Here is a 60948-nt window from a genome sequence, read left to right as displayed (position 1 = left end):
GTTTGTAAACCCTCCTTGTGGAGCCTAATGAAGCATTAAAATGCTGGAGTTTTAACTTCTATTTTTTAACTTCAAAACACAGAACACAATTTGGGCAAACACAGCAAAGTAGAAGCTGTCTGTGGATGTGAAACAGGAAGCAGTAGTAGATAGACATGTGTAATAGGGTTGTGTTTGCTCTTGCTCAACTAGATATACATCAATTTTAATTAACACGTTTTTTGCTTCAGCTGCTAACGTCCCTTCAGCAGTGAGTGGGTTATGTGTTTCCATCCTGCATATACCGCCAGCATCACCACCACGTCCTTCTCTAGCTTCCCCCTCCCCTTTCTACACAAATGTTGCAACACAATCTGAAATTTCCTCTTTTCTTTCCTTCCTGCATTTCTTACAGGTTCCTTTGCGTCAGAAGGCAAAAAAGAAAAGCCAAGGTAATGAGAGATTGTTTTTTCTTTTCTCTCCTGCATTCCTCTTTTGTTATTTTCTTAGTATGTCTTATTCTTGGGGGGGTGAGGATTTTGTACTGCTACTCATCTGGTGAAAAGCTGCTTTTTAACTCCATTGATTCTTACACCGATTCTGAGAAAAATGACAACGGGCTGTTCCTTTGGACTAAATCCTTGTGGTATGTTAATTGAATCAAAGCTGGAAATCAGTGAGGTAGAATCAGCTGCCTGCACAGACATACACACTAGTGGTTTTCATGTACTTGGCATAATAGTTTTCTCTATCTGACTTAGATGTATCCTTTTCAGTGCAGCTGTGTGAGGGAAAATGTGTGCATGCTTCTCTTAAAAGGATCAAAAGCTGTATTTTTAATTTACAAAAACTCGTGTATGGTTATCTTAGCATTAATTAGTATCTGCATTATCTATAGCTTACTGTTTAATTTCTGAACATCAGCAAGCCTTTCAAATGAATGTGTGTTACTGTCACAGCCATTATAAAACTGAATTACTTCTAAGTATATTTTAAGATATGCTTGGATGACTTGCTGAGGTTCCTAAGTAAGGATGATATCCTTAATTGGCAGCAACATCTTTCCTGGTAATGCAGTTTTAAGCAAGCACAACACTGTATTTTTAATGGCACAGGGTTCTTTATAATGAGCCGACGGAGGATATCATGCAAAGAGCTGGGGCAAGCCGATTGCCAAGGATGGCTCTACAAAAAGAAGGAAAAAGGAGCGTTCATTGGCAACAAATGGAAAAAGTTCTGGTGTGTGCTAAAGGAGTCATCGCTGTATTGGTACAGCAGTCAGCTGGTGAGTACAGCGTACAGGCAGCTCCGGGTGCCAGCATCTGCTGGGACTGAGAGAAGGGAACCTGGGGTCACAATTTAGGGGCACCCTGGACGAGTACAAGTAACTGGGTTTATTTCTCAGCCCTGACACTTCTTGTGAGCTGGGAAGTGTCTATATGAATTTGAAATATGCAGAAAACTGTATTTTCTAGTTCAGCAGGTACTTGTGAAATGTTAACCTGCTGTCTGTTTCATCCTGTAAAGAGCTGTTCTTTAAAGCCTCTGGTGGCATTTGAATTTGGGAAATGTTTTCCTGGGTATAGACAGTTTGCAAACACTTATTGTCAAAACTCAAAACAGGAATGTTTCTTCACTTATTATTAATTTAATTTAATTTAATTTTCAGTAGTGTCTCTCCTATTTCTCTTTCCTTCCCTTTCCACACTGGGATTATTCTGTTTGTCTGCTTTCTTTTTCTTTTTTATTCTATTTTTTTTTTTTTCCTTTCCTCCAAATAGTAGAAGTCAGCTGGCTTTACTCTGGGCTTGTTTGATTGGGCAGAGAGGGTATCTTGCCCATCCTAGGAAGATTCAGATATAGTTATATAGTTATTTCTTTCACTTTGCTGTCTGGCACTGCTACCTCTAAAAAGCTCTTATCACATTCAAATGATGGAGTGACAGATCTAAGAATTAGAGTGTGAAGAGAATTAGGGTATGCCAGCAAAAACATAGTTTGAAACTTAGCAACTTCAGTGTTGAATGGTGGATGGGCATGAGGTTCCTTAAATGCAAAGCAGCTGCTCTGGAAATCAGCATGTCACAGGCACAGCAAAGGATGAAAGATTAAAGGAACCCTTATTAATTCTTAGAGCATTTAAAAATATCAAGGGCAATCTGGATGATTTCCACTTGTTTATTTCCACTGCAGTAATCCCCATCAAAATTTTTGCTAACTTTTTTTAAGCCATTAAAAAATCGTTGTACCCTAAACAAAGCTTTACTCCTGTAGACTACTTCACATTCTTTCTTCAGTTGTGAGTGTTAGTGTTAGTGGTTTTTTGTGAGATGTTTATTTGCTTGTGTGTGTGAGAGAGATTTTTTTTGTTTGCTTTTTAAAAATCCAAATAAAAACTTTGACTGGTACTTCAAGATGATATTAACTATTTCTTCTTGGGGTAAAGGAAAGCAACTTTGCTAGTCTTGGGCTGTTGTTCTTTATGATGTTGTGTAGTCTGATATAGATTCCTTTCAAGACTGTCAAATACATGCATACTAGAAAGAAAATAAATAAAAATACTGGGGAAAAAAGTTTTGAAAAGGCACTTTTTTCCTTATACTTACAATATCTCTGCTTGAAAGACATGGTGAGGCAGTAATACAAATAAGCAGCATTAATACCTTGCAAAACCTTACTGGCTTTTTAAAATCTGTGTTTGCAGTGTGCTTCTGGCCAAGCAGTTTTAAGAAAGGTGAGCTGGCTGGCTGACATGAATTTTTAGACACAGAAAATATCAGAAAGGAATAATCCCAAGGAGTAATCAAGATGAGAGGAAATAAAAAAGGCAAGACTAGGAAAAGTTTGCCCCTGGGAAGAGAAGAGTGGTGGGGGAGAGGTGCAAATTCCTCCACTTCCTTCAGTTGTTCTGGCCAGGTTAAATTCCACTCCTGAGATCCAGAGAAACCATGATCATGCTGGTTCCAGTGCTTCTAGACAGCACTCACCCTTTTAGTCCATGCCTGCTTCCTGACTGTCACTGACTGCCCCCAAAAGAACAAGGCTGAAAAATAAGTGTCAGCCTCATTCCAGTTTATTTTATGTCCTCTGAAGAGCCAATGTGACTTCAAAATATTGTTGTCTTGTGTTAGCCCTGAGTTCTCACCTATCCCAGCTGTGCTTTAAGCATGCTAGCCAGTAGCACCCCTTTGCTTTCAACTTCTGTCAACTCTCACACATATTTTATGTTAAAAACTCATGGTTTCTTTGGGCAGCTTAAAGTGCAGCCTATTTATTTAATCTATTTAATGATAATGTAATAATATATAATATATAATATATAATATAATCTATTTAATTATAGATTCAATCAGTGTTTGCAGAATGTAAGTAACTGTGGGGTTTGGAAAGGAGGAGAGGCGTTCTTTGCTAAGGCCTGCTCTCTTAAATTCTTGAGACCAGAGGCATGCTCAGAGTTGTATGTGGGATCAATTAGACCCAGATATTTTCACTTCAATATTGATGAAGGAGAAATAGCAGTGACACATTGGCTTGCTTGCTTGACAAGTCTCTGGCCTGGCATTAGGACTGCCTGCACTTCCACTGTCTTCAGTAAAGTTAATCCTTGGTCCCAAGGGGGTGTACAAGATGACAGTCTCAAGTTCTGTTGAAACAGGAATCCTGCTTCTCAAGTGCCTGGGGCTTCCTGTGACCAGCCCTTTTACAGGGGCTGATGCCAAAGGTGCTGATGGAAGAGTGGGGCTGACATCAAAGGACCTGGGGCACGCTGAATACCTGTAGCTCTGCTTGACCAGTTTGGCTCTGGTGAGAAATGAGCTTGGTTTGTTTGTGGCTGTGTGAAAACCAGACACTGGCAACTGTAGCATAGCAACAGGGTGCTGGACCTTTTTTCTAATGGAGATGGAGAAAATAGAGAGTGGGTGGAATTTGTAGGGAACATGCATTATCCTGGATTTGGGTAGATAACCTCATCTGCATGTCATCTTCTTGGTCAAGTTGTCTTCATCTGCCTGTGGAGCTCTGGATGTTTCTGTCACTCAGGCTTAATTTTTCAAGCCACTCTGGTTCTGGGTCTCTCATGAGAGGCAGATTTGGATACATGATACAGGACATTTGTTGTGACATTTGCAGCTGATATTTCCTTCAATTTAACAAAAAATATTTTGTGAATGCCACAGCGCAAATGAGTAAAAAAAATAAATGGGTCAGCAGTAGCAGATCAGACACCCTAAGAGTTAAACTTCTCCTTCTGAAAGAAAGCCAGAGAACACAAGCAAATGTGAATAAATTTTTGATGAGTGATTTCAGCAGGCTTGTAGGCTGCCCTGGAACCTCTATCCACACAACCTTCTTCTTTCTATAAAATGTGAGGCAAGTAAACTTCTCTTTGCAGCACGGAAGCACTCCCAGTCTGGGGAGGGGAAGCTGTTTGGACTAGGAGGAAGCACGGAAGGGCTGGTTTTGCAATGAAAACACAGGACATGTCAGAAAATATATCTGGGTAGTCAAAATTTCTGGGTGCATTCAAGAACACCAGACTCCTTGGACAACTGCTTTTCATTAGTATTTGGGGTTTTTTTTGGTTTTTTTTTAATTTTTTTTTCTTTTTTTAGTACTGCTCGCTGTAGGCAGCTGCCTTGAAGACAAGTGTCAGTTTGTGATCCTGCCTGACCCTTTAGCTGTTTCAATTCTCATACTGAAACCCCAGAGGGAATTAGTACTCCTGCATAGGAAGAGGGGTGGTGGGGGAGGATTGTCACGTGTAATCCCAGGCTCCTGGCTCTTTGTGCTTGTTTCGACTGTGTTGGATAGTGTTGGCTGGAATGGGACAAAAGACTAAATGCCTCTGTCTGGTGGGTCTTTAGGGTAGCTTGACTGGTTTTCCACATAGAGTTGAAATAGATTTTTGTAGACTGTCTTAACGATGGTTGTCATGGGGATTCAGGCTGAAAAGAAATATAAATATAAAATTAAAGAGATGCAGTCTATGATCTACTGTCACTATTTATCTTTGTACTCTTTTTTTCCTCATTCACTGCATTTGCATTGGTCCTCACTCCAACAGCTTTGCTGGAAGCTGTGTAATTATGGTCTTTTAAAAGAAAAATCTTTTACCTTTGAGTTGTAATAGCTGCTTATGTGGATGAGAAAAAGCCATTGATGTCAGCTGATTGAGCTGAGAGGCTTAGGGACCTATGGCCCAATATCTTACACAATTTATTCACAGTTCTATAGGATGCCTCATTGGTGTACTTGCAAAAAAATAATAAAAAAAGACTAAAATGCTGAACTGCTCCTCCAACATCCATAGCGTCTTCTGGGGGCAGTGCTGAAACACTGATGAAGCCTTGAGGACTACCCTGATTTGCAGATTGGAGCTCTTCCACAATAACAAGATATTTCATTTTTTCTAGCACTGTTTTTTAAAATCTTGCTGCAACATTACACTCACTTTAAATGACTTACTAAATCTCCTAAAGCCACAACATTTAGATAACATATTGAGGCAAGCTCAAAAGGACATTAGCCTCTTTCATTGGATTCATGCATTGTGTTTCATAAACTATTCTTTTTTTTTGAGTGCAAAGCTTTTCCTGTGAAAAATGACTACTTTCTTTTTTTTCCACAAGAATTTGCAGAGACTGTTGTTATTAATGAAATTATTTTTCTACAACTTGGAATAGCAAAAGCACAGATTTATGTTAGGCTAACCTCCATAAAACCCACAAGAGATAACAGCTTATTCTTTTAAACATCCTGATTAAGTAGAAAACAGGTCAAGGTTCTTTGTATCTGAGTTTTTTAGGGCTATTTTACGGCTTCACATCAAAATCTGAAGGAATCTTGAATGAAACGTGTGAGTTAAATAATAGCATGCTAAAGCCATGTTAGAGATAACATTTTGGAAGAAAGAAAGCACTTAGGATTTCTATAAGCTTTAAATGTTTTAAGATGTCATTTTTATCCCAAGAATGACTGAAAAGATGACTTCCACATGTTCTGTTCCTAGGATTTATTTGGAATTCTATTTGCTGACTGAAATAACACCCTTAAGATTTTTTAGTGACTTCTTTTTTTTTTTCCCTTTCTTTTTTTCCTGATAATTATGAAGTTACATACCCCATCAAACTCCTCTTTTCTGTTACATAGATGGCACATTTTAGATGTGAACAAATAGTGTATTTCACTCATACATAAAATGAAACATAATTTTTTCTTTAAATGAACAAGTATGAAATCACAGACAGAATTAGTTTAAATTCTGAATGCATTGAGAGCGAATGTGTATGTGAGAACACAATCATTTACCAACTGGAACAGGCCAAATACTGCATAAGAAATAGGGGGGTTTTCTGTTGTACAATTGTTAGAATTAAAGTACTGAAATCAAGGCCTACAGACTTATAGCCATTTGTAATTTAGAGGGTGCTCTCCTAGTTTAGATAGAGGAATCTATTTTAATCTAATCTAAATTACTGATGGATTATGACAATGGTTCAAGTCCAAGTTCCATTTCTGGGTGGGAGTGTTCCAGGTGAGTGCCTCCCCACTGGCTTATGGGTGCTGGTAATTCACTAGGCCAATACAAAATCCAAACACTCAAATACTTTTGTACATTGACAGTAGAGACAGTGACTTATCTAATGGCATTTCATGCACTTAATCCCCTCAGGAGTGCTTTTGCAGCACTCTAGACTGCTTATAGGGTGCAGTCTAGACCAATGGCCACTGCACTGATAGACAGAATTGGCTGAGCTGTAACTGCAGTCAAAACATGGAAGAAAGGCCAAACCTGTCCCAGACCCAAGTCACCCACTCACCCACCTGATGGCTTACCCAGCTCAGGCCACAGATTTATTGCTGCGTGGGTACCTGGGTATATTCCTTCACCCAGGGTCTCATGGATAACTTTTTCTTAAACTGGTAGTATGGATTTTTACTACAGAGAAGCAACTGGCATTGTATGCATTTCTCATCCAGCAGTGTGTGCAAAAGTGATTGCTGTACCTCATGGACAGCTTTTTTGAGTTTGGTTCATGGTATTCTCAAATTTGTCTTGGGAACTAAACAGGAATTTTGATGTTCCAGATTCAGTAAGTGATCATCTTTTTGGAACAGAAATGCTGGATAATACAGTCTCTAGCTTTAGTACAGTGCAGCCCAAAAATAGTGCTCCTTCATTACTCACCAGTATTTATTTGCTCATCCCTATATATTTAACATACTGTGCATCTGGGATGCTAATACTAGTTAGTTGTCATTTTGTCACAATGACTTTAAGCTTATGAAATTTCAACCCGTGGAATGGAAACAAAAGCTCTCCAAGCTAGTCACTAAACAAGTTTTACAGATACAAATGCAATCAGAGAGTGTTAAAAGCCCACAGCAGCAAATAAACACTTTTTCATACAAATATTACAAAATGAAACTTCTTCAGCTCCCATGTAAAAAATCTTTTTTTTTCCTCCTGTACTGAAGTAAGGAAAACCCCTTCCACTGATGCTGTGTCTGTGTCTTGGAGCAGCAAAACTGTTTATTGGTGATGATGTGAAATATAAACTCCTCACATGAATGTTTAATACATGTAAATGATAGGAATGATGATTAGGTCATGATTTATTGTATGCCAAGATATACAGATATGAGGGGAAGCCACCCAGTGAAGTAAGCATTCTGTATCAATATTTCAGTTCTTGGAGATTCATACTTCCAAGCATTAAAACTCAAAGACTTGTCTTGATGAACATCTTTTTACAGTCTGATAATATTCATGCATAATGAGACTTGAGATACTGTCAGTCATCTTCATCTGTCCTCTGCCTTTGTAATTGCTGTGTGTATTTTATCTGCTTTTAACTCAGTGTACACTTTCAGAATTTTAATGTGTCTACTAGCAATGGCTGGGAGCAGCAAAAATGTAATTCAGGAATGAGAACTCTGTGTTTTGGAAAGTGCCTTTTTTTTCCCTGATATTATGTCCTACAGACTTGTCTACATTACATATTCATCTCATCTTAGGAGCATCTAATCTTATTGCAGATGGCCAGGTGTATGGAATAGATGTAGTAAGGAAGATCCTTCTGCCTCAGATGTTTCAGGCAGCACAAACAGGGATTTGAGGCTTGTCACTTCAGTTTTTCAGCTCTGACTCAGAGTCCTGCTGACTGAGAGCAGAGACGTCAATGCTCAGTGAAGCTCCTTGCATGCAGAAAGGGCTGACTGTATATAAACAGGGTACTGTGAATCTCAATGTCTGCCTGGATATTGCTACCTCTTGTACCATGCCTGCAACTTTCTGGGGGTAGTGATAGCTGGGTGACCAAAGCCCTCCGAGGCAGGTCTGCAGTGTTTAATCACAGAACTCAGCTGCGTGGGACAATCCCCTTGCACCTTGTGGCATGGGAGCAGCCGGCACTGCCTCTGCCTCGCTTGCCCTGCAAAATGGTCCATGCTGCAATTACACAGGGGACACCCTCCTCCATTTCTACTTGGAATCATCTTGGGGCACTTCTGAATTGTATTTTTCAGCTACACATAATTCATTTTATATGTTGCTGTTACATGTCTGTGTAAGATACTCACATGCTGTATCATGGCACAAACACACCTTTGAGGTTGGTGCCATCCAGACCTGAACAGATTATATAACACTTTTTCATCCTTACTAGTCAACAAAATCTATGCTTACACTCTGCCACTTGCACCAAGACGAGTGGTGGCTTTCTAGCATCCTGGATTTGCACAAATATAGCTGGTATAGAAATATTTCATCAGGCGTTAATCTGTCCCCATGGTGATGAGCATATATTTTCACAGTATAAAAAGCTGCCAAAAACAAGCACTTGCATGTTGAATGTTATTCAGCATTGGAATCTACTAGTTTACTGGTTGGTTGATGTGGTGATATTTAATTTTTTTTCTTATATGGAAGGCTGAAAAAGCAGAAGGATTCATAAGACTTCCAGACTTCAGTGTGGATCGAGCAATTGAATGCAAAAAAAAGCAGTAAGTTTATCTCTTGTTCCCAGTTTTGCATGATTTTTACAACATTGCAAGGAATGAGTCTCAGTAGTCTTTGACAGTGAAGCTGTGGGGAGTTCTTTTGTGTTGTATAAATAATGAGATATTAATTGAGCTACTGAAAGAAAACCATATTGCAAAAATATTTTTGAAAAATCTGTACCAGATGTGCTTTGCTAAAACCACAAACAAAAAAAACCCAAACAGATGAGTGTTCCAAATGCTTTCTTTTTCTTCTTTTTTTTTTTTTTTCATTTGCTGGTTATGAGTAGACTGTCGTTCTCAGATGCTCCCTCTTAGTGAGGAGGTCAGCAGTGGTACAAGTAATGCCACATCCCTCCAAGCCTGGACTATTTTTTAGGCTGCTGTGATGCAACTGAGCTTGGGCTGTGCTTGGGGCCTTTGGTTGTGCAGGAATAAATACTTTCTTTAGCAGGGTGCACATTTAAAAATACTCTCTCCAAACTCCATATACAGAACTGACTTCCATCTCCTTCTGAGTACACTTCAAAGGTTTGGAGGGGTGTTGCTGTTGCTCAAAGTTATAAAGTGCAGCATGGTTTTAATTGTGTCCCTCAAGAGAAAACCTTCATTCTTCTCATGGAGAAGTCAGAAGAGCCAGTCACTGTTCACCCACTGTGTGCTGCTTGTGATGTTACTGTGTCACATGTCCCTTCCCTCAGCCATCAGTTTTCCATGCTTTGGGGTCTTAGCCTGATTGACCACAGCACACAGAAGCTGTTTCATGTCTTGTGTCACTACTGGTGCTTTCTTCCAGCATTTTTCAAGTTTGCTTTACATCTTAGAGTCGGAGGAAGCAAAACTACACATAGTATTTGGGGTATGAGAAGGCAACAGAATTATGTAATGAAATAATGGAAGACTTTGTTTTATTCTTTATTCCTTCCCTTTTAGTTCCTGTAGTTTATACTCTCTGAATAGTGTGTGGCCTAGGAAATGAGATAAAAATAGACTAGAGTTTTAAAGAAAGAGCTGTATTGATGGACAAGCTAATCTGGATTAATACAGTGGAGTGAATAAATATTTTAAATAATTCATTCAGCTATTATTTTTTCTTTCTTATGGAAATTATTTTTCTTCACATCTCTTTTTTTTTTTTTTTCTTTTCCTAAAGTGCTATTAAGATCAGCCACCCACAGATCAAGACATTTTATTTTGCGGCAGAAAATGTTCTGGAAATGAACACGTAAGTAGGAGCGACTGGTCATGTTTCATCCTGTCTCATGCCTGAGAACACCCTTTGAAAGTTCATTTTTTCACTGTCAAGCAGTCGTTGACAAAGTTATTTGGGGAATTACGGAGTCTAATTTTTCTGGTCGCTAAATGGAAGAAAACTATTGCTCTTTTTTCACTAATTATGATTGAAATCAGAATTGCATAGTTAGGCAAATTTTGGTGCTAATCTTCCCAGCATTTGCTGGTATAACTCCCTTTCTGTTAGAGTGGTGCTAAGATTTGATAGCAAGTACAGCGCCTGGGAAGAAATGAGGGGAGAAAGGACAGAGAGGGAAAAGCTCCAGAAGTGATCTAGGACTAGAATATAACAGTTTCTGATTTCAGAGTATCATATCAGCTAACAAGGAGGGTTAGAGGGATAGAAAGGTCTGTTTCCTTTGTGTAAATTAGCACTAACTTCAGCATCAAGCTGTGCTGTAGTTGAATGATCCTCATGGCAGTTCAGACATTTTCATTCCACAAATATCCAGAAGATTAACAAATAGTTCTCGATGGAAGAAGTAAAAATGGATATCAATGCTGCCATTTTCGAAACCACTGAGCTATCAGAAAGATATTATTTTCTACTAATCCAAATTTGGCTGATTTAGATATATCTCATGTCTTTGCCCTTTTTATGTCAGATCACAGTCTGTTCTCTGTGCTATTGCATTAAATGGCCAAATACTGGATATAAAGCAGTACAATTTAAATGGGAATAGAGCTCCCATTTATACAATAGTCAGGTCAGGATTTTAATCATGGCTCTACTGGTGATCTTTGTGTGATTTTTCACAGGGCAATGACTACTCATTGCCTCTATAAATGAGAGACCTCATACCTATTTACCACAATAGGAAAAGAGAGAGGTTGAGAGAATGTGTGTGACCTTCTGAAAGATGTATAGATACAGAAATGTACAATATTACAGTAGTGTATGTACATAGGTATGTATTAATAAATCTGTACTGTACAGATGCCTACAAGTAAATATAGATGAAAAAAATCTGTTGCCATTTGCAAGCTGGAGCAGCATGGAGCATTCTGGTGGGGAGATAACCATCCATTTCAGTGTTCCTGCATTTCCCACCAGAGCTCCTGAATGGAGTGACAAGATCCTGAGGCAGATTGGATGAGGATGACTGAGAATGAGGGACAGCTGGACAGGAATATTTCAGTAGAGAGGGTAACCCTGGTAAAGAGAGAAGAGATGGAAGGACGTATGGAGAAGGAAATTAGAGCTAATGGAGGATATTAGTAAGTGCTAACAGCCAGTTTGGAGCCCAGCTGGAAATTCTCATGTGAAAAATGCTTGGTCTCCTGTGAGTCAGTGATTGAAATCTAAGCAGGTGTCTCAGCTCTTATGCCCCTGGAATGATTTTGTTCAAACTCCACTTCTTGATTAAATTTCATTTTGGCTTAAAGCTAGGTAGCCTAATGTTAGAGCAGCCTGCACTATGCTGTACTAGCCCCCCACTGTTGTAACTGATGATGTTTTCCTTGGCAAAGACCAAAATACATGCATTTAATACATAAAGTACACGCATACTCACGCATATGTTGAAACAGACTAAAAGACATCTGTTCTCTTGGCTCCAGTCCTGCAAATGCACGTGTGAATGGTTCCACTGAACTCACTGGAGCATTTGTGTGTGTCAAGTTACTAGTGTGCATAAATGCTTGATGGATCATGACCTTTTGTTACTCTTCATGCGTACATCGACATATGCATATACCTGCACATATATCTCTATTAAATCAACAGTAGATTTATTAACAAAGTCATTTATTTCACTAATTTATCATGTATTTGCTATTGTCATGCACACATGAAAAGTAAAGCCATGCATTTAGCTGGCCAGTTGTACATAGTTATTAGAGACTTGTCTGCCCTTGTCATTAATGAAGACATAGAAATTTTTTAGCAAATCTTTTCCTTGTTAAAGTGGATTTTCATTTAAAAAAATCATTCTGTTAGGATTAGCTGTCAGAAAATAGTCAATGGACCACTCTTAAAGAAATGAAACTTTGTTTTTCTGATGTCTTTGTAACTCTATTGCTCAGACTGCAGTCTAAAAGTGCAGTTACTTTGATGCTGATCTTAATATCAAATTCCCTGTTGCTTTAGTAGAACCAAAATCAAACAAAATGGTTTTTTTTCCTGGTAATTAATTCCTGCCCTTCATACTTTCTCTAGATACGCCTTGAGTTTTAATCTTAAAAGCTTGAGCCTTTTCAGTTGTTATTTACTTAAAATGTGGATACATCTGACTGAACTACAGGCAAACATAATATACAAAATTATGACTAGGGAATGTTTCTAGCACCATAAAGAGTGCAGCTACCTAGGAAGATAAGTGAAAAACACCCCAGTTATAGCATAAACCAACACAGGAAGTGAGACTTACTAAAACCAAAAGTACATAGCGAGTTGAAAAATGTGATATGTTATGATCAAAAACTTTGGTTTCAAGTGGTGCAGACTGTGCTGCAATAGTTTTGGCCAGGGCAGCTGATATCGTCTTCTGAAGCTCCCATGCCTGTTTCTTCCTCTCAGGTGAAAGATGACACCTCAACAGCTGGACGAATTCACTGACACGGTGTTACAGCACAAAAACTTGTTCTTTAGCTTACACAAATGTAACTACTGGGTCATCAGTAGTACATTTCTTTCAGTATCAAGGAAAAATGTCCCAGGCAACTAATCCTCTTCACTACAGGGAATATTAAAACAGAGTTCACTGGTGCCTTTCTAGAAGATGATTGAAGAAATAGAAACTTTGTCATTTAGTTGTCAGGCTGATGAAAACAGATGTGGTGATGCAGAAAACAGCTGAAAGGAGCAAAACTCAGTCTGAAGAGCATGTGAGTGTCCCTGACTCTGTGTTCCCTCTGCTTCAAACACAGGTGGCTAAGTAAGCTGGGAATGGCTGTAGACCCTCAGGCACCAAACAGGAAGAACGAAGAAGGTATGTTCCTAACTGGTTTCAGTGTATAACTACATTGTGTTCGCTATAGTTTTTGCTTGGCCAAATTTTTGTCATGTATTTTGTTTCTTTTGAACTGTCATCTTGGGTCTGCCTGCTGCCTGAGCTCAGAGAAACCACATTGTCACGGTACAGAGTAACCACAGGAAAAGAAAAAAATGGTGAGAAACAGTGTCAGTGAGAGACACTCACAGGTGATCTTGTGAGAGGTGTGTAACTACTTTCTGGCAGTTTGCTGGCTTGCTGAGCCTACCTAGTGTGAAGAGGAAAGCTGTGCTGCTCTGGGTTTTGAGCTGGTGATTGTGCTGCAGCATGGCAGCTTGCAGGCCCAGGAGCACCTTGTGCTCCGCGGACCCATCCGTACTGTATCCTCCAGTCCTGGGGGTTCCAACAACTGCAGTGCTGGGGGATGAGGGGGTGGTACTGCTCTTCTAGAGCCTACAATTTGTTTCAGAGCCAAGCCCTAGTTCATTATGGGATGAAAAACTTTAAAATTCCTAAACAATTTATTTCTTTATCTTAATTTGCACACTGACCTAATATAACTCTTTGGTGGGAGTATACCAGTACTCAAATCACAAATCTGGGCAGAGGGGCTGGTTTAGAGTGAGAAATGTTCTGAGTAACATTATGTTACCGAACCAGGAACAGACTCTAACCTGAGGAATCTGTGTCATCATCTGAGCATTTAAGTCTCCATTTTTAGAGTATTGGTACCCAGTGCCCTTTCTGGAATTGCTGAGCTTGTGAAGGAGCTGTCATTATGAAGAAGAAACTGGTATTTGCAGTTGTATGAACACTTAGGTGATGCAGCCTGTTTTGTCTAAACAATGAAGTGTTCCTCTCTGCAGCCCTCCTGCTTTATCACAAAATTCAAGATTGTGGTTTATGTCCAGGCTTGAGACATGTAATTACATATTGATTAATTTGATCTGGCTCCATTTATGCTCTACCATAAAAAGCAGCTTTGGTTTTGGTAAACACAGATGCTACTGATTCCTGGAGAATTCAGCAAGTCTCATTAGTTTCTTTGTTTACAGTTCACATTTGTTTCTTGTCAGGAAACTTGTTAACTTGCACACCATCTAATTCTTCCTGCCTGTATCCTGTCTGAAGCCAACTTTATCAAAATACTTTAGGATAAAGGGCTATACTGAATATTAGGTTGTGTAGAAGAACTGCAAGATACTTGTACTCAGGAAGGAAGTGTGCAAATATATTGTCCATCTTTTAATGAAAAGAAGAGTTTAATGGAAAATGGGAATGGCCAAATTTTTTTACATTAAACCAATTTTTTTAAACCTCAATAAAACATGATACTGGTTGTATTGGTTGAATCAATAATTATGAAGCAATGAAAAATGAGTTATTCCACCAATCTTAATCTAAAAACCAGAAGTCCATAAGATATAAAATAATACACTCAATAACCTCTGCAACAGGTTGTCTAATAACTTTGCAATAACGTAACATAGCCAATATCTTCAGCTTTTAAGGGCAGTCACCTGTTTCCCCCTCAGAAAAAGGACTTCTGATTTCGGTATCAAACACCTTCTTGTCTTTTCAAGCATTTTGTCGCAGGTGATCCAGCAGCTGCCTTCGGTGTGGGTGCAGCACCCACTGGTGCCTGGGTGAACACGTCCTTACAGAAGCAATGCTATGTTTCATAAAAACACTGTCACTACCCACAGTCACTTCTGTTCCTGCTGACCAGTTCCTGCTCTCTGTATCGCACACCATAATTCTTCAGAAGTATTGCCTCTTTTTATGGCATTTCTTGTGTATTCAGATACTTTCTGTGCATTTTAATGCACCCCCCCATCGCCATTTGCCTGTTTAGAGTATCAGAAACAGCTGTTGAATCTTTTTCAGTTCTTCTGTGTGCCTAAAAGGGGAGCTGTAGAAAGCAAAAGCTTTTTACTGAGTTACTCAAAAAGGCATGAACAGAGTCTTAGAAATTTATATAGGTCTTGTTGCAGCCAGTTTCAGTTCTTTATGCTTAGATGTGCCAGCAGATGTTTCCAGTAAACAGAACAGCATCTACACTACTCAAAATCCTATGGTTCTGCAAAGAGTACAGAGAGAAACAATAATGAGCCTCTTCAAGTTTCTCTTTGCTAACATGTTAGAAAATTCTCTCTCATGCACAAAATTCTTCTCTTACAATGTTATTCCCCTCACTCTGTGCTTATTAACACCCACCCTCCCCCAAAAATGACATGCAGAAAAATAAAGTGTGTGGGTATTAAACGAGCTAATTTTAAATGAAATAATCTCAGGTGACTGTCCAGAGACCATGCTAACCAACTGCTTTCTAGCGATGTGAGCCCCTGAAGTCCAGCTGTGATGAGGAATCAGAACTGGACTTGAGTAGCCCCTGCTCTCTGGGTCAGAGCTGGACAGAGGCTCTTCGACAGCACAGGCTGCTGAGTGCTTGTGGCCAGCAAAGGGCAGCGCTGGATCCCATGGACACCACAGGGGCAGCCTCTGTTCTGTGACCCTTGGCACTCAAGTTGTCCTCATCAGGCTCTGACTTTGTCTTTGTCATTGCAAACTCCCATGTCCCCAGTTCAGTGGGGTGGGGATGAGTGCTGTCACCCTGCACAGGTGGTGCAGGGCAGGATGCAAGCACTTGCTCCTGTAAAGGTTGCATTTGTGTTGGGAGATTTAGAAAAACTGATCTTTGTGGCCTTTAAGTGCACAAAGAGGATGCGTAAGAAAGATGGGGGCAAACATTTTAGCAGGGTATACTGAACAAGGGGTAATGGTTTTACACTGAGGTCTAGTTTAGACTAGATACAAAGATGTGATTTTTTTACCATGAGGTTGGCAAAACACTGAAACTGGTGGCACAGAGATGGGGCAGAAGTTCCATCCCTGGAAACATTCAGGGTCAGGCTGGACAAGGCTCCAAGCAGTTTGTCTAGCTGACAGTGTCCTTGCTCATTACAGAGATGTTGGACTATGTGACCTTTTAATGTCCCTCCCAAACCAAACTATTCTATGATCTTGTCCAGTGTTTACTATTGCCAGGTCCTGGGCATAAGAACCAGCAACATTCTGCCTCCCTGTTTCTGCGTCTAATTTTATCAATGATTATCAATTATTTAATCTACCTTTAAACAAATTTGTGGGAAATGTTTTCACCTGCTGCACAGATAGTTGAAATAACAGGATGACTGCCTCTGCCACATGTCAGTGAGTTCGAACTCCTATGAGTTTGTTTAAAAAAAAAAAAAAAAAAAAGAGACAAGTAGGGTATTCCTAGGGTATTCCTAGAGTACTGTGTTTACTTTTGGTATTACTTCTTCATATGTACTGCCATGCTGTATGGTGTGTCTATATGCGTTACCATGTGTGACAAAAGACTCTCACAAGGCTGCTCTATAGTTTTCAAAGCATTATGTGAACAAGCTTTTTATTCCAAAATTGCAGCCAAAGCCCCAGTGCCTGTTGCTAGCTCCAGGAAAACTTATTGGTTACAGAATTAAGGGATTGTCTGTGCTTCTTGCAACAGCTCTCCAGCATTATCACAAGTGGATTAGGAGACACCAACTTGTTAAAGTGTAGTCCTAAATCCAGACCACCCTCCTTGGTGATCTTTGGTTGCCACAGTGCTGCAAAGAATAATATGTTGGTCTAACTCTTTATTTTTGCTCATTTTCCATGTCTGCCTCAGAATGCTACAGTGAAAGTGAACATGATGATCCAGACATCACAGACACGCCACCTCCTCCCTACACAGTCCAGACCCCACCACCTCCTTCGGTAAGTGCTCAGTTATTACCTTGTTTCTTGTTGCAAGCAGGTTGAAACAAAACCCTCCTGAGGTGGTGGACCACTAGGAATAACCTAAAACATTGTGTGGAAGTGTCCACGCGGTGTTCCTGTGAAACAGGGAGACAGACTGCCCTCCCCGTGGCAGAGCACACAGCTGGCACATCCTGCACCGCAGGGAGATTTGCACTGTAAAAGATCAGCTCCTTCCTATTTATCTTGCTGGATAAAAGAAGGTGTCGTTCTACCTCATAGAAAAACTCTTTCTTTACAAGATTTTTAACACACTGCTAACAGCTGTTTTTTCGTACTCTTTTTTCTCTTTTTTTTCAAAATCCATCCTGAAACCTCTCTCTTTTTGTGACCTTGGTAGCATATTTAACAGCTTCGTATTTATTTATTTGAGTGGGCTGTTTTTGAGACTGCTGAATTAGAAGCTGCTTTTGTGGCAGTGAAGTGAAGGGAAAGAGGCCTCTTCACACAGAAATAAAAATCTGTTTTTTTCCTTCTACCTCTGAAAAATAGACTATGAAAAAAGATAATAGGCATGCTTCCAAAATCTATGTAGCATATCATCCCAGAATATTCCTTCCTGTCTCACTTCATTTCATAAATTAAAATAAGCACTCTGAACCCTCATGAGTCTAATCAAATTGGCTTGCCTAATTATTATCTACTTCTTGCCCTATTAATCCTGTTTCTATATAATTGTTTTTCCCAGTGATCTCATTGCCCTTATATGTGATTTAAATGGATATTTAAAAAAATCTTCTAATTTAAAAAAATTTTTTCCACTTTTAATTTTTTTTTTAAATAAAGAAAGAAAAGTTGTTAATTTGCTATGACAGGTAGCTTCACTAGTAGTTTTAGGGTGGTTTTTTTCCCTCTCTTTGCGGCCTTTAAAAGAAAAGTTTATTTTGTAGTAGAAGTCAAGAAGAGCTGCTGCAAGTAGCACAGGCAATCTCTTGATGTTTGTAACCAGTAAGTTTTCCTGGAGCTAGCAACAGGCATTGGGGCTTTGGCTGCAATTTTGGAGTAAACAGATTGCTCATATGATGCTTTGGAAACTATAGAGCAGCCTTGTGAGAGTCTTTTGTCACTGCATTTTTAATTTTTTTAATTTTTCCCCTTAAAATAGAAAGTCAAATTTACTTAATTCTGTTTTTAGAAATGAGTGATCTGGTTTGGGTTGGTAATAAGGAATCCTGATTCAAGCCTTTCCCTTCACTACATGAAAGTTAACACTGAGAGGTGTGCAGTAATGTACTTAGTACTAAATATTCTTGTGGCATCTCATGGAAGGGAAGTGTGTGCTCTCTTACTGTTGTGGTACAAGTTCCTCTGTGGCACACTGAAATGACACTCAGTAGCTGGGGTGGGCACAGAAGCAGCGAAGCAGGAGCAAATCTGAAATATACAGATGAGCTAGAGAAGCTTGTGCAATCACAGGCATTAATAAAAGGAGATGTTATGGACAGAGTTGCCTGTCTGGCCCTCTCTAAGTAGCTCACATATAGATGGGAGCACATGTCACACAGTCAACCACTCGCCTCCCTCATTTTCAGTCAGATAAGTCAGTCTTCACTTCCTCTCCTGAAACGTGTGACGTTTATCACCACATCAATCCGCCTGGCACGCGGGGGTGTGAGGCGCTCACTGCTGTAGAATGTGGCTCTTTATTGCCTGTATTAACTGGAAATGAAATGTGGCTGAGTGGCTATAAATATCAGAGGAGAGAAGAACTTTGGCAATATGTCTCCTGCAGCTATTCAGGGCCATGGGTCAGTTAATGAAGCGTCTTTAATTTTATACCTCAGTGGCTTGCCTTTAGGATATGTAGATGTGTTTTCCGTCTGCTCACCTCTGAGTGAATGCCTGCATTTTTCCAGATGATGAGTTTTAAACAGGTGCTGGTTTTAGTTTTCTGTTTTTTCTGGTTTCCTGCTGCCTGTTGGTCTGTTGCTGCAAAGGTCATCTCCGGCTGTCTCCTTCCCATATGCTCCTCTGGAGTGCTGGCCTCCGCGTTTTGGCAGGGAACACATGGGAGGCAGGCAGTGGTGCAGATGCTGAGGGATCCTGGTTTCTCAAGCTTTCTCTTAAAGGGAATCTTCCCTTCAGCCTTTACCTTTGTCAGCTGATTTCCCAATTCTTCCTATCCTTTAAAATCCCTTCACTTGTGGACAAAGGTTAGTGTCTCCTGAACAAAGGTGTCATCTTTTCACCCCAGAACTGGCCACTGGAGCTGGCCACTCCATTTGCTGTGGGTCTGCCCCATGCTCAGCTTGCTTATATAGTGAGTAGGAACAGCTCTGTTTGACTACAAGTCAGAGTCTTCTTTTAAATACCGTATTTAATACCTCTTTCACTTCTGGACAAGTGCTGAAACAAGAAAAACATTGGAAGGATTGGGAAAGTGCAGCTTCTACTAAAAATTCTAGATTTGCAGCCTGTGGTTTTCTCAGGGAAGGCTGGTTAAACACAGCTCTCTGCCTGTTTATTTGTTGCAGAGTTCTTGAACCAAGCTGTGAAGTCTCAAAAATGTGGTGGATTTGGGTTCATATTCTGTGGGTGCAGCACTTGGCCTATTTCAGTTTTCTCAGATTGCTGCTGGAAGTGACACTTATCCTGTAAACTCAGCTCAGTGTCAAGGATGCCACAGGCATTGACTGGAGTTAATTTCTTGTGGGGGTTCCAGTTGTTGGTTTCTCTAGGTCTGGATTGAAGGCACTTGAGACAGTAGTTCATGCTCGGGCTCAAGTGTTTATTATTTCTTATCTGAAAAACAGTCTCACTACTGTGAGTTTGGCAGCTTTTCATTAGAAGGCACAACATGGCTAACAGTCTCTTGTTACAAGGTCTTTTAAGACTAAACTATCCAATTAAGAACTGACACCTAGATTATTTTCCCTTTTAACCCAATAATTGATCCCAAGGAGCCTGCAATGCGGACTTTTCTGCCCAATTACAAAATGCCACTCAAACCCAGGAAGAAGGACGAAGAAGAAGCATGAAGAAGAAACTCAGGACAACACCCTGTGCCCTCCATCTTGCTTCCATCTACAACATACTAAAAATCCCAAAACCCAAATTTCTCACCAAGTGATACACCTACACTACTCTCTATAATCTATTTCACACTTTTGTGGATTCTAATTTATCTTGAAGTCTAGGAAACTTTCTCCATGAATGAGGGTCAAAGTCAGTGCTCCCCTGGGGGTCAGGGCACCCCAGAGCAAACAGAGAAACGTTCTCAGTGCCCTGGGTTTCCACAATTTATTTTTATTATTTTAAGCAGAAAGGCCTCCAAACTTCTTGACATCAACTCCAAAAAAAAAAACCCCTATTATTCTGGATACTAATAGAAACCCAGGTGTAGGCTTTGTTACATTTTAGAGCAGCAAACACTTTGCTGTACTTCTAGCACCAAGTTTGTACTTGCTGTTCTATTCTCTGCTGGCTCAAACCATTTTGAAATTTGCAGAAGAAAAAAGTAGTGATCATGAGGTTCCATGTGTATGTGTGAGTTTGTGTACTGTGGAGGAAAAAAGTAAGTGAGGAACAAGTAAATTATAACATCTGTAGGACAAAAGTTAAACTGACCACCTGCATTAATTTGTCCACGTGTGAATGGATACGTTAAAAAATCAGCAGATGTGTTAAGACAATAGATTGCAGCAGCAGCCAAAAAAGGAGTTGAAGAGTTTCATGGTCATAATTTGTCTCTAAAAAATATCTAGAGACTCATTAATCTCCAGTAAAATTCTTACTATCTGCTTTTTAAAACATGGAAATTTATTATATGGATGATTGCAAAACTTCCAGAGGAGCCACTAAAATAAGTTAGGTAAACAATTTTTATGCCAAAGAAAAAACAAAACACAACACATATGCAGAGAAAAAGAAACATCTTCTGGCAGTCATATTTATTCTCACTCATATTTTTTAATTAACACACAATGCAAATGAAAATAAAAACATATTCCCCTCAGTGAGGCACATCCTTCATTTCAATAACACTTTTTTTTTTTTTTTTTGTATAGACAAATGCCAGAAAAATAGAGGTGAGATCTAATATCTTCCTGTTCCAGCTTTGAACAGCTGAAATTAGACCATCTACAACATTTGGGCAAGAGCTCTTACTGTTTGGTTGCTGTGCTTGACTTTATAAACGCTTCAACAACTTGTCTTTGTGGTAGGAGCTCTTAGATGAAATGCTTCATATCACCTCTGTTCCCAAGGGCATTTTTGGCACTCCTAGTTTACTACATCATCTCTTTTGCTTGAAGATGCATATGTGAAGGTTTCTATTTTAGAAATAAAAACACACCTGAAGCACAGTGCTGTAGTTTTCATAGGGGAATATAAATGTCTGGGTCCTGCAATCTTTGGCACGGTGGTGTAGGAATCATGAAAGGACCAGAGAGCATGTCTTATGAGGAATGGCTGGGAGCTGGGTTTGTTCAGTCTCAAGAAGAGGGGGCTCAGGAGAGACCTCATTGCCCTCTACAATTCCCTGAAAGGAGGTTGTAGCCAGGTGGGGGCCGTGCCTACAGTGACAGGACTGGAGGAAGTGGCCTTAAGCTGGAACAGGGCAGATTCAGATTAGATATATGACAAGGTTTTTTTACCATTAGGTTGGTCAGGCATTGGAATAGGTTACCAAGGGAGGTGGTGAAGTCACCATCCCTGGCAGTGTTCAAGAGGGATCTGAATCCAGCGCTGGATGATGTGGTTTAGGGGTTGCAGTGGAAGTGCTGGGTGCTTGGCTGGACTGGATGCACTTGAGAGTCTCTTCCAACCTAGACAATTCTATGATTCTATAAATGGCTTCAAAAATTTACAAAAGTGAAGCTTCTATAAACAAATAGAGCTCACAGTCTGATATAGATCCTCCTCATCCTCTGAACTGACTCCTTGTTACACGATGTAGCTGTATTAGAAGCATAGGAAGGCTTTGCTGTTTTTAATATGAGAAGGAAGTAGTATTCATTACAGTATACAACACTGAATGGCGGAGTTTAAAAATCATAATAAAAAAATTGTTACTCTTGGTTTGGTTTATTTGAATAAAACTTATTTCTGGTTTACTTTATAAATAGATATTCCAGGCTAGCCCCTTTACTGTGTTTTCAGATTTTCCAGGTTTCCCTAGCAATACCTTCTCAGTAAGTTTCAATATTTTCAGTCTAGTTATCATCTGCTTTAGTCCTTACTCAAATCTATTCTACACAAATATTGAGGACAGAAACTTGCCAGAATCGTGGTCCATCGAGTTTGGTATTCCAATTCTGGCATTGGCCAGGAGGAGACGATATGCAGAAGGAGCAAATTTCTGCAATATCAAATCTGGCTTTCATATCATGATGATCTCATCACAATTTCTGATAGTTCCTGCTAAGCCTTCTTGCCCTGATGAACGATTATCCCTTGAATGGACTAGGAAAAATACTTCTTTACTGTACTTCAGTGCTTGGGACCCCTTCTGTCTATCCCTGTTTATTGCATTGATGGAACTGTTGAATGCCTCATGTTTAATAGTTAATTTGGGGTTTTTCTTCTTCACTCTTGATTAAGCCAATAAAGTGAAGAAAAATGAAAAAAAGAAGGTGAGTGTGAGACCTACCACAGAAGGCTACATTCAGCATAATAGTTTTCCTTGGTCTTTGTTTCTGGGCATTGTCAGGTTTATATCTCCTTTGCCTTTGGCTTCCTGGGGGCTTGGTTTCAGAAGTTACTGCTCTGTAGGAGGTTGATTGCCACACCACAGGCATGTTTGGTTGAATACATAACTAGATTACATCAATTTTTGGTCATTCAGCATTTGAGCTGCATATCTATGCATTATGTATAGATATGCATCATGCTGAACCTAGAAACAGGAGTAATTAGTAAATAATTTTTCTTTTTCTTTTGTTTCTGGAAAGCAGGATCAGCAGAAGTCATCATTCACCTCAACTCTGTCAAGTGAAGCATCTTGTTCTCTCTCCTCTCCTGAAAGCACTTTCAATTCCCAAGAATCATCGTCTTCCTTGACATCCAAAGTGGTTTGTTCCGAGAGGCAGTCCTGGCTTGACCTGGTTAACAGCTCTGCCACGGAAGAGGGTGATCAGCCTTTAACGTTCTGCGTACAGATTCATTCCGACGAGGCACCAGAAGCGGTCTGTGCAGATGCAGCAGAAAGCCAGGAAGTCCGGCTTTCTGAACCCAATGGTGGATCCCAAACCTCTTACTTAAGTGCAGATACACATTGTCTAGCTGTGTCAGATGCAACAGGACAGCGATCACTAGCCAGAGGTGAGCTAATGAGAGAGGAGACTTTTGCTGCAGAGCCAAACAATACAAGAGTTACGGGTTTCCTTAACTTCCTTCCCTCCTTCCTTCCTTCATATTCTTCACTGAAGAGTTTTCCAGTGGCACATCATTCATAACATTTAAATTATTGCACATTAAATATATAACCTAGTATTTGGTTTGTAGGTACCTTTACAACTTTTCTCAAATTGTATCTGTTAGACCATAACCTCTGTGTATAACTTTAGCATAGACATAATTTTATTAACAGTCTTTATTTCAAGGCAGATATCTTTTATTAGTCAGGATTGATTCAAATGTTAACAAAGTGTGTCACAGAATGGACACTGTAACAAAACTGTAATATGTAGAGAACAGTGAACGTAGGAACAGTGAACACAGGGTTAAGTCAGTCCAATTATACAAATCTGTGCTACTGCATTTATTCAAAGTACATACTCCCTATTTGCTTCATTAAGCTTCATTGTAATCAAGAGAAAACAACTGAAATCCTGAATCAGAAAGTCTATTAAGACTGGATTTGTTTAAGAAAATAGGTGTCTGCACAGTATCCTCCTACTGAAATTTACTGCTAATTGAAAAAGGTGGCATGGTTCCACAATTTGGTCATTGTAACTGTTCGTAACTCTCCTGTGTAGCGAGGAAATATCTCCTGCCTTTTGAGCAAAGCTTCTTCTTTCTGAATTACAAGCAGTTAAAACCTAAGAGTTGTTCCTGGCATACAGTTCTGAGTAGAGAGGTAATACATAAGGGAACAACAACATTCCAGTGCCTCAGCTCTTCCCATGATTCCAAATCCATGTAAAGATTTGAAGTGCGTACTTTGTTGCTGAAAGAGAAGGGTTGTCTCAGCACAATGCAAAAGAAAGGTGCATCTAAGAGCTTAGACTGAAAGTAATGCAGTGGTGGAAAGAAACAACATTGGAGTTGTTGGGAAATCAGGGCATTTCTCTGTAGGTGAACTTGATACAGAAAGATGATACTATGAGGCACATTAGTTACCTGGTCAGTCCCCTGTTTTACAAATATTGACCCTTAGCTAACACCCCTTCATTTTGTCATACCTTTTCTGATTTTACATGAAAAAAAAGGACATTAAGAAAAGTAAAATTTTCATCAAAAGTGGAAATTGACTCCATGTTTTATGCTCACCTACCTTATCCATTTTGTAGGCTTTTCTGCTAGAAAATTCTGCAGCAATGAAAAGCAGAAAGAATTAAAATCCAGAGTGAGCATATGTGCTGTTTCTATGTATTGGAAAAGAGTGCTGTGCTTTGAGTTACTGTGGAATCTAATTCCCCTAATTCTGGCTTTTCAAGTTGTGAAGAGGCTGGAGCTGGCAGAAATGGAGTCCCTAATGAAAAAGTCACAAAGTCATATTAAATATATTGCTTTCTGTAATTTTACCTTCTGAGATAAATTTGATAAAATAATCTCTTTGGAAAACATCATTAGGGATATTCAAGTGGATTGTTGGAATGTAGGTCATAAATGGCATAGTGGCTTATAGATCCTGTTGACAAAGATTCAGTGGCTGCTCTTCAGAAATCTAAACTTTTGCTTAGAATATATTCCTCTGATATCATCAGAAATCCTGCAATAATGTGTAAGTTATTGCTTTCCATTGTAATGTAAGGGTGACAAATACTTTTATGGATGTCATAAAACGTGCATGATCATAATCACTTTCATAATCACTTAAATAAGTTTGATAGGCTCAATCATACTAACCAAATGTAAATCAAGGCACATTTTGGTATGCTCCTGCAGAGTGCAAGTTGGTTCAATTTTGATAAGATTATTCCTGGGGAAATGAATTCTTCTGTTGCTCACTGCTTAGCTGATGGGCAAGCCTGATGGCAGAACACAGAACAATTCCATCCAAACCATGGTGGTGATGGCTGACAGAATTCCAGAGATAGATCATTTCACCAAGACAGTCACTACGGAAACTGTATACCCTCACTAGTTCTTGTCTGCATCATAACCCATTGCTGACCAAGTAAACTTACACCAGACTCAGGTCTGTCTCTCCTTTATCAGTCTGCATATTATGGGCTGGGTATGGAGAGTGCTGCTGTGTGGGACCCTCCCCTGCAACGGGCACTGAAAACATTGAGGAAATATTTTGCAAGGAGATTAAGCTACTTCAATTTTAGCATGAAGTAGGAGAAGAAGGATTAATGTAAAATAACATTTCAGTTCCAAATGAAAATTATCAAAAAGGATGCAATTCTGGCTCTGTGGCTCATCCCCCAAGAATTTCCCTCTCCAGCTAGTTGACAAGCATGTGCATAAATACTGTGAGATGAATTCAAGTTGTTGGGTAAAATCCATCTGCAAATTCTCCTGATTTGCAATAACTGGTAAGAACACTCTTGTTATTTGATGCAAAACAAGAAGGCATACCTCAGTGCAGTGGGTATTATTTGCTTTACAGTGCTTCTGAATAGTGTTTCTGACATGTTTCAGAGTTATGAGACTGAATCCAGGAGGAGACAAGTCTGTCTTTTGCCCACATTTGTCCTGAAGGCACATGTTCCCTGTGTGGAAAGATGCCTCTGCTGTCATCAGAACAGCTATGTTCTTTGATAGCCTTTGATCCCAGTCCCCCACAGAACCTATGGGTGTGTCTATGCTCTCTCTTTCTCCTGGTGAGAACTGTTTTCTGGCCACATTCTTCAAGGTAATTCTTCAAGGTAAAACCACAAGTTGAATTTTTGGTTGTAGCTGATAGGAGCCTAGAGTTGAGGTGAAAATTTTCTAGAACTGAACAGCACTTTTGCTGGACAAAGTCTAGAAATGGAGACCAATGTGAGAAAAGTTGGTACCTAAAAGGAAGAAAGAGTAGTTGTGGTTTTGTGGGAAGAGCTTACCATGAAAAAGTACAAAAACAGTGAAGAAAAATTAGAAAAATAAGAAAAGCTACAGATTCAACTAAATGATGATGGTTTATTTTTTCTACAGAAATTATTTAATGAACTCTGCTAAGCAACTGTGGGAGTCTGGTGCAAGGAGCCATAACACATGATATTTTTAACAATCTTTCCAACCACTCTTAGTGGTGTTATGAACTTTGTCAGCATTAACTCTCTGCACCAGTTACTGGGGAGATGTTACATACCAGAGAGTGGTACAAAGAAGGGGAGTATATAATTTTTCTCTTTTGAAAGGAGGCCAACATTATGCATCCATTTACTTTTTGGGAATATTTAAGACTTTGGCGATGCAGCTTGCTACATGCAGAGTGACAAAGGATTCTAAGCTGCCTGTGATGCAAAGAAACTGAAAGGTAAACAAGAAACAGCTGAGAATACAAGCAGCTGTCTGACTATGTGCACTGTATCCAGAAGCTGGCCTTGGCTCCTCCAGGATGGCTAGACACGCTCTCCAGCCAAACTCCATCCTTTGTATTTCTTCTGGCAACCACTGGGAGAAAAAGTATATGACCCTGACACAGCACCATTGCGATCAAAAACCTCAACAGCTAAAGGAAGCCACAGGAACTAAGAGGTTATATAAGAAAATAGTAATGTGTGTTCCTATTTATTTAGGGATCTACTACTATAGCAGTAAGATCCGTCTTCCCTGCATTTTCTGAGGGTTTCATGATCGTATGAAGTTAATGTACTTTGGCAAGGCATTCCTATTTTACCACTTGTGGTTTATTTTACCTTAGCTCACAGTAGCTGTGGAAGATCTGGTGTGTGATGATATTTTCAAACCTGGACAGCTTTTCAAATACCTCTTAGATTTTATCTGGGTTTGTTTTGTGGGAAGGAGTTGGTTAAATAGGAGCTGGATTCATTCGATTCCTTCTGTTCTCACGACTGACATCCTCTTCCTCTCCGGAGTCTGCCTGTGCCAGTAATAGCCAGAACAGATCCTCTGGTGTGCTCTGGCCCCTTTGTTCCTTCTGCAAAAGTTACAGAAAATAGCTAGATCATGGCTGAGACTAGATAAGAAATGTGCTTATGGCGAGAACAACTGTGTAGAGAAACAACTTTAATAATTATTTTGTTTCTCATCAAAAAAGCTTTAGAAATCACAGTGAAAACTATGGTGCTATGATTTTCTGAACCTCCTGAAAAAGAGATACTTATTTATGTTGTTATTTATTTTTATTAAAATTCCATCCCTCACTGCTGAGTCCACTATACTGTCAGACAGCAGCATCTGATTGTGGTAACATAGTTTTCCTATTATTTTTTTTCCAGTCTTTCCTCCCTTTGTTCTGCATTTGCCAGTGAGAAGTTTGCCTGAGTTATGCTCTCCTAATTGATTTTTTTCTGTCTTTTCTGTTCCATAATTATGTGGGAAATGTGATTTCCCTGAGATGACTTCATATTCCCATCGAAAAGTCTAGTACCAGTGTGGAGAAGGGCTAGGGGGTGGATAGGTAGGTAAGGGCAAAAATAATCTATGACTTTTTTCCTTCTGCTCTTTTCAGCCCTGGTTGTATGTGTTCTCTCGACTGGTGTAAAAAGTTTTAGCAGAATCAGAAACAGAGGTGCTGGCAAAGCTACAAGATGCTTGTAATAGTAGCAAGAACAGGAGGAAGAAGCAGAGTTTTTTCCCTGGGATTAATACACAACTGGGGGCCTGTGAGATCTCATTTACAAAATGGGAGAACAAATATTTACATTTCAGATAAATTTAGTCAGATACGTTCTGTTGGAGGGGGTTTTCAATGCAAAATGCTCTTACTGCCAAATATTTCCATTTTCTTTATCTTTACTACTGGGAAACAACTTTATTTTTCACAGATGCTTTTTGAAAACTCTGGATAATTTCACATATGTAGGCCTAAAGAACATTAAAGCTGAGATTTCAGACAGGCTCCTGTACTGCTCCAAGATGGAGAGTCTCAAAATCTTAATGTCTCCAGCCTCTGGCAAGTTGGCTGACAGGGGAGCGGAAGCTGGAAATTGAGGAGGTGAAGAATAGACATGTTGACCCTCTGGGAGGTTGTTCTCATCTGTCGTACCTCCTGTTAGAGGGAAAATCCAGATAAATGGCATCAAGCCTCAGAATTGTGTTTTTAGTTCCCCTAAATCAGAATTTTTCAGTTCCTCCATTACGTCTCTCCCTTTCAGATTTACAGCATCAATCTAATGCATTCAGTGGCAGCTTCAAGCCTGTAAAATGTGGGCTTTTTCTTTCTGAACTTGGCTCAGGGTTACTCAGGATGCTGAAGGTAAAATTCCAGATAGGTAACAGATAGTCTGGCCTCAGTTTATAGAGGTTTATTGGCAGACATATCCTTTGTCAACACCAACAGTGTTCTACACAAACACACAATATTAGGAGGCTCTCTTACTTTTTAGTTGTAGTTGAAATTCATCAAAGATGGAGACAAAAGTGCTGTGTAACTCGTACCTGGCTCTATACAACCTGTAAGTTCCGCTCACCCTTGTTTTTCAGTAGTTTGCTGAAATTCCATTTAGTCCTTTATCCACCTGATATGAAGAATCTTTCCTTTCCCTTTGAAATTACCTGACCCTGATTAATCCCTTGGAGGATGAGAATGGTGGAAGAATAAGAAATAGGAAAGGAGTTTCAGCTAGAAGTCTTGAAAGTCTGCAGGAGCTGAGTACACTTTGCTGGGCAAGTGCATCATCTGGGAGCCTTCTCCTGGGTTTTCTGACTTTGGCTCCATCTTTCTCTGCGCTGAATGTTACTGTGCTCCTTACAGTTTCCCACAAGTGCATGGAAGATATCAGATTATTCAGCATGAAAGAAGAGTGATCAGTGAGGGTGTTTTCTCAGGCTTGTTGTTTTGTAACCCTCTTAGGATACTGAGGAAGTTCATGAGTTAGTCTCCAAAGGTGTCTGGAGCAGGGACCTTAAGTCCCCTCTGGGCTGACTTTGTGTAAAAGTTGCTGAGCAGGACTGAAGCAACTTTTTTCCCTTCTTACACAGTCTTTCTTGGATAACTGATAAAAATCAATTTATCTCTCAAAGTATTACTGTGCACAGTCCTGGTGGGTGATGTCTACAGCAGAGTTGAGCCAGTCCGGTGCAGAAGCTAGCTAATGAAACAAACAGCTGCTTCATCCCAAGAAAGTAGGCAGGAAACTAGTTATTGCAAGCCTCATGGCATGTACCAACAGCTTTCAGGAAATACTATTGCTGTGTATTATGCCTTACACTTCCATTTTTTTCCTGTTTCCTGCAGCTTGTTAAATATACAACAGTTCTCCTTTTCCTCCCCCAGCAATGTACCAATGTTAGAAGTTATATTTAGTTTTTGTAAAGTTACAGTAGGCTTTTTATAATCACACAGTAGTGAAGAATAGGCCAGAAACACAGAGAAGGCAAATATTTGCAGCATATCATAAACCTTTCTCGTAACCTAAATATTTAGAAAGAACAGAGATGTAGGAGGATGCTGTACTTTATAAAACATGGAAAAGATAAGAAGCAGCCTCCTTAGCATGCTGACATATTGCAGAATTATTTTCGCAGCAGCATGAGTGAGCAGAAGGACTTGTTCCTTTTGTTCAGGATATATTTGCTGACTGCAGATGATTTAGAAAAGTAAATATTTAACTTTAAAAAAAAAAAAAGTGCCAAGCCAGTTCAATGGGAATAGGAAGGACTGCAGTATAGAAGAACCAGCACCACTGCCCCCAGTGATATGACACCAGTTGTTATCCAAAGTGGATCTTGAGGGATTCATTAGCACCCTGAAAAGAGCAATAGCTGTAAGACTTTCCTTTAGAGATGACTGAAGCTGTGTGGACTGAAGGACAAGAAGCGAGTTGTGCAGTCTGTTGCTAAAAATGGCCTTCTGCTAAAACACCCCTACATATGCCTGGCACATTTTTAATTTCCGTCTGTTCATTTTTAAGTTGTTTTATTCTGAGAAATGCCTTTGCTTCAGTTTTCATCTTATTTTATGCTATTCTCAGTTGTTACTCACTTTTCTCCTTTCGTGTACTCTGTCTTGGAAGATGGTCCTGCAGCTTGGGAGCCAACAGAATTATTAAGGTGGAGATAATCAAGATTTTGTTGTGAGGCATTACAAGGAAATTATCTGTGGCAATCTGTGAAACTCAGGGGCAAGACATTGGATGCCCCAAGGGTTCTTGCTTTAATCTGTTTTCTAGGGACCTTCTCTTGCAGCTTCTATGTTTCTTTTAATTGATCATTTTTTTTAAACTCTGTTTCCAATGATTACCAAAACCTGGTGATGAATCAGCACACCAAAGAGAATTTGCCCCATGAGTTGCAGGGTAGAAGCATAATTCACTGCATGTAGCATGCAGGCAGGGGTGAATGGGTGTAGATGCTATCAGAGTTGTTTCATTCAACATAGAGCTACTGATAGTCGTTCAAATTCTGTTATATATTCAGAGCATTAAAGCAGCACTCTATTAGTGGAGATACAGGCTCACATCTGTTTGGATCATTAGCTGATTGTTAACAACATGTGAGTTTGGAAGTACGTCTTTCTCATAGGCAATATTAGCCTAAAAATTACCCTAATTGCCCTTAGTTTTAACTCTAATATAATTATTTTTTGAGTTGGTTGAGAGCCTTCCTGACAGCTGAACATAACTTTTCTGTTATCTGCTGCCACATTCATGCTCTCGTACCCAATTTATTCTTTTCCTTGCAGACCAGGAAAAGTGTGATGATGATGATGAGATGGAGCGACTTTACAAGTCATTGGAGCAAGCAAGCCTGTCTCCCATTGGTGATCGTCGGCTGTCAACTAAGAAGGAGCTTAGGAAGTCATTTATCAAGCGCAGCAAAAACCCCTCCATTAATGAGAAACTCCACAAAATTCGAATGCTAAACAGTACATTAAAGGTGAGTTTGTAGATCATGCCAAGGAAAAGCTTGAGAGAAAAAAACAGTTTGGCTGAAAAAAAAGCAGTATAGGCTTCAGCCAAACTCTAATTACATATTTACTGAAAGCCCCAGAGAATTCTCTTGAGTTTTTGAATTCTTTTTTTCTGCTTCATTGTGAACACTGATCTGTGTTATGTTGTTCAGCTTGAACTGGAAGCAGAAGCAATAGCTCAGGAGGGACTCTTCTTGCAGAAGTTCCAGCCCATTTGGAAAATTTAATAAAGAAAACTCTTAGTTAACTGGAAAACTTGCAAGCTCAGCTAAATGCACTAAACAGGGGAGCCTTAAAAAAGGAAGAGCAGACAAAGTATGTTGATGATAAAGGACATGAAAATGACCCCGAGCCAAAAAAAGTTTTCCTTATGTGATTATCAGAGAATGTACAGGATGTGCCAAAGCTATTGTAAAGACCTCCTGTAACTAAAATATTTCTAATAACAAAAGCATCCTGCTTTTATGTTGGAAATATATCACGAACTGGAGGGGTACATGGGTTCAGGAGACATTCCATGAAAGGGCCGGTAAATCTGTCTGGAATATGGGAATTTATGTAGTGGTTTACTTGCCAGCATCAAGTGTCATGGGATTTCAAAGCCTGCTTCTGAATGGTACTGAAGGAAACAAAAAGCTTAACCATAGCATTTATATTGTAAGGAGAAGACAGAATAAATGGAAACTTGAGGATTCACTTGTTTCTTTTCATATGCATTAGAAGCAGGAATTGAGTATGTTGTTTCAATGGATGTATTTGGCTTCAGGCACTGTAAAATGGTTGTACTTGATGATCTTAGAGGTCATTTCTCCACAGCTGGAGAAATGCATGTAAAATGGTTGGACTTGATAATCTTAGAGATTTTTTCCAACCTTAGCAATTCTATGATTCTAAAAAGTTATCCTGCCAGGACAATCATTGGTTTGATTATTAGTTGCAATGGAATGCTTGGGTTTGGCACCTCAGCCTGTATTGAAATTCCTGAAAAGTAAAGGGGATTGGGAAGAGAGGCATCCTTCTTGGCTCTGTATGAAACCTGGTGAAGTCTTTCCTTAGTATCAAAGAGTTTTCAGAGATGTGGCAGTGACTACAGAAGTATTCATTTGCACCAGCAGTAAAGTGAGCCCCCCACATAGCAGAAAGTTAGTTTAAAAAGTACACCTACTTCCTAGGATAGGAAGCTACATACAGAAACATTATGCAAGGTTTTCCCTGACAGGACCCTCACTAATAAATCTAAGAACCAGGTAGTGCAAAATGGAGTTGTATTTTGTGGGACAGTCATTTTCATAAGTATGGAGCTGAATGGAAACCTTAATGTCAGACATGAGCAAGGAGGACAATGGTGCATTGATTTAGCATGGGAGTATTATATAAGTTGTGATTAACTTAGGCTTGTCTAACACTTGTATTTAATAAGGAAAAATAAGATTTGGAGTGCTCATAACGTATAAAATATGTTGATCTCTTTGGGGTTTTGGGGTTTTTTCTTTTTTTTTTTTTTCTCTTTTTCTTTTTTTTATTGGTTGTGGGTTTTTTGTTTTGTTTTGGGTTTTTTTTTGTTTTTTTGCTTTCTTCAAACTAAGAACCTGGAGTATTGGCAAGACAAATAAAAAAGCACAGACACTTGCTCATAGACACAGAGTTCTCTACACAGCAGTCTTTAAGTTAGCCTGTCTGAAAGTCAAGTGCCTGCAGTGGGAAAGTGACATATTAATTACATCAATGGAATTATGTGCTTTTAGAGTAAATTTTCTTAATATATAATGTAAGACGTAAGATAATTGGAAATGATCTACTGGAAATTTAAAAATCAGGATTTTTTAGATCCATATGTACTCTGTTTTAATTAAAACCCTGTTAGTTTGAGAAGTGATTTATGCAAGTCTCAATGCAATTTTAATTTTAGACTTTTGACTCCATGTATTTAACAACAGATTAATGTTGCTGCCACAATATATCATTAACAAAACATGCTTTGAATACTTTGGAAGAGAGGGAATATGTGTGCAAATGCATCACAGTCTTAGTGAATGTGGAAAATAGTTTTAGTGCTACAGGAGAAATTCCATAGCATGACTTTTTGCTGCCAAGTTTGTCCGGTCAAAATATTCCTCTTCTTTCCACCTCCCTATCTCCTCTCTTCTTCTCTTAAGCTAACTGCACATATCCCTGCATCAATGCCAGAAGTCTTTAAAGAGCTGGCGCTGGGTCTTAAGGGTAGGACATGTAAAATACAGTTGAAGAGCTTTTGGGTTTAGAAAGCAGCTGAGGCATGACAGAAATTGGAGCAGTTGAAGCTTCATTAGAGTAGCAGTGGGATATGGACGTAGAAACAGCTGATTGCTGCTATCAGAAGGTGAAATGAATGTGTGGGAGTACTTTCAAGGTGTTTTCAAGGCAGCCCCCAGCACAGGGTGTCCTTGGGTATGATGAATGGGTGGCAGCAGAAGAAGATGGTTAGAACTATTCCATTGCTTTCACACACGGACTGCAGCGAGAGAGCCCGGCAAAAGTAGCCGTGTTGTTAGAGCAGCGTGGTGCCTTCATTAATAAATTATACCTGCTCACTGGGGCTTCTCTGTCCTGTGGTCCATGGATAGGCAATGTGGTCTGGAAAAGCGAAGTGGTTGATTATGCCACAACATGTGAGGACATCAAAGAACATCAGTGTGTGAAAGGAGGGTGAAGACAGAGCCAGGCTATTTTCAGTGGTGCCCAGTGGCAGAACCAGAAGTGGTGGATTCAAACTGAAACACAGAAGGTTTCCCCTGGATAGCAAGAAACACTGTGAGGGAGACAAAGCACAGGTTGTCCAGGGAAGCTGTTGTGTCTCTATCCTTAGAGATATTCAAGACTCATCTGCACACAGTCCTTGGCAGCCTGCAGTAGGTGGCTCTGTTTGAGGAAGGGTTTTGGACCAAATGACTCCCAGAGGTCCCTTCCAAGCTCAACCGTTCTGTAGTTCTGTGACATACAAAGTCTTGGTGTCCCTGCATCAGTCACTGCTCACATCTTACAAGTGAAACAGGGTGCCTGCAATGTATGGACTGAGCTGCTCTTGCCTAAAAGTAGATACTAGATTTATTAGCAGTAGCTGGTGGTAGATGGCAGACACAGGTACTGTAGCCACTCTACTGCCAGTGCACAAATTATATCCAAAATTGTGTTCAGTCCAACTCCCAGAGAAGAGACATTTATTACATGGAACAAGTGTTTTTTGAGAAAGTTTGAACTGCTGTGAATTACAGAAATAAATGCTGTTGTGTCTCATTTCATGCAAGTACTGTCTTGTTGAGAGACAAAATAACAATGTGTAATTTTCACATGAATCTTCTTTCATCAAGTTCTGTTAAGAAGCCTATAAAATATCTAGATGAAATCATACCTTGCCTTTAACTGGGAAGAATTTTTACTGTAGCATATCTTTGATGACCTATGCTCTAAAAATGGGAACAAGCTGCCAGGAGGATGGCCATCTCCTTGTGACATGAGTCTAGTGTTCCCAGAGTGTTTTTGTTAGGGACAATGGTCTTGACATTTTCTGTGGAAATAACCACTTGTTCTCTTCCTAGTGTAAGGAGCATGACCTGGCCACAATCAACCAGTTGCTAGAGGACCCAAAGTTGACAGCGGTGAAGTACAGAGAGTGGAGGAGCACAAACATCATGCTGGTCCAAGATATTTATCAGCAGCAGGAGGTCCAGGACATGTCCACAGAGAATAGTGAAGAGCAAGAAATGACTCCACGGCCAGTCACTGAAAGTGCTATTTGATCAATGGCACATGGCAAGATTTTTCTCCACTGGTCTTCACATACATACAATTTAAACTGCTGTATCTTGAGGATTGTTTTTTGTGAGTGTGCTTCAAAAGGAAAACAACCCATTCTCCAAAGTTTTAAATGCTTCTGCAGAAGTCATTTAATGTCAAATGGGCAATTTCCCCAAACTTGCCCAAGTTGCCCAAAAAAGCACGCCTGAATGTGGCCTGCATACATAAGATTATTTAACAAAGCAGCAAAGAAACGTTTTTCAGTTTTTGGAGAAGAAAATTATAAGTGTCCAGCTTCTGGAGGACACAGAACTATGTAATATGTACTGTATAAATATGAGATCCTTGGGATTGTTTTAACCATACAACTTACCATGAAATGAAGCTAACATGATCCCAACAGGAGGTAGTCTACTCTACCTTTTTACCCTTAAGGTAACTCAATGTATACATTTTCATCTCTGTACCCATTTACTTTCACCACTCAACCAGTTTAAACAGAGACAAATGGAAGAGTAATTATGAATGAGTTGATACTGTAGACAGCTGCCAGGCACCCAGTTTGGGCTCTGCCTGATGTTTTATGAGTTTCAAATTTATTTATGGTCCAGACCAAGAAGGTACTGTCTTTCTACATGAAGAAGAGATCTCTAAGGTTTTGCTAACATGTAATTTACTCTTCAGTGAGACAAGATTCAACTTTTCTTATGGACTTGGCAGAATTCCTCGGAAGATTATGTTCTTCTTTCTTATTTTTGACAATTGGGAGTATATAAGGTACAAGTTCATCCCAGAGTCCAGCTTAAGGAAGGTGATCATATTCACAAGCCAGAAGCTAAATGACTCAACTCCTAATGTGGACCTGGAAGTGTAAAACAGAGCTGCAAATATTTTTGTAAATATATGTAATTTTATGACTTATATGAATGTGACTATGTATTGTATAGACGTTTTATTTATATATTTATATATGCTGAATTTCCTAATATAAATAGGCACATGTGGACCAAGCCCACCCAGCTGTGAGTGCTTACAGATTGACTTGAAATGCCTCTTTATTTTGTGTTCCATTATAGATCACAGTAATGTCTTTGCAGCTGAGACTACCCTGAGGCATATGCTGTGACCCTTTCTTCTGCTTTTCTAGCTTTGAGTTTTAGATGAAGAAAATCTGTACAAGTTAGGGCCTGAAAGAAGTTTTCTAGAGAGTTTCAAGATTTCCCTTTGGGGGAAAAAAATAAGAGGTTTTGCTGCAGGATCATGTTTTTTTGGCTTCATTGTCCTCAGTACAAGGTTTTGGGCCTTTGCCTTCCTCTCTTCTGCAGGATTTTGCAGAGTGCTGAATTTTGAAAAGCAAGAATTAGTCCACCATTCCCAAATTAATGTCACTATAGGAACTGTGACAATCTGCAGTTGTGTTGCTATTTCACGAAAATATTCCTTGTCATTATTTTTCAATACAGTATATATTTTAAAGCAAAATACACAATAGAGATGCAGCCATATTCATCTCTTTATACATTTTATCTTTTATCATAGCTTGATTGAGAAAACAAAAGATAATGGTGTTAGTGGGAACATACAAAATATTTTCCACCTGTGTAGTGATTTATTTGACTGTTGATACTGCATTTTTAATACTCAGCAGCTTTTCTTTTGAAACAGTGTCAAGGAAATAGATGAAAATAACTAAATGGGGAAGCAGACACAAAACCCTCGAAGGTTAAAAAGTTATTCTTTTCAGGAAATCATCATATGAACAGTGATTTTATCACTTCACTAATTCTAACTAGAAGTTAAGCAAGAGAAATACCTGGTGCAATTTGTTTGGAGTAATTGCATCTTAAAAATTGAGCCCATTTTTAGTTTGCTTTGTTTGTTCTTCTTCTTTTTTTTTTTTTTTTTTTAATAATTCTTCCACCATTCCCATTGAAATGCTGTCAATTAACTGCTGAGAGCACCCTGAAGATTAGGAGTGTAGGGATTCATCTGCTTGGTCCATTTAATTTTAACTACCTGGTGCTAAGTAATGGATAAATATTGGAGGACAAATTGTGTGTAGATTTTCTATCGCACATGTGAGTTTCTCATGAAACAAAGCATGTAAACACTGTTTTCCTTTAAAATCGTCTTCACTTAGATGTTGACAAGCAGCACATGCTTAAGCGGCCTGTTGAGCTGGGCCAGACAAGCCAGTGCCTTGCAGTTCTGAGCAAAGCCTGCGTCGACTCCATTTGCTGAAGTAGATTTGCTGTATACAAAGAAAAGCCTATGTGGCCTGCACATGCTGAGTTGGCTGTTTTCACACTGCACTTGTGTAAGCATAGACAAAACAGCTTTCCCAAATCTAGAGACAATGCCCTTGGACTGCCCAAATGCCACTATTGGTTTTGACAGATTACATGGCCTGAAATTGCTTTTAAATTACTCTCTTTCAGATGGTCAGTAGATACTTGTTGTTGGTAGAACCCATGATCAGTAGGTCTCCGAAACCTCAATAGTTTTGGAGACCGACTGATCATGGGTTCTATCACCACTTAGAAAAGAACAAAAAATTCTTGAATGGGGTTACTTTAATTCCAGTTATAACTTTAACAAATTTCTTTGTTCAGGAAAACAAATGTATGGGTTTATGCAAGTACTGTGCAGGAAGTCTAACTCCACTCTCTTCAGCTACTACTTGGACTCAAAATAATGGAAAGCGTGGAAAATGCAAAATGAAAATTGCAGAGGAACAGGATTAATTTTCTGGCATTGCTAATTACTGTGACATTTTTTGCCTGGGTTTATCACAAGGGGCTGCCCAGCAGCATGAAAGCCATAATCAGAGACAGAATTACGCACAAGCTGACAGCTACAGTGGGGAGCCACCTCAACAGGAGAAATTTGGACAAGTCTGTGCTCTGCTCAGTGATGCTTGGAGTAACTGGTATTTCTCGGCCTGAATTTGGAAGACCTGCACTATTGACTCATAGCACAGGGAGCTGTGCATCCCTAGTGTGTGAATGTCAAGAAGTCTTCAGCCATCTGCCTCAAGGGACATGTTTTATATACATTTTTGGGAGAAAGTATGTGTGTGTGGATATGTGCACATGCACAATTTTCCTTCTGTCAGTAAAGCCAGCTGGTGCAGAAAGTCCAGCAATGGAGATTTTGGAATTCCTGGTAACAATATCTAATTTCAACTGTTTCTGCAGCTTTTCTGGAAATCGAATCTCTGTTCTGGCAGTGTACATCTCATGAGATACCAGAATGAGGTGGGATCACATTTCCTTTCCTATGATGGAAGAGATTTCATGTGGGGATTGTGAATATTTTACATCTAGCTCTGATGATTCAATCAATACTAGGGTTTCACCTTGTCATGGTTTTAAGTGCAGATGGAGATGAAACACCATGCAGTTGCTTGCTCAGCCCCCCTCTCTTTTCCTTCCCCATCCCTGTGTAATGGGGAGTAGAATTGAAGTAAAAATTGTAGGCAGAGACAAGAAAGGTTTTATAATTTAAAATAAAGTAAAATATAACAATAATGGTAAATAATGATAATGATAAGGAAAGAAGCCCAAGCAAGTGATATACAATGCAATTGCTCATCACCCACTGCCAGACCCCTCTTCCCAAACTCAGATCAGGCCCCCCTCACAGGTAGCTCCCCCCAGTTTATTTACTCGGTATGGCATTTAAAACTCCGTGGAAATTCAGAATTTAAAATTATTTCTAACTTCGAAAAATTATGGGTGTGTTACATCTATTGTGTGAGCCTGTAAGCTTACATGTCTCTTACAGATTTAATATGAAAAACGTGCATTTTTAAACTTTTCAAGTAGCAAAGGAGCCCATGAAAGCATACTTTTATGAGGGGAACTCCGTGTGCTGTGATTGGCTTTTGGGCTTTGGCCCTTTTTTTCACTCTTTTGCTTGTTTAGTCATACAAAAGTAGCCAATTGTAACCAACTGTACCCAAGTGAGGGCCTGAGTTTACTTCACTTATATGAGACATGCCTTTCTGCTAACAGGAAGCCAAAGTGGTTTTCTTGTAGTAGTACAGCCCAAGTGGAATTTCCTGTTTTGTGCGAGGTGTTCAAAGCAGCAGACATTTTAAGATGTCAGTGAGCATTTCCTTGATGCTTGAAGATTCGTCCCATTTTGGTTTGCTTCAAGCTGCAACATTATTGCATTTTTTAAAAACTGCCTTCAATCTGAACTGAAAGAAAATTTGAGGTGGAAAAAGGAAAATAGAACAGAAAAAAGCTTGGAGCTAAGATCATGCTGAAATTCACATCTCTGCATAGGGTAGTAGGAGCTGAGCTTGCCAAAATCTAAGCATTTCAACATTGAAAAAAATTGTAAGGTGTTGAAAAGAGTACTACATTCCTTGAAATTTGCTATGGGAGAAGTTCCAAGACCTGTCTGGTCTGGAAAAATGAATATTTTCCTAATTTATTTCCTCCTGATAAAAATCCAGAGGGGGTGGTTTATAAGATGGCAGCAAGTTAAAGATGAAAGATGCATGTAATTCATTGATAGCTCAACAACCTTGATGTATGATCTGGAAATGGTTGACTTTAGATGACTCAGCTTGTAACACTCAGCCTGTAAAATCCATTTCTTTGGGAAAGCATTGTAGCTACCAGTGTCTGGAGCTTATGTACCCTATCTGGTCCACATGAGATTAATTTTGAAGATGTAGGTGAATGGCCTTTCTATAGGGCAAATAGTTTGTATCATCATGCCATAGCTTAGGAACCACTCCCTGTGTCCTAGATGCCTTAACAGCTGCCCAGATTATTCTGACTCTTGAAGCTGCTTATGGCAGTTTTATCTTCTCCCAACTAAAAATGAAAAGAGGATATGAAAGCACATCTCCCACTCCCACATGAAGAAAAACTAGCACTAGTCTGGCAGAAATTAATGTAAGTCACCTTATTTATGAATGTTTACCAAAATAACTCACCTGGTGAAAAGCCATTTGTGCACACAAATAGCAGTGCTCTTGTGCCAAGCTTTCAGTGCTGAAGACTGGCCCAAAGGAAGAACGGATGTATCTATCCCACTGTGCTCTGTATAGAGAGGAAATTTCATGTACAGAAGAAGATTTACAAGGACTTCTCTCAGGCATTGGCAGGGCCTGCAGCACCACAAAAGTACATGGGATTCAAATTCAGTATTTTATCTGCTCAGTCTTTTTTCTTTTTTTTTTTTTTTTCACTAGTTTAAAACTCACAGCACAATGTTGCACTCAGCACTGCCTTTTTACTGCTTGTTGCCTACACGTGTGAATTGATTTTCATGGAATGATACACACATCTTGCAGAATGAGAGCCTTATGTTTGCACTTGTCAATTAAACACTGAAATGAGAGAATATTTTGCTCAGCCTTTTTTTTATTTCTTATTTTCACTGCAGATTTTTCAGTTTACTGCTATAAAAAGAAATAATTTTTTGCTCGTTCCTTAAGCAAGCAATTTCCCTGTGGGACTAATATTGTTATTAATTTGTATAATGTAAAACCAAGAAGAGTCGAGTAGTTTGACTGAGGAATGCCTTCTACTGGTTTACAATGTGATATTTGAAACTGCCTTTAAATTAGTTAACTCTAACTCTTACTTAGTTATTTTAGGCACCCTTTTGGAAGATCAGTCTCTTCTGACAGATATGGAAAATTACTAGATTCTTTTAAGCTCACCGAGCAGCTTGCTTCAATTAAAAGAAGATAGGTATTTTTGTCAAAAGGTTTTGTTTCAGTTTAGCTGGATAGGCCAGCCAGGTAGCAGTATGGTGAAAGTGTGTTTCCTAGGAAGTGAGCTTGTCCTAAGGGCTCAGCTGAAAAAAAGAATGTCCCTGTCTCTGTCCCCGCTCTTCCCCCAGCCTCCTACATGCTCCCACTGCTTGCCTTAGGCTAATCAGCTCATCATTTGGCACCTCTGTCAGCTCAGCCAAGTCAGACAGCAGGGAACAGACACAGCAAGCTGGATATTCATCTACAGTGATGATTACTGAAATTGCCTTATGGAGAGGTGTAGTGCCTGACAGAGTCCTCAGAAGGGATGCAGCTGCATTCTGTAGGCAGAAGCAGAAGGAAAAGGAGCTGTGTAAGTGGGAAGGAAGAGAGAGACTATTTCCTTTCAGAAGTAAAGCATTAGCTTGGCTCAGGTTCTCACAAAGTTATACCTTTGCTTCTACCAAGCAATGATTTTTTTTTTTCCCCCTGCTAGACAGGGAGTTGTGAAGACAACCTGAGGAAACAGTTTTGATGTGATCCCAGCCTGTGCTCTTGCTTTCAGTGCCTAATGCACAGCCAGACGTTTGGTTTCTGAGCCTGAAAACAGGATGAAAAAAGCATCCAATGTTACCTTTCTTTAGGATCCTTCCTGGCATGCTTGCTGTGGGAATGCTGACAGGAAAGGCACTGGAGCACCATATGTCTACCCTTATGCCTGCTGTAACACCTCACCTCACTGGCTTGGGCTGCCTCTTCTTTGGCTCTTGCTTTTGCTTTACACCCTCTTGTGGTGGTACAAAATACCAGCTGTTCCGACGTTTCGTAAAGGTATCGTTGAGTTGCTCATTATGATTGGGACACTTTTCTTTTGCCTGATTAAAAAAACCTCTTGGGCTTTATTTGGCTTGCTTCCTGTGAGCTTGGGATAGGCATGATCAGAGGGCAAAGGCTCCATTCCTGGCATTTGACCCTATTTCATTACTACTTATTTTGGAAAGGCTCAGTCATCATTCTTCTTATTATTGTGGCTTTTTCTTATTGCTGGAAGAAAGTGCCTAGAGTCAGTGAGAAAGTTCCTGTATTATCTTCCTGTTCTCAAGAAATATCCTCGTTATCACTATGGGATGTTTCAAATTGTCTAACAGAAGCCTTGGCAGTACATGAGATACAGTGTACAGCGACAAACTGCTCTGTTATTTTGGTGGGGAAACTGTATCTTTTCCCCTTCCACTTCTTGGCAAAGTGCTTTTGGTCTTGGGCAGACAAACAAGTTCTTGTATTGCCGGTGAGAAAACTTCTGCAAGCAGCTCTCAGCGTGTTCCTGAAGGAGAAAACTGATCCCTCAGCACAGCCTGCTGGCTGCCGGCAGCGCGACAAGCAAGGGGGGAAATGACAGGTTCGTATGTAAGAGGGGAAACAAAAAAATAAGAGGGTTTGCTGCAGGACCATGATTTTTTGGCTTCATTATCCTCAGCACAAGGTTTTGGGTTTTTGCCTTCCCCTCTTCTGCACCCCTAGAAGTTTGTGATGGTCTCAGCCCACATTTGAGGAAGTTTTGCAGAGAGGTGACAGCATTTACAGCAAGTGTGAAAATGGGAGATGCTGTCTGGGACACTGACCCTCTCCAGAGCTGAACAGAAGCAGTAAAATGAAACCGAGGTCAGTCTGGAGATAAAGATGCTCTGTGAGAAAGAGCAAGTGTACACCTGAGCAGCAAAGGCAAACACAAAGAAAAAAGAGCTGGTAAATTAGGGGATGTGGGGTAATTATTGGGTAATTATTGTCTGATGAAAAATAGATGGCATGGGATTAGTGGAACACCTCAACTGGCCATACAATGGATGGGGATGACTTTTAGTATCTGGTTATTTAACATCCATGTATCTCATCCAGTAATTTATTAATGCTGTTTTGCAGAGCACCCTAAAAGTTGAGGGTTCAGATGTCAGAGATTTTCTTTGGTGTAAAATGCACTTAAGGACCACATTTCTGTCCCTTGGAAAATGTTCTGTGCATGCCTGGTGAAACCCCAAAGCCACTGTCATGGTGTGTCACAAGAAAATAGCTGAAAATAGAGGCATTTCCAATGTCCTCAACCCTTGCATGTCCTGGTAATTGACATGCTTGCCTGTGCTCTTGCAGTCCTGTTGCTGAAGTAGAATCTTTGTTTCTAAGGTGCATTTTCCTAAATCTTATTTTTTTTACAGACAGTAAATTCAGTTCACCTTGGCTAGCATTTAAGTTCATATGTTATAGCAGCTATGAAGATGACTCTGCTAGGGGTGTCATTTGCTGTGAAATTTGGAAATTTTTCTCTACAAATGTCAGGAGGAGCTCCAAATCAGATTTTATACTATTGTAAAACACACATATTACCTTCCCAGATGATGTGATACTTCATCATGAGCATAATTTGTTTTCTGTGAAACAATTTATTCTGTTCATCTTGCTGCTCATGACATGAGGCAATTCAGGCAGCTGTGCAGTTTCTGAAATGTGTTATATAACACAAGAAAAAGAATGACTTATGATGCTGGTACTATTTGGAAGAAACAGATGACAGCCTCAGGACTGAGGCAGCAAACAAATCTCAGCACTTTGGAGACAGTGGCACAAGTGACATCCTCAAAAGAGCTTGTGAGAATTTTACTCATTAAAGAGAGAAAGGAAGCTTATCCCATAAGGAATCAGAGAAATGATGAAGGCAGAGTCTGTGTGACAGCACTGTTCACACAAAAAATCAGTGTGTGGAGTAAACCCTGGCAATAAAGTTCAGATGCAGGAAGGTGTGGACAGGTGTAGGAGCACAGGCGCTCTGGAGGATTGTAGGGTGACCTGGTTGAACCACAGCCCAGGCAGGACTGGACAGTGCATCAGCTGACATCTGAAACTAGCTTAATGACACAAGGCAAGAAGATCCCATGGAGAGAAAAAACAGCCTGCAAAACTGCCTTAGTTCCCAAGTTCTATTTGTTTCATAGACACCACCTGGCAAGGTAAGCAGAGCATCAAGACCATGATGCTCTTGGTGAACCATGTCTTGGTGTCAAGGATGGGAAGGTGACACGAGGGAAACCACAGTAAGTTCACTTCCCAAGGATATGTTTGCACACAAGAGGCAGCAGCACTTTGGGCCTGAGCTTTGGAGTGTGGCCTGAACCATGGGTAGGTTCAGTTCCCAAGGACATGTTTGCACACAAGAGGCAGCTGCAGTAGGTCAGCACTTTGGGCCTGAGCTTTGGAGTGTGGCCTGAACCATGATGCCACTTTTGACAATGTTCACAATTCAGTTTCTCCAGCCTTCAGTCTTTCAGTGATTTTGTTGCTTTGGAAGATATGAAATTCTACTCTGTGAGTTTACACCTTCCCTGATATGCTATCTACCTCCTGGATAGGATACAGTGATAAATTCTATTTATAGTTCAAGAAAGACACAGCTATCTCTGGGATCTTATGCCACCTGCAGCCTCCCAGAGTTTCACAGTAAAATTACTTTGGATGAGGATCTTTGAAACAATTTAGTACTCCTACTTTGTCTGTTAAAATTTACAATAAACAGCAGAAAAATAACTATAGACATACCTGTATTCCGTTCTTAATGTAGCAGATTAATTAGTTCCACTGCACTAAATTCACCTTTGGCATTCCATTTTTTAAAGAAAGAGATTTAGTTTTTTCTTTGATTCATTGAAAGTTTTGGAATAATTTGTAGCTGTAGTATCAGGCTAAATTCTTAAGAGCTACATTAGTGAGGATTATAAAAGTAGTACAGATCAAGATGAAAGAGAGACATTTGTTCTGTGTTGCTCCAATTAATCCTTTCAAATCCAGCAGCAGCCTTTCTGCAGCACATACCCACAGATTCACAGATGAAGGTGCTGATATTTGTTGCAACAAAATACCTTGAGCTTGAAGAAAGCCTGTACAATATTGAACACCCACAATACTTTTTTTTCTTCATAGCACTTTTTATATAACAATTTATTTCACTGCTCTTTGAAACAGTTTCCTCCCATTAAAACCACCACAATCATAAACTTTAAAAAAAAAAGTAACACTTCTTCTAGCACTCTCATTGATACCTCTGCTGAAAGCCCAGCAGCACCCATCAAATACACTATTAGAAAATAAGCATTTAGAAGGAAGACTCATTTCTACAAAAGAATAGGACAGGAAAGAGGATTGCTGCTGTGCTGGAGAAGAGGCAGCAGTAGTTCCACTGAACTTACACCAGACAGGAAGTAAAATAGCAACTACAAAGCAGAGGCAGTAAGGTTAAAGGAACAGGGATGGAGGAGTGGAAAGGGGAAACCTTAGTAAGACAGCCTGTGGAGATAACCACCTATGCAACATTTAAAATTTGCCCCAAGTTTTACTCCATTATAAGTTATGGAAAATACTGATTTCACTGAATTTTCCTGCAATATAAATTTACTTATGCTGTTTGCTCTCTTCTTCTCACTCACTTCTAGACTGTATTTTATTATTGACATGTGCTAGTTTAGGGCCTGAAGGAGATTTGCTGTAGTTTTGCCATCATTACCTAGAATCTACTGCAGCTAGTGATCTGTATTATTAATTTTAAACCAAAACACTGTGAGGATTTATTTAATGGTGTTTTGCTCATCCCTCACAGGCACCAATCCAGCGATTTGAAAGCCAAACCCAAATGCTATAACCTTCTGTTCAGACTGTCTGCAAAGGCTGTCTAGTCTTTTACCAAGTCCAAATGATCCCAACACATGTTTTGCTTTAAGAAAAGTGTGGACAGAGGGTATTCTTGGTCTAATAAGTTGAAATCCCCTTATACCTTCACGATACTTCTGTCTAAAATGTCTCTAGTAGATATGTGTACAGGGGAGCCACCTGAAATGGCCATTGCTTCACTTCCTACTGATTGCAAATCCTTTTCTGACTGTTTAAAGAGCCCCTGCCATTAAAGAGACTAAAACTTCCAGCTGGTGAAGGGTCTGGAGCACACGTCTTAGGAGAAGTGGCTGAGGGAGCTTGTGGGTGTCTAGCCTGGAGAAAAGGAGGCTCACGGGAGACCTTATTGCTCTCTGTGACTGCCTGAAAGGAGGTTGTAGCCAGGTGAAGGTTAGCCTCTTCTCCCAAGCAACAAATGATGGGATGAGAGGAAACGGCCTCAAGTTGTGCCAGGAGAGGTTTAGATTGGATATTAGGAAAACTTGCTTTATGCAAAGGCTGCCCAAGGAAGTGATTGAGTTCTGATCCCCGGAGGTATTTAAAAGATGTGTAAATACAGCCCTTGGGATGTGGTTTAGTGAGCAGTGCTGAGTTAATGGCTGGACTTGATGATCCTAGAGGTCTTTTCCCACCTAAGTATTCTGTGATTCTACTTCGGTTCATCCAATAGGCAGAAGCACAGGTAGTGTCTACAGTTACAAGCACATGTGTAATTCCACTGCTATTTCTACTTTCACACAATTAACGTGGGGTTTCCCTGCCACATCTAGTGCATGCTTTTCTTGGGAGAGAAGAAAAGCTTTCTTCCAATTATCCCATATTCAACTTCCCAATTACAGAGATGATTATGATGGCAGTATAAAATGCAACACAAGTGCTCTAGCAGACATTTAAAAAAAATTAATTTTCTGTTGCTCTGTAATGAACTTCATTAAGCCAGAAACCATCAGCACAGAGGGAGGCTATAGTTATTAGCAACACCAATGGGAGGCCCCCCGTTCAGCGTTCATCTGGTGATTATATTCATCTTCTCCATTACCAGGAATTAATGTCAAAGCATGAAATTTTGATCCATTGTAAGTGGATACTATGATATGGTCTGATCCTCTCTTGAAAATAAAAGTCTCATAAACATTGCATAATAACTTTTGTGTTAGTGTCATGATGCTACCATTCTCTGTTTTTATATAATTGAATTACGGTACATAGAAGCAATCTTGATTTGCAAATCTTTCAGAGCAAGAAGCTTTGTCTGCCTTCATCATCAGACCCTTTATCACATTTGGGTCTAACAGGTTGTATTTATCCTTCTGACTCAATGTACAGGATTTTGAGAAGAATGAGCTCTTCTGATGCTGCCTACTGACAGCATTACAAGGGAAAAATAAAATAGATATTTACAGAAAGAGACTGTGACAGTAAATTGATGTGCAGAAACAATGTGATGCATCATTTACATGTGAACAGTGTATGCCTGGAGCCTGCCTGTTCCCTGTTCTTTTGTCTTCTCTTCTCTGGAACATCAGATACAAGAAAATATCACCGTGAAGGAATACAAAAAAACCAATTAAATTTGAACAGCCTGTATCATCTCTACATTATTGAGTAAAGCAAGCAAACATTTAATATAAGAGGTTTGAATATGTACATGTGCAGAATTGGTAAGTGAGAGAGAATTCAGATGATCCTGAGCTAAACTGCATTTTATTCACAAATATCTGGCTTCTTTGGAAAGTTCAAAAGAAAATAACTAGTTATTGGAAATCTGTGGGGGGCAAAGAAAGGAGAAGAATATGATCCTGTGTCAGGTAAAAAGTTCAGCCAAAGTTAAACACTTTCATGTTATTTGACAAAATGTAGTACATGGAATCACTAATCAAGAGAAAATTTTAAAAGTTCAGGAGAAACAGCAGCTGGTCAAATTAGGAACTGGATACCAGTAGAAAGTAAAGTGCTGATCTTATCACCTGGTTTGGAGATTTCAGTACTGGCAATTCCCAGATGATGTATTTTCCAGGCAGTTAACTGTTCTGACACAAAAGTCATCACTTTGATCCTACACGTTGAAGAAAATGTTTGATGCAAAGCAAAAACTGAAAGAACATCTTTCAGTTTGTTTATACAAAAAGGCTTTCAAGAGAACATGATCTTAAAAATATAGTTTTGAGAAAATCAAGTAACACAGAAGTAGGTCACTTTAAAAGAAAAATAAAATTATTGAATGGTCTTTGGGAAATGAGAGCTAAACTGTTGTTTCATAAATTTGGCAAAACACTGACCAAATATCGAAAACTGCTTTGATCAAAAAGACCCCAACACACCAAAACCTGTGAAAAATAAGTAGCAAGGACAGGGATGCCCCCCGGAGGACTGTGTCTGCCGGCAGCACACAGTGGGGCAGGGACCCACTGGAGACCACCAAAGCAGTATTTTTACCACTGCAGTGGCACATAATTGATTTCCAGAGTTTTTCCTGATTACCTGAATCCTTATGATTAATTAGCAAGGATTAGTTGAGACTGTTTTGCCCAAGACACAATCTAAGTGCCCTATTTTTTTTTTATTAATTGGGAGATATGGAAGGGCATGATGTAGATTTCTAAGGTTTCTTCCCATTGTTCAAAATGAGAGCCAGATGCCTGTAGCACAGGTAATCCTACTCATGCTGCCTTGACTTTATTAACAATAAAGCCAAAAGGATGGGATGTTCAACTGTTGAGCTCTCCCTTCCCTTTTTTAGCTGAGTGAACTGGCAGAAGTCAGCTCAAAGCCAACTCAGCTGCTTATTTCTTCTCCTAGAGTATCTGCAATTACACTCAGCTACATTCCAGCTTCAAGAGAGACAAACTCACACAAAGTGACTTGGGTTCATGGAGTCTATCTCTGCAGTGGAAAATGTCAACTCAATTTTCCTCTTCCTTCTATAGACACTCCTTCAAGTAAACAAGGAATTGGCTGATGTAATTGCTAGGACATTCTCCATCACATTTGAAAAGTCATGGCAATCAGGTGTAGTCACAGGTGACTGCAAAAAGGGACACAGTGCACCTGTCTTTAAAATGGCTAGAAAGGAGGCTCCTGAGAACCAACATATCAGCCTCACCTCTGTGTCTGGGAACATCATGGCACTTCTAGAAGTTGTGTCAAGGCACACAGGGGACAGGGAGTTGATTTGGGACAGCCTGTATGGCGTCAACAAGGGCAAATCCTGCCTGACCAACCTGGTGGCCTTCTATGATGGAGTGAGTACATCAGTGTGGATTAGAGAAGGGCCTTGGGTGTCATCGATCTGGACATAGGCAAGACTTTTGACATATCTCCCACAATGTCCTTCTCTCTAAATTTGGCACATACAGCTTTGATGGACTGCTCAATAGATGAGAAACTGCTTGGACAGCTACACCCAATGAGTAGTGGTCTAAGGCTCAACACCCAGATGGACATATGGTCTCCCTCAGGGGTCTGTTTGGGATCAGTGCTATTTAATGTTTTCACCACAAACATGGACAATGGGGCTGAATGCAAATCCACAAGAAACAGAGACATTTTTATTAAAGGTTTACAATGCAGATACAGAAGTTGTGTAATAATATGCTACTTACTGCAAAGCACTACCGATAAACATTCAAGCCTTATGGAAAAAAAAAGACATTTTTCTTACTTTTTGCTAGTGCTCTGCTAATAAAATTTACTTCCTCATATCCTTAAGCCATAAAGGCTACAATGTTATTACTGCTAAACATATTTACAGTCAGGTTTCTCAATTGTTGGATTGCAGAAACAGAAAATGTCCTTAAAAGTTTTTGGTTGTCTGCTGGCAAGTCACAGTATTTTGCCTGTGTGCTTCATGCAAAGTAAAGAAGAAATAATGGCTTCAATTAATTAGGTAAATTTTGTGAAAGCTGAACTTTTGACTACTCACAAAACAATGATCTTAAGTTTACTTTAAAATGTTTTTGGTCTATCAGTTAAGACTTTCCAAATATTCATTCAATATTTTAAAATTTTTTGGTTGTGATCATGTCAGACTACTCTGAATCCATCAGGTAGTAATGATGTCATAGGATGTTATTCCATTTAAATCTATTGTATTCTGTGTTGGTTTTGTTATTTAAGTAATACTGCTGTGTGGTGCAAAACAAGGTATCAACTTATTCCAAGTGCCTATCTTATGCTATTTAAAAATTAGATGCAAAACCCTCTTAGAATGGTGATGACTCTGGTTTAAACTTTAATGATGGCTATGAAGTGATACAGCTAAACTAGCACAAAATTAAACATAAATTCATATGACCACACAGTCGAATTTTCAACAGAAAGAGAAGAAAATTAAGGCACTTCTGTTATATCTAGCTTCATATTCTGCTGTATATAGGCTACATATTTAGCTGCAACACAGTGATGAAACTCAAATAATCCTTTAATTTACAACTTGAAAGGATTTGGTCTTCAATCTTTATTATGCAGTCTATGGCAGAAACAAACAATTTCACATTATAACCTTATTGTTACACAGACTTTAACAATGAAAATAAGAAATATATTTTGACTGCAGAAAGAAAAAAACAACAAAAAAACCCTGTTCCATATAGTTGTATTTCAGAATACACTTAAATTCATCAAAGTACAATTTTCCTCCAGTTAACTACTGATGATTTATTTACAGAGCAAGTAACAAACAATGTCTAGAAAATACCATTGAACCACGAATTATCTACATAGATATTTCTAATCTTCATACTAGAAAACAGCTAAGAAGGCATTTGCTGCAGCACATTGTTTCTTCCTGAAATCTTAATGTGTTCTAGCAGCTAATACAAAATGCAGATGCAGACTCTATCACGTTAATTAGAAAAGCAAGCACATTATGGGTTTGTTTAAGAAATAGTAGATGTCTAGCAAATTGTTTTTTAAAATTTCTTTTTTAAAAAGGTCTAATGCATTAACTGCTCCAAGTGCTTCACATAAGGGCTTTTGTTTACTTACTAATTGAAAATGCTGCTGACATAGCAGCTGAAATTTGAGAAACTACTTGAAAGAGAAGACATCATCAGCCTGTGCAAGCTGTGACAGGCTTATAGCTACATTTGTATTCACAAAGAAGTTTATGTTAATCTACGCTATTTTGGGGATCATTTGACAATCAATAACAATGTAGAATACTTTGATTTACTCATCTCTTTTAGAAAAAGTGATAGCTCATTGTTTTGATTTTAAAGTATTTTTTAAATTTATGTGAAATAGAAGCAGAAGATGAAGCTTGGAGGCTTTTTTAGGGTTTTTTTGTTGTGTTTTGTTTTTGTTTTTTTTTTTTTTTTTTTTTTTTTTTTTTTAAGGGATCACTGAAAAAAATTTTCCTTTGAAACTGCAGAACATGCAACCCTTGCAAGAGAAGACCTCTTGAACTACAAATGTGTTGTTCTACATGACCTCGCGAGACTTCAGCACGTAAATGACCTGCACGGAAAACACCTCTACAAATAAATTTTAAGAGTAAATAGAGTGTACCCAACAGTATTACAACTTCATATCCCATCATTTTCCAGCCTCAAAATCTCACCTTATTTTTCCAACTATAGTTGTCTAGCCTTTGAATTTTTGTCGCCAATGTGTTTTAACGCCACTGTAACTTACCAAGAGCGCGTCAGGTTGCTACAGGCACAGTAGCTTTGTTTTAGACTAATGTATGTGCTCCTGGTAAACAGGACTGCTTTGAACACTGGAGCCTGGAAGGCCCCCGTATCTCCTGGCTCTGCTCACTGTAACATTTCATGTTTCTGTTAAGTGCAATGCAGATTGCAGAAGCAATTTTTGACAGACTGGAAAAGCAGGCACTTTCCTCTGTGGTATTTTTTTGAGGGAAAGCATATCCTACATGTTCCCACTAGCACACTGTGGCAGTGGCAACTGCTCTGAGAGCCATGCAGCAGGAGACCCTGTCACGGCAGTGGAGTAGTTTCAGCTTCTTGAAGTTCCAACTGAAAGGAAAAAAATTGCAAATACAATGAACAATTGCTTGATATCATCCCACCCACTAGTAAGAGTGTGTGTGTTTTTTTTAGGAGGAATTTATTTCTCATTTGCAGCCACTGTTCTGATGTATAAAGCTGAGCACATAGCCCAGAGTAAGGCAAGACTGTGCTTTTGTCTGAAGCAACAGAGGAAATGATCACAAAGAAACATTAGTAGGTCTGAAATTTGAATTAGAATTAGAATATACTACATATCAAGCCAGTTGTTCTTTCTAGAGTGGAACTCTCTATGAATTTCATGAGCATGGAAAAATTTCACTCCCTCTCTGTATTCTTTCTGTAGCAGTTACAGGGGAATTAGCGCTTTAGTTGAATACATTCTATTTCCATATCAGAACAGTGTCTAACTTTTGGATTTTCAGTTATAGTCCAGCTTAAATTCTGTGTGAGGTGGACTTCTATCAGCAAACAAACTCACAATCCCTCATCCTTGCGTGTCCACAGTCTCCAGGCTGAGTCCTACTTGCATGTAGGCATGGTAGCACTAGAGATGTTTTCATCAAGAAAGCCTGCTTGCTGCATGGCACATCCTGAAAGGCTGCAACTCCTTTTTGCTCAGCAAATTTTTGAGAGCTGGGTGGGAGACGCTGCAAATCAAGGGTTTATGGAATGGCATAGACACGGATGGAGCCTGGAGATTCACAAAGAGCCCGTGTCAACGCGTATCAGCTACAAAAGAAAGGCCAGTTTTAAGGACCTATTACAAATGTTTTATAGATGTCACTATCTTGCCAGAAATGGGCTTTTTAAGAAACCAGTACTTTAAAATTATTATTGAAATACAGTATAATTCACAAAGGAGAAATATTAATTTCCTAAAAATACATAGGCAGGCCATTCTCTGTTAATACAGGTAGATGTGAATCTGCCAAGAAGCTGCCCAATTTTTTTCATGTTTCTGCAACAGGAATCACCAGCATTCCCCACATTTGTTCACAGTGGGTCGTATAGCACAAGAAAAATTAAGCAGTAAGAAAATACTTTCTTCATTTAATCAAAGTGAAACTAGCTTTCAATTTTTCCTTGTTTTAACTCAAAAACTTTCTCTTGAATCCAATATCATTTCCACATGTGGCTGCCAAAACAGGCTGTAAAGGCAAAACTTTCAGGGCTGAGCCTTTTGTTATTGAACATATCTGAGGCCTCGTTTTCAGCATATGGGGAGGATTTACAGTTTCCATTAGGGCATTTAGACATTTCAGTAGCTGACAAAAAAGCATCAGAAGCTAAAATTGAAAAGAAGAGTTACACACTAAATCATCCTGAAGATGTGCCTATACATAATTTCTTTAATTGCTTGGATATATTCAGGTGAAGCTGCTATAAAAGCAGCTACAAAAAATGGGTCACAAAGAAACTGATCCACTGAAACAAATTAAATTTCTCAGATTTCTATAATTATTAATAATCCACTTCCCTAATTATTTAGGATTTTTAGTTATTAACACATAGATACTACCAAAAACTCACTTTTCAGGGAAAAATAACTATCAATTGATTTTAAATTAAAAAAATTAAACCTTCTTTTAATCTCAGAGATATATTGACGCAGAGAGTCTCTGAGCATCTGAAGTAAAAGTCATTTCAATATACTTGCCAAGATTTTGATACGAATCAGTTAAAATGTTAACAACATCAAAAACCCTCAGCCATTTGCAAAAGCTACTATTTGGTCCTTCATTCCCCTCCCTTGCCAATACTTGGTCATAGAGAAAAGTTCAAAGAAAGCAGTTTTGCTTTTCAAGCATTTTTTGCCCCCAAGATTACATCCTTCTCCCTGTAAATGCACTTGTAAGATTGCATAAACCCTCCTGAAAATTATAAGCACTTAATCTAGACCTTTTTGATAATGCCAAGGAGCCACAGAGTAGGCCCAAGGCCACTATATTAACTCAGAATAATATGAATATTTATGATGTTTCCTGTTGGTGCTTTTAAACTGGTAGAAGACACTGTTGTTCCTTCCAACAATTTAAGTACTTAAGAGTGTTCTAATTCTAAATGCTTTTAAATGCTTTAAGTGTTAGGCCTTATGCGATGAGCCTTGCAGTTCTCATTTAGCAGAAGAAAAGAATTCTCACTTGGCAAAAAAGCAACTTGTAGAACACCTGTTTCTTAGAAAATTGTATGAAGTGTGCCAAGTACTACACAGCCTTGCAATTAGAATTCATACCAAATGCTCTCCAAGGCCTTGTCTATACAAGAAAGAGCTTGTCAGTATACCTCAATCAACAGATACACAAGCTATACTTTCTTTTACAGAAAGCACTTACCTGTAAAAAGAATACCCTGTCTATAGAATTTAGAGAATCTCACTGTCTGAGCAAATATTGTTTGTCTGGGGGTTTATTTTCTTTTTTATTTTCTGAAAGCTAAAGCTGCATTCACTGTAGGGCCTTTTGTGTTTAAAATAATAATATAAAAATATTACGTATTACATTTTTAGTGTAGATTAGTTCAACAATCTTGTGTCTCATTCTGATAAAAGCAGACATCAAAAAATGTTTCTTACAGCAATGTTTGCAAGAGAAAAAAGATAAATTAACTTTAATATTAAGCTTTGAACATGGCTTGCTGTGAATGTATTCCATGGACATTGTGGAGAGTGAGAAAGATTGTACCAAAATAGCTGCTGAGCTGAACTCCAGGGAGAAGGCCCAGGTCAGCAGTCAGGGAGCACATCTGGCATCAGCAGCTGCCAAAGCCAGGACTGCAGGGATGGTGGTGAGGGAAAGGGAGTTGGCCACTCCAGGGTCTTTCAAATACCCGAACATGCAAAGTCCTATCCACCCACCTATGAGGACCTGAGCTACCAAGTGCTGGCTTCTTCTCCCTGGCTCTGGGGAAAACTGATGGTTAGTTGCTGGGAAGAGCTATCAAAGCAGTCAGACAATTTCTTCCAGCTCTGCATACACCTTTTTTGTTTCATGCAGCTTGGCTCTTTGCTTCAGTTTCCATCCTACTGCCTCACTTGGATCTCATTCCTTATGTTTCCCTCTCTCCTCAGCATTCTTCCTCTCACCTCCCCCTCCCTTCAGTGTCCTTTCTTTCCCTGCTCTTTACATATGCATGATTTCTTCAGAATTAATTTATTTCATCACTATTCCCTGAAGGAAAAAAACAAACCCTAACCAGCAAAGAACCCAACTATAGGACTAGTTTCCTCCTTATTGCCACTCTCAAGATCACTTCACTTGCTTGCTCCATCCCTGCCCCAGCAGGCTGTCTCTCTTGGTGGTGTAGATCTCTCTGGGAAACATCATCTTCTATTCTGTGCTTGCTCAGTGCTCAGGGAAACAGATTTTATTCCATTCAGCCTCTAGGCAGTACCTAGTACGTATTAATCTTTTCTATGGGTAGTTTAGAAGGCTACAGCTCTCTTAGAAGTAATATAAAGAGATACAACTAAATGTAGAAAATGGGTGCATGCACACTGCACTCTAAAAAGCTGGAATTGTACTAGACAGAAATACAATCTTGCTGTCAGACACATGCACAAAATTGACACCACTGAGGATTACAAATGCATTATTAACAGATGAATGTAGTAATTTGCTACACCTAGTAAATACTACAATACATACATACATACATACATATGTGCACCTATGCCAAGCTTGGCAGTTCTGCTTCCCCACCAGACTGAGCAGGTGCCGATTTCACAGGCCACAGTGTGGCATGTATGAGTCAGACACAGGTGAACAACACCAGTTGTTGATGCTCAATGAAGCTTCTCGCTTTAGCCCTTCTCCCTTTAGACTTCCCTCCTCTTTTGTGGTGCAATTACTGTTTAGTCTCCTTGGAGATGGGAATACTCTTATTTGGGCTATCTGGTAGCAGCTGAGTGTCAGGCAGCTGCTTTCACAAGAAGCCACTGAGTTTGCATCTCGAGGAGGCAGCCAGCTTGTGGCTGAAGTGGCAGCAGTGAGAAACTGTTGCATGAGCAACCTGAGTATATTGCTGAAAGGTGATACGGCAAGGAATGAAGCAGGCTTATGCCTTTTGTTCTTATTTCTAAGGAATTACAGAGACAACTCTAACTTCTTTTAGCAACTGCAATGTGCTTGAATTACTTTCATGAATGTTAAGATTTGCTTTCCTGTTTTGCTGAGAGATGAAGCTCGGAAAATCTCAAGACTAAGCACAGGACTATGAATATTGAACATGTACGAAACAGTTTCTTTGCAAAAACGATGCAAAAATAGGCTGAATAAAAAAACCACAAAGAACCCTTGTTATCTGATGTGCCATAAAATCCCTACTTCTTAAAAGCTTTTTCTACATGGAAAAGGTATTTTCTTGGTATACCTGAAATGGCAAAATGGCACATTAATATTTAACATGTGTGTACATATTTTCATATCTATATATACATATATATGCATATCTAACCCCACCTTATTCACCCATAATTATCTGACACAAGAACTGCATGTAGACAAGCCTTGGTCTATCTCTTGCATGACTTCCAGGACAAACAAGGCTAGGTAGGCCTTCTTTGTACATCAATCAAAGTGAACAAGCAGAGTTTTTTATCTTTTTATTCTCTGTTGCAATAAGAAAAGACGAGAGATCTGTATTCTGTCCCACTCCTGTCTCCATCAGCAGACAAGGAGTATGAACAGGGAAATCTGTGTTTTTCAACCTGTTGCAAACACCTTGCAAGTGAAACACTGTTTTTTTAATGTGCTTTGTACATGCATGCACGCTGGACCCAGTCACTCAAGGTACTCTTTAGAACCCTTCTGAGGCTTCTGAGCATCAAGCAAGGCAGAGAACAACTTAGCACCATGCAGGACTGGGGTCTCTGTGTATGCATACACCAGTTTCAAATATAACCTTGAAAGTGTTCAGACCTTCCAAAAGCTACAAATCAGTGTAAGTGGTAACTTCAGAGCACATGTCATCTCCAAGCGGGTGGCCTGGATCCAGAGATGACATCTCCACTGCTAGTCATACCTGGTGGTTAGTCCTATCCACAGTGTTGGCAGTGGAAGCATGGTCACGAGTGTTTTGTCGGACTCGGGTGGAGTTTTGCTGCTCAATGGTTGAGGAAGTGGGGATGCAGAACTCTCTGAAACACCTTTTGAAATTCTCATCTAGAAATGCATAAAGGACTGGATTAAGGCAGCTATTTGTATACCCTAGAGCAATACAGAAGTGCCAGGAGACAGTCTGGAAAGTAGTTTCTGGGATGTTGACCAGGGCTTTAATGATAACATAAATGTGGATAGGAGTCCAGCAGACAATAAACACTGCCACCACTACGAGAACCATCCTTGTGATTCTCCGCAGGTTCCTGTCCTTCTCTTTGGAGCCGGATAACATGCGAACGCTCTTCAGGCGTAAAATCATCAGCCCGTAACACACCGTAATGATCAGGACTGGCATGATGAAGGCAAAGATGAACACACAGATTTTCAGGAGGTTCTCCCAGTACCAAGCAGGGTGGGAGAATGTAAGGGTACAGTCAATTGAGCCTGAGGAAAAGGAAAACAGCAGAGAAGAACAGTCAGGTCAGTTTTTCATTTGCTTTTCTTTAATCCTTTCTTTAATTAAGTATCATAGGAAGCAAATATATGAAGAATTTACACCTAAGTAAACAAGGAAAATGAAGCAATCTGTGACCTGTCATTTGCACAAACATTGGTAGGACAGAGTGCTGCAAAACATGCATGAAGTGTTAATTTAGGAAAACAAAACCAAATTAACAAGTTCACTTTTGCATATTATGGCTTGGAATTTAATGTATACTAAACAAGGAAAAGAGTTGAATTGTCATATATGCTTAAACTGTGACTGATATTCACTTTCAGTATAAAACATGGTGAAAAGAAAGATTGTTAAGCCACTATATATGCTGAGAGTTTGGGCATTTCAGGGTAAAGGGGAAGAGAATGACACGACACTTGGTAACTATGTACTGTAGAGGATCTGGATTTATGCTGACATGCTGCCACTGCCCCTTTATGGAATGTCTTGGAGCACCAGTGGTCCAGAACATGCTCTCTGCTCTGTATCATGCATGTCCTGCCAAACAGGCAGTAACATATCTATGACTGCCAGCTTCCCAGTGGGAGTATCCTGGGTAAAGCACAGGCTCCTGTGCTGAAGGGAAGTGCAGAACTGCCCCACAGCAGAAGGCAGGCAGGCACAGATTGGCTTTTCCAAACACTACAGTGGGACAGTGGGACAACCAAGTGGGACATCAAGACTTGCACGGGTCCACTGAAGGAGCTGGAGCTGCTTGTTGTAAAACACAGATCACATGCACTGCATGTCCAATCAACTACAGCCAGATGTAAAATTGTTGAAGGGGTTCATTTGCACTGATACTTGCTTTACACAGGTTGGAGGTCAGAGATTAATTCAACGCCTCTACACTACAGTGAAACAATGCAGAAAGGAGTTTAAATGTAGAGTACTCAATTTAGGAATGAAAGCCAGACTTACCATGCCTATATTTAGTAGTTGCCATGAACATGACTGGCAGGCCAATGGCAGAGGAAAGAATCCAGTTGCAGACATTGACAATTTTGGCATTCCGGGGAGTGCGGAAATCAAGGGCCTTAACTGGGTGGCAAACAGCCACGTAGCGATCCACACTCATGGTGCAGAGTGTGAAGATACTGGTGAACATATTGTAGTAATCTATGGATATAACAATCTTACAGAGGATGGTACCAAATGGCCAGGTTCCCATCAAGTAATTCACACTCTGGAATGGCAGAGTACTTGTTGCTAGGGCATCTGCCAACGCAAGATTGAAAATATAGATGTTGGTGGCAGTCTTCATTTTCGTGTACCTAGGATAAAAAAATTGGCAGAGCATGTGAATGACCACAACCGACATTGTTAAATAAAACTTAATTCAGTGCATCATCTATAAAAAGCGTCTGTAAAATAATGTGCTAGATACTGTCAAAGATCACATTTCCTGTTTTAAAGAAATGACTATGCTATGATTCACCTCCATGTTAGCAGTTCAGTGAGACATCAGCTAAAGGGTGTAAGGAAGGAAAGATTAACTTAACTTGTGCAGAAGAAGAAGATACACACAGAAGAAACAATATTAGAGATGCTAATGAATTGAGAAGATGAAAAAATGGTATGTTTACAGATCAGATACTGTACTACATGGACAGATTTTCTGTACCTGCTGATGTCATGCCAAATATCATAACTATGTTCTGTAGAAATAGAAAATTCATTTCTAGGTTGTGAAGTAGTAATGGTGTCATTCCAAATGAGCAGCACTTGAGACCCATTTTTAATGTGGATGCTGTACTTTTGCAGTGGTACAAAAAAAGTTTCAATTTAAGTAATGTTCCTGGACATGCTGCCCTCACTGCTGCTGAGATTGCTGGGCCCTGGGGCTGCTTCAGTTTAGGGGGGGTCAGATGGCTTGCTCTTTTGATGAAACTTCCTTCCATTCCTGCAAAACTAATAAGAAGAGTGTTTGATCAAATATTTTACAATTTATGGAGTGCTTTTCAAGAGGACTAGATCATTTCCAAAGACCTGTCGGGGAACCTGCTAGGGAAAACAAAATGTAAAATACATAATTTTGTGGGTTTTATCTCTGAGTTAGATTTCTTCAGAACATGAGTCAGTTGCAAAAAATCCCAATGAAAGGATTGTGTAGGGAATGCACATTTGGAACTTTTCTTTGGTAGGGTGCGCAGAAATGCAGACTTCATGTTGAATGGACCTAGAAAGCTTTTATGATAAACATTTGAAGTAATTGGTACTGGATCTGTTCTCTCATTTTTAGCACGGTGCATGAGAAGACACTAACAATCCTAATTTCAATTTAGGGTGGTTTTTAAAAACAGATTTTCAAGTAGATTCAAACACTATCTTGATTGATACCTTGAGAAAGTATGATCTGAATATGATACTTTCAAGATGTAAATAAACTCCATAATGTGAAAGTCCCGTAAAAACTTTCCTTACTCCATTTATATAACAAGTTTGTAACTAACACAGGAGGAGGTAGATGCTGCAAGCTTCTACAAGTCTCTCTTCTGGAAAATGGGGAAAATGTACAGGGTTGCAGTGTGGGAGAGGTACACAATAAAAGCTAAGTTTCTAAAAACCCTTTGGAAGGAGAAGAAAATATTTCCTGGGCAATTTGCTGGAGAATCTTCCAGATGAGAATGAAAGCAGCAACATTTATATTCTCCTTTTAATATTATCCGGTACTAAGCCCTGTGGTTTATCAAAATGAATATCTCTCCAAAGGTCTGAGATATGCAGGAGTAGCTGAAGGTTTGTCCAGAGCTGACCTGAAGGCTTGATTGCCTTGTGAGCAGACATATCCAGCTTGCTCCCACCTGATCTGCTCAGGCCAGGACAGTGACAGAGGGGAAGTGGCTCTCAAAGGTGACAAGGATTCTGTGCCCTCACCCAGGCTGCTGATCCCTGCTCAGACCTTAGATGACTGCCTGCCTTTTTCACAGATGGACAAGAAAGCACATTTGGGAATGCTGCTCAGTGCTGCTGCCATCACATGTGATTCCAGGACAGGTCTGTCTGGAGACTGCACTGTCAGATAATAACGACAATGTTTTGTTAGCAGTAATCAAAGACATTATGATTTAACGCAGCAATAAAGCCCAAACCATCAACCAATATGTAAATGACTTTTGGGTTAGCATGACAGGAAAACACTCTGAATAAATAGAATAAAGTTCCTTCACTGGTCATGGGCCTTATCCCACTTAAATGCTGCATATTTTTCAGTTTTGCCATCTAATTTTTATTGCCAGTTCAAGTTTAAAAGTTCTTGGACTTGCTTTGTTTAATGGTCTCTATAGACCATTAGTGAAGGGTTTTGCTCGATGTACTCTGTAATCTTGGACTTCTAATCATGCTGTTCTTGCAATGAATAGAAGCAGAGCTCTTACGGTGATAGAAAGTGTTTACCTCCACCTGCTGCCTAATCAACAAAAGCCTATTGAAATTCACAATATTCTTTTCAGTGAATTCTATGGGCATTTCTCTGTACAAAATATTTAAAGATTTTATAAGGGGCTTATTTCCACAAGGTACATTTTGCAAAACATGTATTTTTCCAAATAAGTAGATTATTAGTGTCCCCAGGATTATTTTTTGGCATGAACAAATAAATACCAAAGCAATTGATTAAACATAATTTTAACAGCATGGAAACTAACAGTCAATCATAATGAAGCTTTTCAAAGTCTTGATCTTAGCTGCTATTATACTTTTTGCTAAGTCTACCTATTTGAACAAGCAGAACAAACATTTCCATTATCCAGACACAGATGTATAAGTGATGCGATTTCTACAGTCGAGAGGGACGCAGTAATACCAAAATTTATAATGCAATACCAAAATTTATAAATGCAGTCTTTTAAGTGTGCTGCTTTCACACTTTCATTCAAACTTACTAGAGAATCTAAAACTTAATAGACGTTTGAGAAAAAAATCTTAATTGCAAACTCATGAAAATCTGAATACTGGTATTTAGTTTACATTGAAATTTCATAATCTAAAACATCAAGCTTATTAAATTGTGCACAA

The 60948-nt window shown here is 39.4% G+C and overlaps 2 protein-coding genes across 5 annotated transcripts in view; one reads left to right on the top strand and one right to left on the bottom strand.

Annotated features, from left to right (window-relative positions):
• Positions 1–500: 500 nt before the first annotated feature.
• Positions 501–40302, top strand: IPCEF1 (interaction protein for cytohesin exchange factors 1). Of its 3 annotated transcripts, XR_005955353.1 has the most exons (10): positions 501–625; positions 1095–1264; positions 8912–8985; positions 10136–10207; positions 13144–13205; positions 16903–16991; positions 22925–23294; positions 30937–31130; positions 34740–35833; positions 37551–40302. XR_005955353.1 is itself a non-coding variant. In XM_041469845.1 (9 exons), exons 1-9 carry the CDS (start codon positions 589–591, stop codon positions 34938–34940), a joined length of 1266 nt encoding a protein of 421 aa, XP_041325779.1. In that variant the 5' UTR covers positions 501–588; the 3' UTR covers positions 34941–37368. The 3 variants fall into 3 exon arrangements, 2 of the variants coding, with proteins under 2 accessions (XP_041325779.1, XP_041325778.1); XM_041469845.1 differs by lacking the exon at positions 37551–40302 and having other exon boundaries at positions 22928–23294; positions 34740–37368; XM_041469844.1 differs by lacking the exon at positions 37551–40302 and having other exon boundaries at positions 34740–37368.
• A 10506-nt stretch (positions 40303–50808) lies between these two features.
• Positions 50809–60948, bottom strand: part of OPRM1 (opioid receptor mu 1) — a 22009-nt gene continuing 11869 nt past the window's right edge. The window contains exons 2-4 of one of the 2 annotated variants that reach the window (XM_041469878.1): positions 57853–58205; positions 56359–56879; positions 50809–50841 (exon numbers count right to left, since the gene is read on the bottom strand). In XM_041469878.1, coding sequence (XP_041325812.1) covers positions 50809–50841; positions 56359–56879; positions 57853–58205 — 907 coding nt within the window. Of the gene's footprint in view, positions 50842–51219; positions 51346–56358; positions 56880–57852; positions 58206–60948 lie in introns of those variants that run through there. The other variant, XM_041469877.1, reaches the window with a different exon arrangement.

The sequence above is a fragment of the Pyrgilauda ruficollis genome, unplaced genomic scaffold (assembly GCF_017590135.1).
Source record: "Pyrgilauda ruficollis isolate IOZ18807 unplaced genomic scaffold, ASM1759013v1 scaffold24, whole genome shotgun sequence".
NCBI classification, from domain to species: Eukaryota; Metazoa; Chordata; class Aves; order Passeriformes; family Passeridae; genus Pyrgilauda; species Pyrgilauda ruficollis.
Note: the sequence above shows the minus strand (reverse complement) of the source record. Positions and strands in the feature narration are given on the sequence as shown.

Bases quoted from the DNA above. Each gene is read 5' to 3' on its own strand.
- IPCEF1 (XM_041469844.1), top strand. From the start codon at position 589: ATGACAACGGGCTGTTCCTTTGGACTAAATCCTTGTG. The intron at 8,986-10,135 runs GTAAGTTTATCT...CTTTTCCTAAAG, and splicing joins ATTGAATGCAAAAAAAAGCA to TGCTATTAAGATCAGCCACC. The intron at 31,131-34,739 runs GTGAGTTTGTAG...TTCTCTTCCTAG, and splicing joins TGCTAAACAGTACATTAAAG to TGTAAGGAGCATGACCTGGC.